Here is a 52,752-nt window from a genome sequence, read left to right on the forward strand (position 1 = left end):
GGAATATTTGGATAGAAATTTGAAAGACTTCTTTAGACAAATTCATCAGCAGAGACAAAGAAAATAAAGCTCCCCGCTTTCAGCCAGGAACCCCTTCCCTTCCTCTCTCCCTTTTTTGGGGCATAAAATCCTCCAACTCAGCCTGTGAGGGCACCACCAGGACAGGGCAGTGAGTGCAAACGGGAGGGAGTTCCTTTGTTTTAATAGCCTGCCTGCAGCAAGGTAGGACTGCAGGCAAAGTGATTCCAGGCCAGCTAGGGGCACTAATCCTGTAGCAGAAGTCCCAGTGGAGGGAAGAGCCGTTGCAGAGCATCTGAAGGAAGAGATGGGCAGGCGCCAAGGCAAAAATTCCTCCAACAATCTGAAAAACAACATGAAAACACCAGATCCCAGCGATCTTACAACAGAAGAATTTGAACACCCTATTCCGGAAGAAGTGGAAAACAGTGTCATTATGAAAGCAATAGAGTCTCTTAAACAGGGTATGAATAACTCACTTAAAGAAATAGAAGAGAAATATAACAAAAAGATTGAAGAAATCAGTAAAGAAATGGAAGAGAAATATAACAGAAAGTTTGAAGAAAGGAGTAAATTCGTAAACGATACCGTGGGAAACCAAGTAAAAAACAAACAAACAGGTAATGGAAACAGTTCAAGAATTGAAAACTGAAATGGAGGCAATGAAGAAAACACAAACCGAGAACCGGCGGGATATGGAAAATCTAGGCAAACTAACAGAGACTTCAGGAACAAGCATAACCAACAGAATACAAGAGATAGAAGAACGAATCTCAAATTCTGAAGACACCATAGAGAAAATAAACACTCTGACCAAAGAAAACAGCAAATCCAACAAATTCTCATCACAAAACATTCAGGAAATCTGGGACATAATAAAAAAACCAAATCTAAGAATAATAGGGGTAGAAGAAGGAGAAGAATTGCAGATGAAAGGTCCAGAAAATATATTCAACAAAATTATAGAAGAAAATTTTCCCAACCTAAAGAATGATGTTCCTATGAAGGTTCAAGAAGTATCCAGAACACCGAATAGACTGGATCAGAAGAAAATATCCCCTTGCCATATAATAATCAAAACACAAAGCATTCAGATTAAAGAAAGGATATTAAGAGCTGCAAAGGAAAAAGGTCAAGTAACTTATAAAGGTAAACCTCTCAGACTTACACCAGACTTCCCTATGGAAACCATGAAAGCCAGAAGGTCCTGGATAGAGGTACTGGAGAAACTAAGAGACCATGGATGCAAGCCCAGACTACTATACCCAGCCAAGCTATTGTTCACTATCAATGGAGAAAACAAAATATTCCAGGATAAAAACAAATTTAAACAATACGTAGCTACAAATCCAGCCTTACAGAGAATATTAAATGGAAAATCACAACCCAAGGAATCCAACATTCCCAACACTGCCTACAATAACTCAGACATCTAGCGACCCTTCACAAGCACAACTCAAAGAAGGAAAACACATACACTCTACTACCCCCCAAAAAAATGACCAGAGTCAACAACCACTGGTCATTAATATCACTTAATATCAATGGACTCAATTCACCTATAAAAAGACACAGACTTAGAGATTGGCTACGAAAACAGGATCCAACATTCTGCTGTTTACAAGAAACACACCTCAACCACAAAGACAGACACCTACTCAGAGTAAAGGGTTGGGAAAAGGTTTTCCAAGCAAATGGACCTAAGAAACAAGCGGGTGTGACCATTCTAATATCTAACAAAATCGACTTCAAACTAAAATCAATCAGAAGAGATGGAGATGGTCATTTCATACTCATAACAGGAACAATTCATCAGGAAGAAGTCTCAATCCTGAATATCTATGCCCCTAATATAAAGGCACCCACATATGTAAAAGAAACTCTTCTAGAACTCAAGGCAGTCATCAAACCACACATACTAATAGTAGGAGATTTCAACACACCTCTCTCACCAATGAACAGGTCAATCAGACAGAAACCTAACAGAGAAATAAGAGAATTATTGGAGGTATTGAATCAAATGGACTTAACAGACATCTATAGAACACTCCACCCAAATAGGAAAGAATATACCTTCTTCTCTGTAGCTCATGGAACCTTCTCAAAAATTGACCACATACTCGGTAACAAAGCAAACTTCCACAGATACAAAAAAATATTAGTAACCACCTGTGTCTTGTCAGATCACCATGGATTAAAGTTAGAATTCAACAACAATGCTACACCCAGGAAACCAACAAACTCATGTAAGTTGAACAGTCAACTATTAAATCACCCCTGGGTCAAGGAAGAAATAAAGAAAGAAATTAAAGTCTTCCTTGAATTTAATGAAAATAAAGACACAACATACTTAAACCTATGGGACACTATGAAAGCACTGCTAAGAGGAAAGTTCATAGCACTAAGTGCCCAATTAAAGAAAACGGAGAAAGCACACTTTGGAGACTTAACAGCACACTTGAAAGCTCTAGAAAAAAAAGAAGCTGATTCACCCAGGAGGAGTAGAAGACTGGAAATAATCAAACTGAGGGCTGAAATCAACAAAATAGAAATAGAGAAAACAATCCAAAGAATCAATGAAACAAAAAGCTGGTTCTTGGAGAAAATCAACAAGATCGACAAACCCCTATCCAAACTAATCAAATGGCAGAGAGAGAACATGCAAAATAATAAGATCAGAAATGAAAAGGGGGACATAACCACAGACACAGAGGAAATTCAGAGAATCATTAGATCTTACTATGAAAGTTTATATGCCACAAAGTTGGAAACTGTAAAAGAAACAGACATATTTTTAGATAAGTACCATATACCGAAGTTGAACCAAGAACAGGTGAACGATCTAAATAGACCTGTTAGTCGCGAAGAATTAGAAGCTGTTATCAAAAATCTCCCTACCAAAAAAAAAGCCCAGGATCAGATGGTTTCAATGCAGAATTCTACCAGAACTTCCAGGAAGAGCTAATACCTATACTCCTTAATCTATTCCACAATATAAAAACAGAAGAGTCATTGCCAAACTCCTTTTATGAAGCTACAGTTACTCTGATACCAAAACCACACAAAGACACAACCAAGAAAGAGAATTACAGGCCAATCTCACTCATGAACATCGACACAAAAATTCTCAACAAAATCCTGTCAAACTATGTTCATAGCTGCACTATTTGTCATAGCCAGAACCTGGAAACAACGTAGGTGCCCCTCAATAGAAGAATGGTTAAAAAATGTGTGGAACATATACACATTAGTGTTTTACTCTGCGCTAAAAAACAATGACATCTTGAATTTTGCATGCAAATGAATGGAAATAGAAAATGCTTTACTGAGTGAAGTAACCCAGAACCAAAAAGAGGAATATGGTATGTACTCACTCATAAGTGGATTCTAGCCACAGTTAAAGGTATTTGAGTCTATAATTCGTGATCCTAGAGAAGCTAAATAAGAAGATGAACCTAAAGAAAATCATATAGTTTTCCTCCTGGATATTAGAAGTAGACAAGATTGCCAGGCAAACTTGGGTGCACGGGGGGTGGGGTGGTAGAAGTAAGGGGAGATGGTTAGGGAGAGGGTAGAGGTGGAGGATTGGGGATGGCTTGGGGGAATAGGAGGGGGGAGGGAGGAAGGATAGTTATGGGAGCAGGGAAGTTTATATCTCAACTAAGGGAGCCATTTTAGGGTTTGCAAGAGACTTGATTCTGGAGGGGTTCCCAGGCCCAAGGAGAGGTCCCCAGATTGTTCCCTGGGCAGCAGAGGAGAGGGTGCCTGAACTGGCCTTGGCCCATAACCCTACTGATGAATATTTTGCATGTCACCACAGAACCTTCATATGGCGAAGGATGGAGATAGAGACAGAGACACACATTAGAACACTGGATTTAACTCCCTAGGTCCAAATGAGAAGCATAGGGAGGGAGAACGTGAGCAAGGATGGCAGAACCAGAGGGAACCTTCATCCGATGATGGATGGAGATAGAGAAGGAGACCCACATTGGAACACTGGACTGAGCCCCCAAGGTCCAAATGAAGAGCAGAAGGAGGGAGAACATGAACAAGGAAGGCAGGACCATGAGGCGTGCAATCACCCACTGATACAAGGGTATTGATTGAATGAGAGCTCACCAAGGCCAGCTGGACTGGGACTGAAGGAGCATGTGATCAAACCGGATTCTCTGAATGTGGCTGACATGGGGTCTGACTGAGAAGCCATTGACAATGGCACTGGGTCTTGTTTCGTCTGCATGGACTGGCTTTTTGGGATCCTGGTCTGTTTGGATGCTCACCTTCCTGGACCTGGATGAAGGGGGGAGGAACTTGGATTTCCCACAGGGCAGAAAGCCCTGACTGCTCTTGGGAATGGTGAGGGAGGAGGAGAGGGAGTGGGGGGAGCGGGAGGGTATTTGGAGGAGGGGAGGAAGTGGAAGTTCTTTAAATAAATAAATAAGAAAAAAAAAAGAAAAAGAAGCTCAAGACTTCATAGGAAACTGTAGAACCATGCATGCATGGCCTGTGGTTAGCAATTGCATGGAATCCCTGGTGAAATTACCTGGGGCAAGTGAGAAGGAAACACGGAACATGCAACAAACCTGCTTAGGAGTTTACTGGGGGAGGTGTTTTCAGGCCTGGTGAAAGTCAGTTTGAGAGAGAGAGAGAGAGAGACAGAGACAGAGACAGAGACAGAGAGAGGGTGCTTACAGCTTTTAAAAGCTGCCTAGCATATGCAGACAGGGAGTTGAAATGACTACCTCATATGCAGATGATGGGGATCATGCATGCATGCAAGGGCTTAGTTGAGTCATATGTGGATGATCCAACCACACAGTATATAGGTCATGCGGGGGGGCCTTTTAACATTCCCTGGGGCATTAGGCACTTCTGCCTGAAGGCTTGTCTGCACACACATGGCCCTAGAACCCGGAAGTGTCATCCATGTTGTGTGGCTGAATCATTGCCCTTGGTCTGCTAGGTGATGAGGTAGAATTAATACTAATCTATTTGTTTCTCTTAAATTTACTAAGTATCTCCCTTGTTTCTCTTTTCCTCTGTATTTTGACTTTATTTGGTATGAGTTTCGGTGTTTCTTACAGCATTTTATAATCCTTGCAAATATATATAAAATATCCTTTATGTATAGTGTGTGACACTTCATTGGTCTTTATATGACAGATTTTATCTTTTGTAATACTCTCCTTCCTAAGCAATTCCCATTCCCCAAGGTCATGTTTGTTTTAACAGCCAAATTAAACTTTTATATGAAGGAATGGAAGGACACAATTAACAGATGGAAAACAGGGAGGAAGAAGAAACAGTTTTATTTTGTGCTCTCTTCTCTAGAACATGCATTCCCCAAGGTCATGTTTGTGTTCAGCAGCCATATTAAATTTTTATATAGAAGAATGGAAGGACACAAATAACAGAAAGAAAACAGGGAAGAAAAAGAAGCAAGGAGAGAATTTTTCTTATTGTAGAATGATTCTTGGACATCTCGTTGCCTTGCTTTATTTTGTCTTTTGAAACAATACACACACACACACACACACACACACACACACACACACACATATATGATACCCCTGCCTCCCTCACATGTCTTGAGATCACAGATGTATGCGACCCTGCTCAGAGTTACTTGAGCAGTCAGATTTGGATGAAAAATTTAGAAAAATTGTTATTTCCTTAAGAAAAGTAATCTCATAGACATATGAAACACAAATTCCTAGCATGCATATGTGTGTGCTGTGTGTGTGTTTATGTATATATGGAATATGTATGATGAGTATTTTCTAAGTTCCTTACTACTATGTATATGTGCATATATATATATTCAGAGAGAATTTTATATGAATAATTATTAAATGTTTTATTAGGTGAATATTGGTTAAAAACCTGACTTATTAATTTCCTCTGGAAAATTGAGCGTAAAAATTAAACACAAAATATATAGTTTATGTAAAATAAGGTGACATTTTAGTCTAGAAATTGTAAATACTTAAACAATTATAGAGAATCTTCACTGAACTGCTTTACTGTTTATGCCAAACACCTACTGTATTCAATATTGGCTACCTGCAAGGGAAGCTTCAGAAATGGCAACTCTCTCTATGTATGTGTTATTCCGACTAGGCGAAATGACAGTGAAGGTGGGTGTTTATGGCTGCGGATGCAGGCTTGACCACTAGGTGTCGCCATGGGTGACCTTGAGTAAAAATGCTTGTACCCAAGCTTTTAGTTCTTTGTTGGCTGAATGAAGGCAACATTAGCCTGTTTTCACTGTCTAAAGTAGGAAACAGAATAAATAATTTAACTATATTACGTAGAATATCTGAAGAGATCAATGTTTGACACATAGAAAGCGCTCTGTAAATAACTGTCATCTCTATGTCTAGAGAATTTAAAAAGGGAAGGACTGTACCTCAGTCAGTCACAAGCTTAAGGTCTAGCATTAGTTCCTGTATTTTCTTGGTGTGATCTCTGTCACATACATATTTTTTTATTCATACAAGTGAATTATATCTACTATACAGAGTTGGCAGGTGACTTGTGATGTGTGTGTGTGTGCGCGCGCACTCGTGTGCGCGCATGATTAAACATACAGAATCTAAGAAAAATACCTTCTTACAAGCTTAATTGAAGAATGTGAAGTTGTAGGCCTTTCAAATTGAGTTTGTGCGCTTTTTGTTTGTTTGTTTGTTTGTTTGCCAGACATAGGAGCTAATGCCACTTGCAAGATTTTAGGGCTTTGGAAACAACATCACATGGACCACACAGCACTGGGCAAAGTGCACTTTATGGGTTTAAGGAGCACTTGCACAGGACTTGAGAATCTAAATGAAATCCTAGTCAATCTACTTGGCTCTGTATTGCACCACATATTTTTAAAGAAGAATTTGGTTGCCATGGTTTCATAAAATTCCAAGCTACAATTGAACGTTAGTCAACATATTTTGAATCAGTCAGAATAGTCACCCTGTTTACTCACTATGCTTAGAACCTAAGAGGTACTAAAGACAATGTTATTTTCTTTGGCTTTTATATTTGCTGTTATGTAAGATGTATAATTAACACTTCCTTTTATTAATGTCAAATCTTGCTTTTAATATATTCCTTCTTGTGAATCACCCTCTCACCTCTCAGGGTTGTAAGAAAACACAGAGATAGGCCTGGGATGTTGTTCAGTTTTAGGGCACATGCTTAGTATGTACATGGGACTAAGTCCAAATTACATGGTCAAGTTAATACTCTTTTTAAAAAGATTTAATTTATTTTTTAAGATAATATAATTTTGTCATAACTCCTTTACCTTTCCTCTCTCTATGCCCTTTTCTCCCTTTCAAATTCATGATTTTTTAAAAAAATTAATTGCTGTTATATACATACTCTTTAAAAAATATTTTTTCTTTATTATTTGAATGTCAAACTGTCCACAAAGGAATTTGCTCATATTCACTCCCCATTTCCTGCTTTCATAACCTGAAATCACCCGCATTATGGCCTTCTTCCAATTCCATAGTTTTTTGTGTGTGAGTGTGTCATAATCCACTAAGTATAACTAGAATTATCAAATGTATATATGGGCAGAAATCTATCACTGGGAAGTACATCAGTGGCCACACATACAAAAATGATTCTCCTTTTCCCAGCAGCTATATACAGCCAGTCAATAGGTCCTCAGTAAGAGGTGTGGCCTAAAAAGTACCATAAATCGGGACACCTATGCTGGAATTTTTGCTAGGTTGGTCTTGTTCAAGTTTTTTTTTTTTTTACAGGTAACCATAGCTGCCATGAGTTCATTAATGTGATAGTCATATCAGCTCCATAAGTGTGCATTTCATAACCTTCGATTGCATCATCTGGCTTTTACATTCTTTCTTCCTCTTATTCCTAGTTGCTTCTTGAGTCTTGCAAGCCAATACTCTTTATGACTGTAGAAACTGAGCCCTAGATGTTTCAGAGACTTACAAGAACTCTTATGGCATTATGGGAAGAGTTTTAGCTGTAATTATCGCTCCTTTTATAAATATATCATATACTTAAAGAATACTACCATATATTTGAATCATGCATTGTTTTATTTGTTTCATTTGTGTTGTTTACATAGAAGATAAAGTTAATTAATTAAGCAGGTGTCATGTATTGTATATTGTTACACATTAACTCCAATTGTAAAGGATATCATTTTATCTTAGTTTAATGTAATTTCTATGTCCCTTTTTAATTTTAATAGCCATAATTCCATGTCTCAAATTTTATATTGAGAGTCAAGTATATATAATTTGCCTTTTTATTGTTTAATAATTTTAAACATGCTGATAATGTGTTTTGACTATGTGTCTTCCCTATTACCCTTCTAGATTATCTCCCCCCCCTCCCCACACGACTATTCCCATCCTTTTTCATACTTTCCTTTTGTAACCCACTAAGTCCACTTAATACTCTGTGTATTTGCATGCCTAGAGGGCCATCTATTGGAACACAGGTGGCTTTTCAGGAACCACATCCCTGAAGAAAACTGACTGTACCTCTCCCAGTGACCATCAACTGCCAATAGTCCCCCAGCTAGTGGCAGAACTTCATGACCACCTCTCCCCTTTATACTGTGACTTTTGTCCAGCTAGGTCTTGTATGGTCTGGTGCAATCAGTCACAGGCACTACTAGTTTACTTGTGAAATCTCATTGTTGTGTCTAGAAAGCATTGTTTTCTTGTAGAAATTGTTGATCAGTGGGGTTCTTTACACCCAAAATGTTGCAGGCTACTGTTCTTGGTTATCATTCAGAACTTGACAGTAAGCTATCACTGCTGAAAACAGTACATATTAGAACCATAGGACACAAAGCAATTAAACTGGTACTCACCTTGAAGTGTCATCTGTGCTGGATAGGTATCACACTACTTGTGATAAGCGTGAATAAAAAATAGGGGTAGGGAGTAATTACAAATCTTAATGAGATATACACCCCACGAGCTAACATAATGACCATCCTAGCAAGATATGCCCTCAGGTACAACTGTGGTATGATATTATGGAAGTAACTAACCACTTTCCTATTAGATTTAAAGCCTTCCACAACAAGAAACTAACTGGGGCCTGATACCACAGAGAGGGTCAACAACCTGAGGCTATGCAGTCGTAGGTTCTAGGAGAGAATCCCCTGTTATTATTTTGCTAAATGAACATGGTATTAAATAAACTCTAAAATATTTAGTGTCATACCCATAGACTGTTATATCACTCACCCCTAATTAGAGAAGCTTGTTTTTGCAGCAGATGGCAATTAACAAAGAGAACAATAACTAGTCAGCCTGTAGCAGACAAAACGTTGTGGAAATCTCAATTTTAAAGGGGGCATCCATATTTTACATGACCCTCCCACGCTTCAGAAATCATTACCAAAGAGGGGGCAAGAAGGTTGTAAGGGCTAGGCAAGGCAGATAACTACACAAAAATTATGGTTTTTCGAAACAGATGTTTGTGGACTTTATTTATTGTTCATAATAGGAGTTGTTAGTATTTAAATGTAGATTTTTCTGACTCCAAACTCACCTTGAATGGCTCCCACACATATCAGGATACAGATGTGGCAGCACCCTGGCCTAAGCTGTCTCAAACCCAAGGAGCTCCAGAGCGCCCTCTATATCCAAATGAGGGTATTGCCTAGTTTACCATGCAAAGTGTCTTCTTGGTGTTCCTCACTTCATTTCCATCCTTCAACAAGCTGGGATCCTAATAGAACCTTCTGGGGGAAAGTATTTTTTTTTTTAGTAATTTTATTAAATTATAAAAGTTTCCATTTCCGCCCCTCCTCCCAACACCCTCTCACTCCCCCCACTTCCTCTCCTCCTCCCTCTCCATCCCTAAGAGCAGTCAGGGTTTCCTGCCCTGTGGGAAGTTCAAGTTCCTCCCGCCTCCCTCCAGGTCCAGGAAGGTGAGTGTCCAGACGGACTGGATCCGCAAAATCCAGTATATGCAGAGGAAACAAGTCCCAGTGCCATTGTCAATGGCTTTTCAGAAAGACTCCGGGCCAGCCACATTCAGAGAATCTGGCCACATTCAGAGAATCTGGTTGGATTGCGTCCTCGTTCAGTCCCAGTCCAACTGGCCTTGGTAAACTCTCATTAGATCCGTCCCCTTGTATCAGTGGGTGATCGCATCCCTCGCAGTCCTTATTTCCTTTTTCATTTTCTTCCTCCTTCTGCTCCTCATTTCTACCTTGGGGGGCTCAGTCCGGTGCTCCAATGTGGGTCTCCGTCTGTATCGCCATCCATCGTGGGATGAAGGTTCTCTCTGATCTTGCCTTCTTTGCTCACGTTCTCTTTCCTTCTGCTTCTCGTTTGGACCTAGGGAGTTAAGTCCAGTGTTCCGATGTGGGTCTCTGTCTCTATCTCCATCCATCGCCAGATGAAGGTTCTATGGTGATAAGCAAAATATTCATCAGTATGGTTATGGGCCTCGGCCGTTTCAGGCACCCTCTCTTCTGTCCAGGGGGAAAGTATTTTTAAAGTTTATTTTTGTAGTTATATAAAAACTATAAAAGCTTTATGAATCAATGATATCCCATGCAATGATCTAATATGTTTACTCACTGTTAAAGGTTTAAATCAGGTTAAGATATGTATGCTCAAAAGTATTTATCACGGTGAGAAGTGCTTCTAGACTCTGCTGATCAGGGAACTCAACTCATGTTCTTTCATCAATATTCAACCTTGGGTTACTATAGCTAAATGATAAGTGAACTCATACCTAGCAATTTGGGTAAAATATGTGTTCCTTGCCATAAACATTCAAAATATGCTGGTTTATTTGCATCATTCTTTATTTTGTTTTTACTAATTTGAAAGATGTATATTATAACTTCATAAATTATCTTTCTTTGGTTGTCAATTTAGAAGTACAGTATATAGTACAAAATATACAGCACAAACATAGCAGCATTCTTGCATAATGCTTGTATACACATTGTATAATGTTTAAATCATTATATATCTATGTAAACTTTAAATTGTTTTTAAACATATCTGTCTTCATATTTATCATGAGGAGGTACTTATTAATCGTTCCAGGTACAGAAGAAGATAATCACAGTAACAAAGCATACCAACTGCAAGATTAACTAGACTATGTGGAAAGTTGCTCCCTCCCTTTTTCAGTTTCCCTCCTGGTCTGCATGTCTGCAGCTTTGCTGCCATTGGCCGGCTCTGCGAATGAGTCAGCTTCTGAGCCGGGTGCAGAGAGCATGACCTCCAGCACAGGTCGTTCTGCTGCCCATTATAAAATCGCTGAACCTGTCTTTCTGGTACTACTCATCATTGTGAGATCTCTCCTGTCCTGGTCTTCTGCTGCTTTCCCTATGATCTCTGTACCTCCTGCATTCATTCCAGGAATTACTGGCCCCTTGGTAGCTGCCTGCTGTTTTCCAGTGACCTTATGTGCTCTCAAAATGTGCCATCCCTGAGAAAACAGTCTCAAGTATCATGAGAGGTTAGATAACAACTTCCCCTGATCTCTTACATGTAATCCTCTTCTTTTACTTTTCTTTCTAGTTTCTGAGGCAGAGACCCTCTCAGTTCTCTTTGAAATTTTCAGTAGCTCTTTCAAACTCCTCCACGTAGAGCTAATTAATTAGATACTTGTTTTTTTTTGTCTCGTATGTTACATCTCAGGAATACATTTTATTACATTCATTTTTTTAAATGAGTGTCTGTGTTTATCTGCCTTACTCCCATGCCATGCCACAATTAAACAGATAAATAGAGAAACACTTTAAACTTTGGGATTGTAGACCTGCATTAAAATTGTGAATAGACTGAGTCAGTGAAGAAAAAAATTGATAATGTGTTGCAATGAAGAGCCAGAAGGTAGAATCCTCAGTCTTCAAGACCATACACATATATATATTTAAAGTCTAAATACACAGCTTCCCATGATGCAGGCAGATATCTTAGATCTCAGAACACAATACATCCAATAATAAATTGTTTCAGAATGGATACACAATTTTACGAAGAAGTTTAACTACCTACCTGCAAGTTTTCTAATTCTTGTGCTGTGCTTCTATATTAGGTTTGTTTTCATGAGCACAATTGTTTGCTCTGTGCTTTCATTGTCCAAAACCAGTCAGTCCTATACATCACCATGAGAGCATCCTGAAAGTCCATCTGTTTTTTCTCAACTGATAAAAATTTATATCGATATATATACCTATTCCTGGGGGGTGGAGGAGGATAGATAAAATACCAAGCTTGAATTTTTGTAGAGAAGAAACTCTAATAGGAAGATATCATAGAGGAAGTCACAGAGTCTTGAGAAAGTAGGGGAGCCAGGAAGGAAGAAATGAAGAGTTATCACTAAGAGACTGCTTTGTATGTTTCCATTACAAGATGACTGGTGATCAACTAGAGTCAGACTTTTAAGTCTACTGTCACAATTTGCAGAACATTATCATGTGTGCTGGGGTCCCTGGTTGGGTAATCTGGGATCCATTGGACAGGGCAGTCCTACAATCCTGTCCAGGGACCCTCTAAGAAAAGGCCTATTCAGTCACTCCACTAGATTTCCGAAGTACACCGAGCTGCGTGTGCTGCTCCTGCTCCGCTAAATTCCCCCAGGGCATTCGTGGAGTCTGAAAGCACAGAATGATTTCCTTGACCAGCAGTGATGGACCCAATTCTCAAATCCACTACCAAAAATGAAAACGGTACTCATTTTGAAGAGGATCAAACAAATAGTTCAAAATTTCTGACTCTTCCAGAAACATCTCAGACCATTGCCTTTTATCTTAATATGGAAATAACTAAGATTTGTGCATCAATTTCCGTTTTAGCTGATCTATTTTTATTTATCCTTATTGATTCTTCTCTCATGTGATACAGCCCAAACACAGTTTCCTCTCCCACCATTTCTAACACCTCCCTTCCTTCTCTCGCCCCTAGATCTATTATATCTCTATTTCTCTTCAGAAAGCAGCAGGGTTCCAAAAGACAACAACTAGACACAACAAAACAATATATAATAAGAAAACAAATGATTTTATGAACTGTAAGAAGGTTGTGTATTTTTATTTTTTAATGTAATACTCTATAGATACCTGTCAAATATATTTGACTGATGGTATAATTTACCGTGAAGGCTTTTGCAGCATTTTATGTTGGAGGAGTTGTTAAAGATGAGAGTAATAAATAGCAATCTTCTACCATATTGTATCAGTATACATGTGACCTTTCATACATTTCAATGTCTACTTTATGAAATTGGGAACCCCAAGATACAATGAATTGTTTTTCATGATTGTCATATAGTCTTGAGAAATCTTTTCCCATATTTATCTGAAGTGGTCAGTTAATAAGTTTTGACTACATTTTTATTTGAAATTCACTTTACTATATAGGATAATGTAGCGCCTGCACTACAAGACGGTACATGAGCTTGGAAAGGGGCCTGGAGATTTAAACACACACACTTTAAACACACACACACACACACACACACACACACACACACACAGACACACAGATACATAGGTCATCCTTGAAACAAGAATGCCCACTTTATTGTGTTCCAGACAGCTTACATAGGGATCCTTAACTGATAGCCACGCTCCAGCCAAACCCACCTGAAACCATTCCCCTGCCATCAGGAACTCCTGAGGGTCTCGTGGTCAGAGCAGCTGCAAACACAGGAAAGCATGTTGTTTTGCTCAGAGCAACTGCAAGCATAATAAGTTGTTTATATGAAATTCAGGGTCTGGGGGTCCACAATCCCCAACAGGATAATCATAATATCAACTTAGTTGACTTCTGACCTTTGACTCTTGGTAATTTTATGTCTTTTCAGGTAATGTGAACTTCTTTAGGGCAATAGATAATTGACTCTGGCTTTTGAAAATACAATTAGTCTGTTTTAGTCTGTTGGTAAAGTTTAAATGGTTGCATTTAAGGGATTTTTTAAAGAATATTTTTTTTTATTTCGTGGGTTCTTTACATATCATTCTGCTAAATTAAATTGTTGGTAGTTCTTTGATATGTCCTTTGCTATTATTAGGGCTTACTGCTGTATTGTGTTAGTACTCATGGACTCTTTCCTCCATCTCTTCTATTCCTCTATTTTCTGTAGTGGCATTTCATTTATATTTTAATAAATAAAACATGCCTAAGGATCAGAAAAGTAAAACAACCACACTGGCTAGCTGTATACCCAAGAAAGCAAGAACATACACCGTTAATCCCAGTAAACACACTAGTTTATCATAGAAACCAGATAGTAGTGGCACATGCCTTTAATTCCAGTCCTAGACAGGATTATAAAATGGGAAGGAGACAGCTCTCAGACAGTCTCATTTTGAGGTTTCCTAGAGGCAGGATCGTCATTTCAGACTGAGGTAAGTGTAAGAGTCCCTAGCTGGCTGTTTTGCATTTTGGGCCTTTAGATTGAACCCAAATTTCTCTCTGAGTTTTTATTAATTGTGCTTTAGTTTCCTTAGGAAATGTAGTCTTTCCTGTTTTGTTGTTATTAATTTTTTTGTTTGTTTGCCTGTTTATTTTAAAAGACGAGATAATCTTCTTTATGAGACTTCATTATTTCTTTAGGAATTATTTGGTGGTTCTGGCATGGTGGTCATAATTTGACTTACCTTGTGTCTTGTCTTGAAATACTCTTATTTGTGCTTCTTATATTTGACATTTTGACTTTGATGAAACATTGAGAGATTCTCTGGTCACATCTTGTTTGGGCTTCTAAATGTCTCTTCTGCTTCGTTCTCTATTTTTAGGAAGTTTTCGGTTAAAATTCTATTGAAAAAGTTGTTTGTACTTTTAGACTTTAAATCCACTCCTTCTAGTTTATACTTTTACAGTTTATTATTGTGAAGTTTTGGTTGTGTTATCATTTTGATTTTATTTTATACATCTGAATGTATTATTATCCCAATATTTTCCTCCATCACTGGGATGTGTTCTTATCGGTGTCTCTGAAGAAGTATAAAATCTAAAAGTTTTAAAAGAAAACATCAACTTACAAAAGCAGAAACATGAGACTAACAAATCAGGAACCCCAACAACATGAAGGAAATATTTCAAGCTATGAAACAAAGAAACAAAATAGCCAAAATTGTTGTATCTGATAAAATTTTCTATTAAAATTAACAGGCAAATAAAATTTCAATTGTGTTTATTATTAATTTTATAATATTGATCGCTCCATTTGTAGATTTTGTTTTATTTTTTCCAGGTGGAATATTTTTCTAATTTTTTTTTTATTTTTGAGTTTTGAGTCTGTCTTATTGATCACGTCATACCCTTTGATGATTTTGTTATATAAGTCTTGAATTGATTCCCTTTCTTCTTTCATTTGCTTATTTGAATTTTTCAAGATTTCACTGCAATATTTTTTCCAACAATTCAACTCTCGAGTTACTTTTAGTTTCCAACATTGAAGAATTAGAAGTTTGTGGAGATGTTTCAGTGGACTGTCCTTTTGTGTTTATGTTACTGTTGTGCTTTGTGCATCTGGTCAACAGGCCTGTCTTCCAGGTTTCTCCCCTCATCTTCCACTTCTATTTCATTTGTTTCATTTTATATGAGCATTCCCAGTGAGTTGCCTGCACTTGGGTTTATGCTCTGTACCACTATTTACAGGGAAAATCGATTTATCAAATAGTATGATTTAAGGGTGCTGTCAGTCGCTACTTGGAGTTGAAGACATGCTCACTTCACTTGTGCACATCAGATGCATCAGCTGGGGTAGGAGGATGTAATTTGTATTTTCCTTCAGGGAAAGGTGTCCATATCTTAATAGTGAACTGAGAAAGAATGGGAAAGGGAGAGAAAAGAAATAAAATTAGAATAAGGAGTAAAATGTATACATTAGAAATGATAATCAATAGCAAAACTATTGCAAATGTAGAAAAATATTGTAGATGTAAAAAACAATAGTCATAAATGTCTTTTCATGCAATGTTCAAAATAAAACACAATCTAACAATCAAATTGCAAAATATTAATTATGAGAAATAATTAAATAATAGCATCAAATGGAAGGCATGCAGCCTTCAGTGTTTCCTCTCCATGGCAAGGGTATTTCTTCTTCATCTTTGCTATTTTTTGTAGCAGTCTCCACGAGTGAGGAGAAGAGGAGTTAATATCCTGCTTAAAGGTTTTTAAGCAGTTGAAGTTAATGTGTCCTTGCAGAAGAAAAAATTTTCTGTCCCTGAAGTTCAACTTCTGCCAGAATTCCCTGAACTGGGACCTCCCACCTGCAAATTAAAGCATTGCCTCTCTGGATTCGAGAACTGGTCTTTCTGCAAACAGAGCTTTGTGTGACTGAAGCTCTGAGGAGGTCCAGAGAGTCCACCTGCCTGAGTTTGCCTTTGAGCAGTGTCAGAGTGCTATGCCAGTTTCCATAGCGACATTTCCTGTCATCCCTAGGTAACTTGCCCAGGTAATGACAGAGGACAGAGAATTTTATTTTTTCACTGGAAGACATCTCCTGAATTCAGATTCAGGTTCCAAAATTGTTTTCTGCTACTCTCCTCATTGCCTACTCTAATTATTATTTTGGTCTATAAATTGTAAAGACTCTCTAAGTGTTTTTAGACTTTTATCAAGTAAAATACAATATCATTCATAGAAACAGAAGTTCCCAAAAAGAAAAAAAAAAGATGCACTACGTCGATTCTATAAGATTGGATGCCAGATTAAAACTTCATAAGAGGAGAGTTGGAATTTTTCAGAGCTTGATCCAAAATTTTTTAGACAATTTTCAGTCTGTGTAATGATGATTTATTGTCCACCTCTGTTTCTGACCTGCCATCTTTTCAACTACCAGGCTAAAATGTTGAAACGTATTAGCTTAGAAGAAAACTAGCAACCCAAGTTCTAAGAATGCCATCGGGTAACTTGGAAGCCTAGAGAAGACAGGATCTGACTGTGCTGTAACTTACCTATCTGATGTTCCTATCAGTGTCTTTGGTAACACTTTGGGGCATAGTCTTCCTTTGTTCTGTGGCTATAATGTTTATGTAACTACATCCATGTTGGAACATGTTATTTGAGACAACCTGAAACCATGTTCTTAGTCATGTGATAATTATTTGTTTCAGAATATACTGTCATCTATTCCTTTGAGGGGAGGACTGTTTGTGCACTTCAACTAAATAGTTTGAATTTTTTTCATGGAGTAAAGTATAGTAAAAGATTATATCTGTGTTACATATGCTTTTGTGAGTCCAAGAGACTTTCATTTTATTGATTAACTTGTTCTTTGATAATTTCTTTTTTTAAAATGTTTCGTATTGAAAGTTCATACAATATATTTTAAATATGGTGCCCTTTTCCACATCTCCCAGATCCTCTTCACTTCCCCACTCACCCAACTCTATTACTTCTTTCTTTCTTTATGGTACAAAAAAAAACCCAGAATAAAACAAAGAAATAAATTTTTAAAAACTTACAAGCAGATAAAAACAACAAAAGATATACAAATATACTCACACAAATAAAAGTAAACCAATAAAAACACAAAATAACAAATCTTGTTATAAAAGTAAAAGATCAGTAAGATTTAAAAAAATATGCCTAAACACAGCAGTATAAGACAAAAAAAATACCTACAAAAACACCATTGACCTTTTTGTGTGCATGTTAGCCATCTACTGCTGGATATGGAGCCTGCCCCTAATTGTGGACTGAATTTTTAATGAGACTTCACTGGACAAAATGTCAGCTAGAAAGAACTTTTTGATTAAGGAGGGGAGATAAACATTTTAAACTTTAAAATCCTGTCTGGCAAAGAAGCAAAAAATTATAAAATGGAAAAAAGAAATTATATTCAACAAATGGTGTTGGCATAACTGGATATTAGCATATAGAAGAATGAAAATAGGTCCATATCTATTGCCATACACAAAACTCAAGTCCAAATGAATCAAAAACCTCAACATAAAACCAGCCACACTGAACCTCATAGAAGAGAAAGTGGAAAGTACACTTGAACGCATTGGAAGATGAGACCACTTCCTAAATAGAACCCCAGAAGCACAGACACTAAGTGGAAGCAGAGACCGTGCTTTTATTCCCAGCATCCCACATCAACTGAGAACAACAATTTATAAATGGGACCTCGTGAAAATAAGAATCTTCTGTAAAGCAAAGGACATGATTAACAAGATGAAATGGCAGCCTAGAGAATGGGAAAAGGTCTTCACCAAACCCACATTGAACAGAGAACTGATCTCCAAAATATACAAAGAGGTAAAGGAAAGACTCCACCATTGCTGGTGGGAATGCAAGCTGGTACAGCCCCTTTGGATGTCAGTATGGCGATTTCTCAGAAAATTAGAAAACAATCTTTCTCATGACCCAGCAATGCCACTTTTGGGTTCTATATTCAAAGGATGCTCAATCATACCACAAGCACATATGCTCAACTATGTTCTTAGCAGCTTTGTTTGTCATAGGCAGAACCTGAAAACAACCTAAATGCCCCTTGACTGAGGAATGGATAAAGAAGATGTGATACATTGTCTGGGTCCTGTGCCAGTCTGGACCTTAAATTACTCCTCTGAACCAGAGGAGAGGCATGGGATTCAAGACAGAGCTGACGTGACTTTTTCAGGAAGGAAATTTTCAGTGATCCCTCATGAAATCCTGAGTTCACATCCTGAAAATTCTGGTTTATTCTCCAAACAGCCCTATATACCAAAACATAAACTGAGGAGAAAATTCATTAGCATTCTGTTTCCTAGGTAACCAGGTGAATGGTGTGGTCATATCCATATCTACCTAGGCCTGCTCTGTCATGTCTTCCTACTCTGTATTCCAGCTCTGTCACATATGCCAAATTAGCATCTCTTTTCAGGCATCCTCCGAATTGTAAAGGAGCAGAACAACATCCTGACCCTTTCTTAGGGATGGCAACAGGTTAGGGGACCACCTCCTGTGCAGCAGGTGCAAACTATGGCCTGGGATTCTGGTTGCCATAGAATGTAGAAATATTGACTTACAGTACATTTACACAGTGAAGTACTGCAGTGCCAAAAAAAAATAATAATGACATCTTGAAATTTGCAGGCAAATGGATGGATCTAGAAAACGTCATATTGAGTGAGGCAACCCAGACCTAGAAAGACAAATATAAGATGTACTCATTCATAAGTGCCTTTTAGACATAAAGCAAAGAAAAACCAGCCTACAGTTCACAACCCCAGAGATCCTTGACAACAAAGAGGACCCGAAGAGAGACATACATGAACCTAACCTACATGGGAAGTAGGAAAAAAATAAGATCTTCTGAGTAAATTGGGAATGTGGGGAACATGGGAGAGGGTAGAAGAGGAGGGGCGAGGAAGGGAGTGGAGTGAAGTAAAATATATAGATCAATACAAATAATTAAAAAAAAACTGTCTAGATTGAACCTGGGCAGGCTCTATTTGTACTCCCATATTCTCTGTGAGTTCACATGTTCATCAATCCTACTGTGTTTGGAAAACTATTTTCTTGGTGTCATCCTGTATTATTTATGTGATTCTCTTCTTGTTTGTTGTGTTTTTGAGACAGGGCTTCTCTATATAACCCTGGCTGTCTTTGAACTATCTCTGTAGATCTGCCTGGACTTGAACTCAGAGATCTTCCTGTGTTTGCCTCCAGAATGCTGGGATTGACAGCCAGAATACACCACCATGCTGGACACTGTGTTTTTGTTTATTTTTAAAACCATTGCAGATTCTAATTTACTCTCTCTTTAATTTCGTTCTGAACACTGTTCTCACTATTGCTTGAAACCAATAAGTAGAAGATTTATTCAGTTTGCTATCATCAAATATATTTTATTACTTAGGAAGAAAGAGTTTGTGTTTCTCTCCTGGAACTGGTTTATTTGACTGTGGCAAATAAATCCAAGGATGTGTTTTTCAAACCAGGCTTCATTGAGAATGTTTATGACTGTTTGATTATAAACTGTAAAATAATTGCCGTGCTTCACTAGGAAATGAGGGAGGGAGATCCTTTTAAGGGTGTTTGCCGCACTTATTTGCCAACTTACCTCTTTTCAGTAATATTAATATTTAAGATATACTTCTCAGTACACCAGGCTTAGAAAGACCAGCTTATTCTTTAGGTGTTTATAATTGATTCCATCACAACCTAATATGGTCATAGTCCCTTCCCTAGGTTCAAAGGAAAGCATGTCAGTATTTGCAGTCTCTGACAACATTATGAGTAAACATCCTGATAAATTATGAGTGAATTACTCAGGATGCCAGATGTTCATGGCAGTAATTCTTATATGAAAATACATCTGGTAGATCTCAGAAAGGAAAACTACCTTTTATCTATATCCATCTGGTGTTTTTGCCTCAGGTGTTTCCTCAGCAACCACTTGGATGGAATTAGCACTATAATAACAGCCTTGCTTTTCACACAGAGGTTTGAAATAGTCACTTCAAAAAGAAAATGTTTCCATCTTGCTCTCCTTCCAGAAATACCTGACACACAGCACTAAGGTTACTCAGAAAAAGTAGAGCAACATGGAAAGACAATGTACACAACAATCCCTACTGTGTTTTGCATAAAAATATTACTGTTCTAAGTTATGGAATGCAACAAATAGAGTAAGCTCGATTGTTTGAACATTGTTACCTCAATCAACCTGAAATTTTTTTAAATATAATTTTGATCATGTGTATGTGAAGGGGCATAGACACATGTGAGTGCAGACGCCCCCAGAAGCCAGAAGTCCTGGAGCTGAATTTATAGGCAACCATGAGTAACCTCACATGGGTTCAGCCTGATGCAATTTAGCAGAAGATCACACCATTTTCTGAACTCAGGTGTCTCAGAAAGAAGTTTAGTGGCTGGTCCTCTGAAACCTTGCTTATCTCTCACAGCCAATGACAGTCCGGACCACACTTACTGACTTATCATAAAAGCCATTTTGTCTGTTCTTACTTCAAGAAAAATCCTACAAGCCCTTTATTCTGAGTTCTCTGCTACACAATTGTGATGACTAGCATTGTTTAACTTGGCAGAAGAGTTTCTGAGCTTGTCTGTGAGGGACTGGGTGTTGGATTTCACATAGATTTCACGAGGCATTCCACACACAGTATTTGGGATTTGGTTCTCTCCTTTGACCCTGGGTTCTCAACATCAAACGCAGGTTAGAAGGTTTGTGTGACAATTATTTTTACCAGTTATCCTCCCTGGGAGATTATCTTAACCGCATTCATCAAGAAAGGAAAATCCATCCACTTTGGGTGGCGCCATTCCATTGCTGTGATCTTGGAATACACCAAAAGAAGAACATTAACTGAGTAGCACCATGAATTCATCATGCTCCGTTCTTGGCTGTGGGTGCAGTTTGAACGGCTGCTTTAAGATCCTACTGCCTTTGCTTGCTCGCTATTGTGACCTGCACCTCGAATTTGAGCCAGAATAAATCCCTTCTCCTTAACTTGCTTTTGTTAGAGTATTTTATTCCAGCAACAGAAAAAGGTACAGATAATTTGGTCAATGTTGTGTAGTCTCTTTTTTAAACAGCTCAATGAACTAAGTGTGGGTGGCAGACAGATTCATGAAGGTGTGTGTGTGTGTGTGTGTGTGTGTTTGTGTGTGTACAGATAAATCTCTCTCTCTCTCTCTTTCTTTTCAAAACAAGATTTGGAATTCATTCTGTAGATCAGGTTGGGCTCAAACTCACAGAAATTCACTTTCCTCTGCCTCGTGTGTGAGTGCTGGGATTAAAGGATTATTAAAGATTAAATGTGTGTGCCAACACACCCAGCTACCATTCTTCCTAGTATGTATGGGCTTTTTTTCTTTCTTTGTAAACTTAAGTACTTGCAGTTAAAGAGAATATTTGTATCTTCCTATTAGATAATGGGAAAATATACGGAAAGTGAAGAGACAAAGATGATGTGATTATTCTTATGCAGATGTAATATTTTTGGTTATCCGTATTACTACGTAGGGAAGACCAAGGTCAGGTGAGGTCCAGCCGTCTTACTCTTGAATGGGCTGTGATTCTACAGAATCTATAAAACTGAGCTACAAAAGACAGTACAGTATCCATTTTGTTCAGTAAGAAAGCACTGGTCTTTGAATATATATATATAATGCATCTAAAAATGTACACATACGCAAACACACACACACACACACACACACACACACACACACACACACACACTTTGCAATAAAAGAACCTAAACCCAAACCATAGTGCAGAAGATTCTAATGTAGAGAGTTCTGAACAAAGTGCCAGGAGACTAGCAACATGATTGATCCACAGCAACATGCTTTTGCTGTAGATAACTTCCTTTACCCACTGTGATTTTTGTGTTTGGACTATATGAAAGTGACATTTCTTTAAAGCAGAGACCATTGGTAGTTACACAATTTACAAAGTAGGTAAAACTTTGACCTTAAAAGTTTTTTTATTCTGTCTTTTCCCACTTTTAATCTGGTTTTCTTTTTCTCCTCTTCACCATTGTTTGCCTTTAACATATTCTTGTTGTCCTTGTTTGCCCCAGATGGTTATTTTAAGACTGTACCCAAAAGGCAAACATCATTTCCACACATGTTATTTTATTTCCTGTGTTGAAACTGAAACAATTAAAACAGAAAATTTCAATAACTGAAAGTTATAAGGCCAAAATATTTGACATTATCAGGACCATTCTGAAAGAAAAAAAGTCATTCATTCAAAGAAAATAGGTTGATGTCCTTGTGTATCACCTATATAGAAATATGTTGGTGTCTTTGTGTATCACCTATATAGAAATTGACTGTTTTTCAAATGGTTTTGACATGGCAGCCTTTAATATAAACATGTGTACTTCAGGAGCCCAATGTTTTAGATGTGTTTTTCAGCCTACCATGGAGCAAGCATTTGTAGCTCTATTTCAATTGGGTGTATAATAAAAATATTAACCTACTTAAATTCAACCAATGTATGATATGTATTTTACTTGTTTATCTCTTTGAATACGTAATAGAGAGGAGCATTTTATAACTTCCATGTTATAAGCTACAAGAAGTTGGAAAACTTGTGTATTGAACATTCTGTGACTTTCAGATTTTGCCTTTAAGAAGCTATCACTGTGGGTGAGCCAACATTAAGACAAAATAAACTGTGCTGTAACTCAAAAACAAAATGCACATGAAAGGACAGACCATGAGTAATTGCCACAGCCCAGATATGCAATCTATGATGTGGAAATTTAAAGGAGAGATTATTCCAAGATCAAGTGTGTTTAGAACACTTTGTAGTAAATGGTGGATCACATTGAGTTTTGAAATAAGCAATTGCTGTAACAGAATACTTTTTGAAGTAAGGAACTGTATACAGCAAAGATAGAGTGATCTGGAAAGGAAGAACTCCCAGAAACATAGATTTAGATGATCAAATTATCAAGGCAAGGGGCTACCGAGAGCATGAATGACGGAAGCCAGTGAAGGGATTACAAAGAGCTAATAACTCTTAGTATACAGTATAATAAGAAGTATATTTGTGTTCACACTATCTTTCCCTTCTGTGACCATCTTGGTATGGGTTTATTCTAGAAGAATTCATTGGTACTTACATAGGGGATGGGGACTCACATTATACAGCAGAAATAACATAGAAGAATGTTCTGGAAGAATAGAAACATTAAGAAAATACCTTATTATTTTGTGAATCAATATTTTTGCATTCTAAGTTTCCTTTCTCAGTCTTTGGAGAGATAACAAGTTAGGAATATATCAAATCAAGTAAGAAAACAGAAAATAAAATTGCATGTGATAAATGGGAAGAAAAATTATATTTTTAAGTATCTGAGGTAAGTAAGAGATGGTGCCAAAGTGCTTGTGAGTTGACAGAGTTTTTTTTAATTTAATTTTTACTACAAGTTATGGAGAGGTTTAAAAACGTTTAATGCTTGTCCCTAAATCATAGAGTTATTAAAGAATCAAGATTTACTTTTAAATAGGTGTCATTGATCTCTAAGTCCATGCTTTCTTGTTAAATAAAATTTGTAAAAAAAAAAAGAATAAACAAATAGATTTCATTGTGAGAAAACATTCAAATGAAATTCAATAAATAAAATATTCAGTTAACAGTCAATCTTTCAATTTGTCTTTCTTTATAGGATATCTTCCTGATATTTGTTGTCTTAAAATAACTTTTGATTATCTTTCTCATGGTTTTGGATTGACTGTGAACAGCTGTATGGTTCTTTTTCTATATTGTATCAGACATTATCTAGTCATGCAGTCATCTGAAAGGTCTTTGGAGTACAGGATTCAGGAGAGTTCACACACATGACCATAGTTGAGTCCAGGTACTCCTGTCATCCAAAATGACAGAAGAACATTGTAATTGTCTTCTCTTCTATATGATCATGCCATGTGACTTGGGATTCAAACAATCAAGTAGCTGGATTCCAAGACAAAAATGTCTAATGGAAAAGGAATCAGGAAGATTTCCCAACAATTAAGACAAGGTAGGTTGACCTGTCTAAGAAATTTTCAGCTCTAGGATTAAGGTACAGAACTAATTTAATTAATTGGTGGATTTAATTGTGTCTTTATTATTCACAAAATGTACCCCAAAATGGTTAGGAGGGAACACAATTTATATTCCTAATATTACTGAAAGGTCAATTTTTTGCTACTTCATCAAAGTTCCTGATATTGGATAATCTCTAAAAAACAGCAGTCTAAGTGGCCTTTGGCTAGGAGGCATGAGATTGAGAGAACTTGGTGCCAGCCTCTGCTGATCTTTTCTAGATTTCCTTATTGAATTATGATTTGTTAAAAGGCATTATATTCACAAGTCAGAGTGAGCATGATAAAAAGTCTCTCATACAAAGCTATCAGTGCCAACACAAGTTCCCATTCTTATGATCAAATCTAACTTTGATCACTTCCCAATGACTCCATCATCATATGTATATAGATTTAAGGACTTAAGTTGTTAACACATCAACTTTTAGGGTACCAAAAGACTGGCAGGGCCCCACTAGAACAAGAAGACTTTTAGTCAGTACCCTGTATACATTCTGCCATCCACACTACAATGTTTACTGTGTGGAAAAAAGCTACTTTCCACAGCATTATTCTTAGCCCTTGTGCTCAGGAAATGTTGATGCGGTCATAAGTCGAATGTACTCAGAAGACTGTAAAATAAATTGTGCTCATAAGAAGTCTCTCCCCAATTCCCCTATGACATCATAATCAAAATAAGATGGGATGAAATCAGCTGACCAGGATCATTTTTATTTCACGACCATTACTGTGCAGCAGTTTCAAGCAATAATGTTTTACTTTATCCCCCTCTGCAGAAACCTGCATCCTACGCAGGGTGAAAAGTTCTATCGCACAATCTCACATTGACCTGTCTCAGGGACGGGTGCAGTTGCTGAAGAAGCAAGTTCACACTATTAATTAGTTATTCATTATTGCATGATTGCAAAGGAGCCTTATGACCCGTCCAGACTTAGAATGGGCACAATCATCAGTATTTTCATCTTTTCAAAATAAGAAACACTTTTAGTCTAAAGTGCATGATTTATGGACTGTATTTCAGGATTCTGCTTTTCTGTTATAATTTTCTTGAAATCCAAGTATATAAACAACTATTTTTAGCCTAGCATGTTTATTTTTCTCTATATTGACAATAAGATACCATTTATTACTTAATTTTCATTTTTAATATTTGCTTTGATCATAAATTTATTCAAATCAAAAGAGCAGAAGAATCTGAAACTTACTGCAGAAAAGTGGGATTTTTTTCTAAAACTGGAATTTCAGTTTTTTGCAGAGTAAAGTAAAAGCTAGTATTACATCATTACTGAGAAAATAATTGTAATCAGGTAGATTCTTAGCACAGGAACAGAATTACAATGAAAGAATATCAGACACTGTAACAAAAGCAGGTTGCTTCATAAACCTGTGGACTTGTGTTGCAACGAGCAAAAACAGAACTTCTGGTGGTTGTATTTCAGTACCAAATACTATTATAAAACATACTGAAGCCATTGGCTCCAGAGTGTCTTCAAATTCTAAAAACAATTCAACTCCCTCAAAACTTTCCAAAAATAGAAAAGATTCTCATTAGTAATGCACAAATTGATATTGATTAGCTAAATTGAGGACATGAGTCTAGTTTTATGTATCCAACAAAATCTTTCATTGATCTTTGCCTTCGAGACTCCAGTGAAGTTATTCCTAGGTCCTTAATGCAATAGTTCTATTGTCTTATTTCCTATTTGAAAGGTTTTGGTCCACTTATTCTGAATATGTTTGTTCTTTTTTTCTTGGCTTTGGGGACATCTCTGAGACTTGATTGTCGTAGTCTAATTGGACCTTTAATGAAACTTTGAAGTCTCACACTTGATTTCTGGTTTTATCTCTTCTCAGCCCCAGTCTTTTTCTTGTTGTTGACTATAGTAGAGACTCAGTAATGTATGGTAAATGGCACCTTCATGCTATTTACTTGGTACTTATTCTTCTGTTATGCCTTTAATAATTTTTTCTTCCCGGATAAATTTCAGTGTTTCTTTTAAGACCCAGATGCAGTATTGCTTTATTTAATAAGTATATTTCTTTAAACACTGGTAATTCTCTGTTCCTTACTATACTGTTACCTTATCCTTTCCTCCATTGCATTCCTCTTCGTTGTGTCAAGGTACCATATGTTAACACCACCAACATTATCCTTTAATAATCAACTATATTCTATTACATGATGTATGTTTGGGTGCAGCAAGCCTGTGTTCATTCGGATACCAGTACTATGAATTTAAACTTCATTCCTCACAATCATATTTCCTCATCTGAAGATAATAATATGTATGCTGTAGGGTTGTTTTTAGGATGAACATTATACAATACAACTAAAATAGCTAGCATAAGGCCTGGCAGTGAATAGTCAAAGAATGCTACCTACTCTTATTAACGGGATTAAACTAAATAGGAGAGGAAGTAGAGGTCAATGAAGCAGTGGTTTGGGGGAAAACTGAAGTCAGGGAAATAAAAAATTAATTAGATATAATGAAAATTTTTGATAACCAAAGGTTTTAATGGAAATTTTGGTTGAAGGAAGGGAATGTAATAATTGTGAGAAAGGAAGTTTGTAACAAGAGAGTGGAATTCTGTTTATAGACTGTCATCTGCTCTATGAGGTGCTGGGAAGAACTGACATCTGATGAAAACATCCACATTGTGGCCATAAGTTGGTAGAGGAAATGGATCTCAAGTAAACATACCCAAACTTGATGTTACTAAAAAATTTTAAACAGGATAAAATTGAATATTTTCATTCAGACTTTAAATGGTTGCCATAGACATTTCAGACATCAGATAAGCCTAATTTTAAAAGAAAGGATCTTAAGTAATCACCATATTCTTTCAATATGCTCAGAAATGACTAGTGGCCTATCAAATATGCTGCGTTAATGTAGGATAAAGGGTGCTGTACACAAGACTTGAGGAGTAATTAAATGGAAGGTTACATGGCTTCTTGTTCATCATTTTACTGTTACTAATCAAACAGTATGGGAGAGTGAGTAACTTCTACACTAGAGGAGGGTTTGAAATCCATGGCTCTGAAATCTCACCTACAACCAGGTTTGTAATTGACACTTTACAATTAAAACACATCAACGATTACTCATTAATGTTTTTTCTGTGGCTGCTTCTGTGCTCCAGTGGCACAGATAATTACTTGCAACAGAAACAGCCTGGTCCACAGAGCCTAAGGTATAGACTGTGTGACCCTCTTCAGAAAACACTTGCTGATCCATGCCCCAGGGTCTACTATTCTTCCAGCATATAATGTTTTTTTCTAAAATATTCTCCCACTTAGTCAATGCTAAGAATTAAAGATGAAATAGGCCCCAAAACGAAAGTTTACTGGCAGACACTGAAGGAAAAAACTTGTCTTGGGAAGATAAGTTATAAACATTCCAAAAGGCACCTAAGGGGTTTTATAGCCTCAAACTGTATGACCAAACCTACCATGTCAGGTTCTGTCGCAGCCAGAGTTGTGAAAATGCAGTATTAAGTTAGACAACAATGATGAATAAATAATTAGAAGGAGAAGCCTGGAAGCCTCAAGGAGTAGACAGAGGTCATTCAACTGGAAATATCTTGAAAATTGCTAGACTGTGTCACAAGGATTAGCATGGCACACATGAGTATGTATGGAACACATTAATTGTGGACAAGCTTCTACTTTATTTCCCTGTAAAACAGCCTAAATGGAGAAATGAAACACACACTAATCTCTCTTTATATCGATGCACAGACTTATACACCGCCCCCACACCACATAAATTTTCAATATTCACTTTTGAGACTAGAAGATTTTATTTGGGCATTTTAAATATTGAACCTTATATTGTACACTGCTACATAGAATTACTTAGAATTGCTATTTCAAATAATAAGTAACTACTGTTTAAGGTATAAAATAGGGAATGTTGAGATGGCTCAGAGGTTAAGAGCACTGGCTGCTCTGACAGAAGACCTCAGTTCAAATCTGAGCATTCACATGGTGGCTCACAGCTGTGAGTAACTCTAATTTTACGTGGTGAGCCAACCCTATTCCCTCTTCTGGCCTCTTCATGCACTGGGTAAGTACATGATGCGCAATCATAATTTCAAGCAAAGTATGCACACACATACATTTTCAGAAGTTCTCTAAAGACATATGGTATTCCTTTCTTCACAATAAATGGTTCCCATAGCCTGCTTACAATTTTCTATTGCGGAAGACATTCAAATGATGTAGATTCTTGTGAAGTATAATGGCAAAACTAAACACTGCACTTATAATCTGTGCTACACACATGCATTTGTTTCTCTTTACCACATTTCAGATGTCTGCCACTCTATTTAATAATAATTAGCTACGTGCCAAAGTAAAATCTAAAGTTTGTCAATTGAATTATGATCTGAAGTTGGTAGTAACCATCCAAATTTTTATATGAGCCATCCAGAGTGTTTCAAGGGGAAAAATTCAAACCTAGAAATAAAGACACAACAAGTACCTTTTAATGATGCATGAAAACTCCTTGTTATTTCTTTCTTGGGGGTCTAGATAATTCTAGAAGAGAAAATGACTTTACAAAAGAGTTAGGGTACAATCCTGTTGAAGCAAGCCAGGGAAAATCACACAGAGAATGGAATATCACATTTTAAAGACAAGTTGAAGATTGTCATCTAAGAGGAGAAATGGCTTTGGTTTGCCTAACTGATAGCATCATAATATTCAAAGGTCCACTCGAAGATGGAAGGTCACTTTTCAAGTGTCGCTAGGCTTTGACTGTCATTCAGTCTAGGTGCACACTGAGTCTGACACTGACCAAACATTTCTTTACACATCTTTTCTCTACTTCTTCATTTATTTTTTGAGCCACTACTGTGTGCAAAAGAAAACAGTACGTTTGCATAAGCACAGACACTGGGCTCAGAATATTTTCTCAGGGTGAGTGATAGAGAGCAGAGGGACCAAGTACTAAAGAAGAAAATTGCGTCAGGAGCATCTCAGGGACACTGACAATAGAGAGGCATCGGTGCTGCCCTGTGGGAAAGTCTTCTCTAAGAACATGGGCATTTGATTACCAGTTTCATAGCAATAAAAAATTTTAAAAATAATAAAGTAGAATTTAATGAAAGTATAGCTCAGTGTTGGAGTGCTAGTCTTTTCTTTGTGATGCCATGGATCTGATCTCCAAGACTCGAATAAAAAAGGCCATATTGACAGTAGATTAAAAATATAGTTTTGTATGAAAGAATAAAGTTAATATATTACAATAAATAATTGGTAATTATAAAATGACCAAGAAGTAAACTCAAAGAAATGAAAGCAGTAAGAATCTTAGGTTGGATGATAATTCAGTGTGGAAGAGGAATTAGCTTAACTAATGTTTATTTTTTGAAGGTTGAGATTACTGCTTCTATCCCATTCAGAAAGTAACCCACTGCTGACCTCCAAGTCTCTTCCAGCACTGGCAGCTGGTTAGTTAATAACCACTGGGAATGTTAAAAAGAAACAAAACCAAGTTTCAAGTGAGTTTATGTACCACTGAGGGGAAGGTTTTTCTCAGACATCAGCCTGATTACATCAGAAAGCTATCAACACAATTATACTTTTAAAAGAAATTTGGTTCACATACAATATTTTAAAAATTTTGTCAAACTTGTATAAAGAGCAATCATACTGCTCTAGCCATTCAATAATCAGAAAAAAAGGAATTATTATTTCACCTGTGTGAACAACTTTTAAATTTAAAAACATAGAATGTTTGAATGCTATATTCAGTAATATGTTTGTAATTTCCGGTATATAGTTATTTTTTGCAGTTTGCTGGAACTGAACACCAAGCAAAATATTCCTACTTAGAAGAAACAAGTTCTCAGTGCATAAATTTGGCAGGTGCAGAGAGAAATGCCAGTTCAGGGCATAGGGATGGGGAACACACGGAGACAAATTCAAGGGGTAGAAGCATTCAAAGATCCAGGTCACACGCTTGAGAGGGATACCCATCACTGATCACCTGCCAGAGTCTGTTTGCTTGCTAAATTTCATGGTTGAACTTTAATTCCTAACATCAAACTTGGAACAAAACAGGTCAGTCTCAGAGGAGCTTGGAGGAGGCACTTGAAATCAGGAAAGACTCCAAAGATCCAGTTGCCATGTGTAATATAGGGAGGACAGGAAATTTAATAAAATGTAACTTAAAGTTAATAATGTTTATGGGAATGTGAAGGACAGTTTTTGTCATAAAAGTCTTTCACCTGCTTAGTTAGAGTTAGTCCAAGATATTTCATATTATTTGGGGGCTATTCTGAAAGCTCTTATTTCCATAATTTCTATATCAGTTCATTTTCATTTGCATATAGGAGGGCTATTGAATTTTTGTGGAGTTAGTATTGTGTTCAGCTAGGTTGCTGAAAGTACTTATCAACTGAAGGACTCTCTTGTGGGCTTTTAAGGGTCACTTATATATACAATCATGTCACCTCAAATAAAGACACTTTTTGACTTCTTTTCCATTTGTATTTCCTTGATCTCCTTCATATTGTTCTAGCTAGCACTCAGGTACTATAGTGAATAGACATGGAGGGAGTAGACATCCATGTCTTGTTCATGATTTTAGTGGAATAGCTTTGAGTTTCTCTCTATTTAAATTGATGTTGGCTATAAGCCTGCTGTATATTTCTTTTTTTATGTTTTGTTAGATATATCACTTTTATCCCTAATCTCTTCAGGTCTTTTTATCAGGAAAGAATGTTGGGTTTTGTCAGAGGATTTTTCAGCTTCTAATGAGATGATCATGTGTTATTTTTCTTTCTTGCAATTTGGTTATGTGGTGGATTACATTTACTGACTTTCATACGCAGAAATCCCTGCATTTCTGGAATGAAACCTACCTGATCATGGCGGGTGGTGTTTTTATGTGATCTTGGTTTCACTTTGCAAATATTTCATTTAGTACTTTTACATCTATGTTCATATGGGAAATTCATCTGTAATTCTCTTTATGTCATTTTGCATAATGGTAACTGTAGCCTCATAAAATAAGTTGGGCACCGTTCCTTCTCTTAAAATGTTCCTTCCATTTTGTGAAATAATTTATGGATAATTGACTTTAACTCTTTAAGAATCTGGTAGAAGTCTATGCTAAAACGATCTGCCCTTGGGAACTTTTTTTTTTGGTTGGGAGTATTTAATAATTGCTTCTTTTTCATGAGGTGTTACAGGCATATTTAAAATGTTTGTATGATCTTGATTTAAATTTATCAAGTAGAATCTACCATGAAAAATATCCATTACTTTTGGATTTTTCAATTTGATAGAGTGCAGATTTTTAAAGTTTGTCTTTATGATGTCCTTTATTCCCTGTATTTCCTTGGGGTCTTTTGTTATGTCCTTCTTTTATTTCTGCTTCTTTTTTTTTGTATTCTTTATCAGTCCTTCAGTTAATTGGATTGCGGTTTGTCTGTCTGCTTACTTACTCAAATAACTGTTTGATTGATTTCTTGTATTGTTGCATTTGTTTCTATTTTATTGATTTTAGCCCCCAGTTTGATTATTTCCTGCCATCTACTCCTCTTGAGTGTGTTTACGTCTTCTTCTTCTTCTTCTTTTTTTTTTGTTAGAGCTTTCAGGTGTTAAGTTGTTAGTAAGAGCTTTTCATAAAAAAATTATGAAGGGACTTAGTTCTATCAACTTTTCACTTAGAAGTGCTTTCATTGTGATCCATAAGATATGTTGTGTATTCATTGTCATTGAATTTTTAAAAGTCTTTTATTTCTGCCTTTATTTGTCTTGACCCATATTTTATTTATTTGAGAATTGTTCAGAGAACTTCAGAATATGGAATTTAAATGTTTTAAAAATTTAGGACTTTTAATGACAGTTAGACATGTCTGCTCCTGGCAGCACCAGTTACTCCATGAGGAAGATGGGCATTGAAGAGGCTTCTTATGGAGTTGGTTAGCCATTTGGGCAAGAAACTACTCTTGCCTAGACTGCTGAACTAGACATGTAGGACCCACAGAGAAATGACTGCTAACTTGCCTAAAGGTGAAATAATCCTTCGGGGTTCCTGTTTCATAAAAGAGTCTGCAAGACATTCTGCAGAATACGATATAGGAAGAATTGTCTTTAAAATTTCCTGCTACATGGATTCTCTGGGCCTGTAGGCTGAATATAGATGCCCTAAAGGTACAGAAGAACTTTGGGTAACTGTCCAGGCAATAAGATGTCTCTGTCATTTCTAGAGTTTTGGAAGTTGCTTACAGTATTTCCTGTTTGCTTAATTAATATTATATCCTTCTGGAGTCTTTCATTGAGCTGAAGAATAGATAGATAGTTATAATTATAGTTTTCCTTAGTTACAGATAAAGTAGATATAAGTATTGTAACTGTAATTCTTGATTGATATATGTTTTGTTATATATAATTTTACTATGCTAAAGTTAAAACCTTCCTTTTTATTTAAGCAGAAAGGGGGAGGTGATGTAGAATTCTCTCTTCTGTGTGCTATGACTAGCATAAATGAATAAAGAAACTGCCTTGGCCTGTTGTAGGGCAGAACTTAGGTACACTGCGAAGACAGAACTGAATGCTGGAAAAAGGAAATACTCAGAGAGAGGCGCCATGGAGCAAAAGGGTGCTGTTAGAAGGTGTATTCTTTTGTGTTGGGGTGAAATGTTATCTATATATCTGTTAGAACCATTTGACTTTTACATTTGTGTGTTTCAGTGTTTCTCTGTTTAGTGTTTGTCTGGATGATCTGTCTGTCGGTGAGAGAGGGATATTGAAATATCCGACTATTGATATATGAATGTCAATATGTGGTTTTAGTGATGTCTCTTTGACAAATGTGTATACCATTTCTTTCATGGAATGTTAAGAATTGGTATGCCATTTTAAAGGACTTTTCCTTTGATGAATATGAAGTGCTCCTCCCCATCTCTTTGATTAATTTTCATTAGAAGTCCATTTTGTTAGATAGTAGAATGTCTACACCAGGTTGCTTCTTAGATCAATTTGCTAGGAAAATCTTTTTCTAACTCTTTTTTTTCTGAGATAATGTCTGTCTTTGAGATTGAGATGTGTTCCTTAAATGCTGCAGAAGAATGGCACCTATTTTCATGTCTATTCTGTTAGTCTATGTCCCATTATTGGGAAACTGAGAATATTGATGTTGATAGATAGCAATTACCAATGATTTCTAATTTCATTTGTTTCATTGTTGTGTGTGTGTGTGTGCTTCTCTTCCTTTTTGTTTTGCTAGTGTTAGACTATTTCCTGTGTTTTGATTGATACAGTTAACCTCCCTGTATTGAAGTTTTTTCTAGAATATTCTATAGAGCATGATTAATAGATAGTTCTTATTTAAATTTGATTTTATCATAGAATATCTTGTTTTCTTCATTTATGTTGATTGTAAGTTTTGCTGAGGATAGTAGTCTAGGCTGTCATCTGTAGTCTCTTGGAGTCTGCAAGGCATCTGTCAATGCCTTTCTGGTTTTTAGGGACTTTGTTGATACATCAGGTTTAAATCTAATAAGTCTACTTTTATATCTGACTTAATCTTTTGTCTTTGTAGCTTTTAATACTCTTTCTCTGTTCTGTATGTTTAATGTATTGATTATTATGTGGTAAGGTGACTTTCTTTTACAGTTCAATCTATTTGGTGTTTTGTACGCTTCTTGTATCTTTATAAGCATCTCCTGCTTTAGATATAGGAAATTTTCTTCTATGATTGTATTGAAATTATTATTGGGGTTTTTGAACTTGAATTCTTCCCCTTGTTCTATTCCCATTATTCATAGGTTTGATCTTTTCTTAGTGTTCCAGATTTGATGGATGTCTTCTGTCAGAATTTATTTTTTGTATATATATTTAACATTTTCTTTGACCTCTGCATCTATTTTTTCAGTCTTCAATGCCTGGCAATCTCTCTTCTATCTCTTGTATATTGTTGGGGATACTTGGATCTATAGATTCTGCTCACTTGCCTAATGTTCTGTTTCCAAACTTACCTCATTTTGTATTTTCTTTATTAATTTTATTTTTATTTTTGTGTCTTGATCAGTTTTATTCATTTTCCTTAACCATTTGTTTTTCCTGACTTTTTAAAGGTATATACTCATTTCCTACATTTTTTTATTTTTTTCTCAAATTCATAAAGGGATTTATTCAGTTATTCTTTAAAAACCTCTATTATATCCCTAAATTTTGTTTTAAAGTCTTTTCCTTGTGTTTAATTTGTGTTGGAACATTCAAGGCTTGGTGTAGTGGAATAGCTAGGATCTGGTAGTTACATATTGTCCTGACTATAGTTGATTATGTTCTTATGCTGGTGTCCAGGAATCTGTACTTGTGGTGTTTGTAGGTCTAGGTGTTGATTTCTGAGTTTGTCTCTCTTGGATGGGTTTTTTGTTCTTTGTTTTCATTTTTGCCCCTGATTTTCTGATTTGTATAGCCTGTAGTTAAGCAGGAGGTTTCTGGCCATGTTGGGGACAGGATCTCAAGAGGCCTCTTTGGTCTCTGATTCAGCAGAGAGTCTCTGTCTATTTCAGCATTGTAAAAGTATTAATAGTAGTAAATTGCAGATATACTTATTAATAATCATTCACATAATAAGTTAGAAAATGAGAAAAAATGAGGTAAACATAAATAAGGGTTATTAAGCATCCAATTTTAAAAATCTGCATAGCAAAACTTTCCCACCTCTAATTATCCCAAGAAAATAAAATTATAAAATTAAGATATTAAAATCTTACCAAAGTTGTAAAAATTGATATTCATTAAAATTAGATTTTAAGCAATTTGTGTCATAAATCTACAACTTAGTGATTAGAAAATTACATGTACTTTTCTTATGTTATTGTAGAGTTCTTGGAAAAGAAATATTTTCTGCATCTCCTTTAATCAATTTATTAATAATTAAAATCATGTATAATTGAGTTAATTCATGAAAAATTTCATTTCATTAATTCCAAAGAGATTATGGGCTAATTAGAGAGGATCAGGCAAATATGATGACACCTTGAGAAGCAATTTTATGTTACAGAATGAAAAATATTCATCTCTGTAGTTGTAATAAGCTGTATCTGAATTCCAGTAGGATGACTAACTAGCTATAAAAATTTTGCTATTGATTTAATCCTTCTAACTCTCAATTTCCTCTAAGTAAAATTGAGATAATAATTCTTATCTTTCTAGATTGTGTTATGAACTTCAAATCTGAAAGTGATACTTTCAAATTTCTCAATTCATAATAAAAAATATTTAATGTTACATTTCCTTGGGTTCTTTAATCTAAATCTTTTATCTAAGCACTTTCCAAATAGGCGATTTTTCAGTAAACTATGTGAATGTCATAAGAAAATTGGTTCATATCTTACATTTTCAAAATCAAATTTCTCTGGGCTTTCAGTGACTTAATCTTCTACATCTAAATACATCTAATACATCATTTCTGAAAATATAATAAAAGTAGATTGCCAAACTAAAGAAGTACATTGATATTATTGAAATTTGAAATATTTGGAAGATTATGTTAGCATAAAATTAGTAACAAGACTTCTGTTATATTTTACTGTTGATAAAGCTCTTTTATGCAAAGATTTTGGAGCAGATAAGGATATATTAATCACATATTACACATTTTTTAAAAATTGAGATACAGCATGTTGTGAAAAATCAGACAGCTGAAAAGCATTTCAGAGAACTTAGTCATTAATTTCACTTTCCAAAATCTGGAAAAAAATTGGTCAGAAAGAAGGGTGTCATTTATATACATGGTCAATTCTTTGGCTTAAAACTATGGAAGCTAGAGGGTCCATCATTGTTAATTTCTTTTGGATTACTTTTCTAGAGTCTCCAACTCCAACAAAGTTCAGTTAGTGCATTGCAATAAAGATTCAATATTTTGTATCACTTGAGGTTTTAAAGGCACAATGTGTATTGAAGAACGTAGAAGGAGAAAAGTAGCCAAGGGATATAGAGAAAGGAAGAGAAAGAAAAAGAGGAAATCTAAAAAGACAGGAGGAAAGAAAGAAAGAAAGAAAGAAAGAAAGAAAGAAAGAAAGAAAGAAAGAAAGAAAGAAAGAAAGAGAGAGAGAGGGGGGGGGGGGGGGGAGGGAGGGAGGGAGGGAGGGAGGGAGGAAGGAAGGAAGGAAGGAAGGAAGGAAGGAAGGAAGGAAGGAAGGAAGGAAGACAGAAAAGCAGGCAGACAGATAGAAAGAATGAAAGAAAGAAAGAAAAGGGAAACAAAGAAAGGTGAGAAGAGGGGAGAAGGAAAAAGGAGAGGAGGGAAGAGAAAAGGAGAGAGCAGATTGGAAAAGAGTGGAAAAGAGGAAAGTTGTTACAGCTCTGCTCAGGACTCTCATTGTATAGGAACTCTCTGAGGAGGGTTTCCTCAACAAAGTTGTTACAGCTCTGCTCAGGTTCCCCAGAGTGTACAACTCTGCTCTGCTAGGGTACGCTTTCCCCAGAGATGTTGTTTCTGTTCTGCTCTGTTCTGTTCTGCTCTGGTCTGCTCTGCTGTGCTCCATTGGTGAAAGAAGGTCTCAACCAAACCTCATTCAAGAGTTTTATTGAAAAAGAAGAATCCAGGAGGGTGCCTGTCTTTGCCATTGTGGAACAGGGAAGCATCAAAATGAACAGGCACAGAATTTTCATAGGACTTCTTAGTTTTCCTAGGGGGAAGAATTTTTAGATGGGAGTTTGTCAGATTTCAATCCCTGACCTGGGACAAGCTCAATAATTGGCTAGATTTTGTGCTCAGGGATTTGTTGGTTTTATGCTCAGGGATTGTCTAGTTTGCTGTTCAGGGTTTAGTTAGTTTCTGTGCTGAGTTAGTGAGAGGCAGGGTATGTTTCTTTGGCTCTAGTTTCAGGGCCAAAGTAAAGTTTTTTTCACTAGACCTTTTTAAATGTTTAGCACTGGTTTCAGGGTCAGAGTGTTTTTCTCTCACTGACTCTGGATTCAGGGACAAAGTGTGTTTCTTTGGCTCTGTTTGGGGTGTGTTTCTTTGACTGGCCCTTTTCTCCTCCAAGTGGATCTGAGAAAAAGGGGATGTGGGGCAGAACTGATAGGAGTTGAGGGAGGGGACAATGCAATTGCGATTTATTATATGAGAGAAGAATATATTTTTATTTTAAATCCCCCCTCTTAATTTGCTTCTCTAGTAAAAATTTCTTACAGCAGAAATTATCTGGTGGCATTCTTGGCATGACACTAAGGATACTATTGTATTGGTAACTGAGTTGGCAAGGTAGTCATAGAATGTAAAGTCTTTGTCATATTTGGATTGTTTTTGTTTTGTTTTATTGCTAGGCTACTATACTTCTTTATGAACTGGTAATTGGTCTTCATCACAGTGAATGTATGTCCTTTGTATTTATCAACTACTGAAGATGTATGTTGATTTTTAAGAAGTGGATTATTATCATGGGCTATCATGTGTCAGAGTCACTCACCACTTATGGCTGTTAAACATTTTTGTGGTTATTCTAAATTAGAACCTAATATGCAAACAATGATATAAGCTGGATGTCAAATATTTATTACAAACAAAAGGATACAAAATTACAACAATTTGTTTATAATGATTATGTATTTTAAACTGTAACATTTTAGGGGATGTAGAATTAAACCAAGTATTTTTTTTTTCCAAAAATATGACAAAACAGTCTACAAAGTGGGATAATATCCAATTACATGGATCAAGAATGTGTAAGGAAATTTCCAGGTAAGCAACAAGAAAACAGGCAGAATTTGGAATTCATGTTTCACAAAAGAGGAAGCTCAATGTTAAAAGATACTTAATGTGGTTTGAATGTAATTGGCTCGCATAATCTGATAGAGAATGATACTTTTAGGAGGTGTGGCTTACTGGAGTGGTTATGGTCTTGTTAAAGGAAGTGAGTCACTATGGTGGTATGATTTAAGGTTTCCTATGCTCAGGATACCACCCACTGCCTCAGATGAGTTCCTGTTGCATGCAATATGTAGGACTCTCAGCTACTTCTTCACCACACATCTGCCTGTACATTATCATGTTCCCTGCCAAGACAATAATGGACAGCACCTCTGAAACTGTAAGCAAGTCACCCCAATTAAATGTTTTCCTTTATAAGAGTTGTCATGGCCATGGTGTCTCTTCACAGCAATAAAAATCCTAGGACACTTAGCCTCTTTAATCACCTGCAAATATAAAACTTAACTACTATGCGGAAAGTGTTACAATCTGAAATGGAATGCTCTTTTAAGGTGTACAGAGTTCAAACAAATTTTCAATGTTTCTCATGAACAGAGCTTGACAAAAGCACCTAGGCCAATGGTTCTCAATGTTCCTAATACTGTGACACTTCAGTATAGTCCCTTGTCTTGTGATGACCCCAACCATAAAGTTATTTAGTTTCTACTTTCTTACTGTAATTTTCCTACTGTTATGTATCATAAAGTAAATGTCCTATATATGGGATATCTGTTTTACAACCCCAAGGGAGTGAAGATCCAAAGGTGAAGAAGAACTTTATTTAGGCACAAAGAATACACATTCTGCAATTAAACTGAACAAAGTATAAAATAAAGCAATAAATGGTTTGAGGTATTAGGATAAGAAGTAACTCTTCTTCCCACAATGTATATTGGAAGGATTGCTGAGCTAAGAACCTTAGCTAATACTGTTTTGTACCTGTGTTTTTAATGTTTCTCCCTTCCCACAAAGAAAGATCCTAATTCAGATGAATTATTTGAGAAATTATAACTTCCTGGCAGAAACACAGACTTCCATGCCCATTCTTCTAGAAAAGAAAAGAGTGTGGGGCTAGGGGAATCTTTTCAACTTGTTTTATGAGGCCAGCATAAACTCTAATCCAAATCTCAAAGAGAACAATAGTTTGTTGATAATTCATTCTATTAACATGCTCCAAGTTATTGAACCGACTGGCTCAATATATACTTGAATATATTTGAATGACTATATAGTTGAATGACTATATACATTGTATATGGGTTATTTTCATGTTTGTACACAAATGTCCAGAGAACGTCTTTATAAGGAAAAAGATAAAATAGAGTAGAAAGCTAGAATTCATATAACTGGCCCACTTGATTGATGTTTCCGTTTTTAGTACAGCACTTCTTGCTGGGGAAGGCTTTTAGTTCATTCCCAGCTGCTCAGTCCTGAAATAATCACATAGAAATTATATTATTTGCAATACTGTTTGGCCAATATCTTAAGAATATTTCTAGCTAGCTCTTATTTCCTAAACTAACCAGTTTCTATTAGTTGCCAGTTGGCTGTAACTTACCAGCAAGTTTCTGGTGCATCTGTCCCCAGCGGTGGCTACATGGCTTCTCTCTGATTCCACCTACTTTCTCCCAACAACCAGTTTAGTCCCATCCCCGTCCCTGGATAGCACTATTTTGTATCATCACAAGCCAAAGCAGCTTCTTTATTCATTAACCAATAAAAGTAACACATATACCAAAGGACTTCCCACATCAACTCCTTTGGATAGACATACTGAATACAATTGTGGCACCTGGTATTGATTGAGCAACTAGAGAAGTTGTGTTTATATTTCTTTATTTTCTTAAAGGTTTATTTATTGATTATGTAGACAGTGTTCTGTCTGCTTGTATCTCGGCAAGATGGAAGAGGAGACCAGATTTCATTACAGATAGTTGTGAGCTAGAGTGTGGTTGCTGGGAATTGAGCTCAGGACCATCAAGGAGCATCCAGTGCTTTTAACATCTGAGCCATCTCTTCTGGCCCCTGTGTTCATGTTTCTAAAATTGCTACACAATGAACATAAGCCCACTCTGTAAATTAAGATGGTAATTCAGGAAAAAAAACTTTTTTTAAAGCAAAAGTTCTTCTTCAAAAATTGTCAGCAAAGCTGGACATGTTGGCATGTCTTTAATCAATGTACCTGGAAGATAGATCCTAAAGAGTTTCGACTCTACTTTCAAGTCATCTGCACATATACAATTTTATATATCTTGAAAGTCAAGGCCTTTAAAATGACACAAAATGTGATGCTTTCTTTCTGTGACTAATTTGCTTAATAAGATTGTGTGCACTGGGTAAGTTTTGTCAATTAGTAATGTTTACTCAAGTCTCAGGCAAAGCAGTCCCTGTAACTAAGGAGCAACTTGAGAAAAAATAAAAAAGAATGTTTCTATTTAGAGAAAGAAGGGTTACTGCTTGTGGCTACACTCAGGCTAGAAGATTGCTTACTTTCAGGAACTGAATAGATGGCTCAATCATGAAGAACACTGGCTCCTTTCCCAGTGGTCTGGGACTAGCTCTCACAGTCTGTGACTCCAGTTCCAAGGAACTGAATACCCTCTCCTGGGCTCTGCAGGCACTAGATACCAAAGAGGCCCTCAGACATGCATTCAGGCAAAAGGTCCATGCATAACACATAAAATAAAATATAACTTACTAATACTGGACACAAGAAGCATGGCGACTTTGGATTCTGGAACTGAAGAAAAGAATAAATAGTGCTTACATTAAGACCCTAAGCCCTTTCTGAAACAGAATCACGTAAATGTCAGTTTCTGTACTTGCAAGTCTTTTCTTTGTGTTTCCCCCTATATTTCCCAGACGATACGAAGTAGAATTTCCTAAAGCTTAAAGAAAGCAAGGTTGTCCCTTTCTCTCTCAAGTCTTTTTGTTTCCATTCCTATATTAGACAATTGAAATCACACCTGGTTCTCATTACCCATTCCCCCATGAAAGACTTCAACCCCAGAAATGTAGCTTCCTTTCAGCAGCATCTTTAATGGACACTGATAAAGAGTTCTGGGAATATAAAATGCCACTATAATTCTTCATGTGCCAATCAGCCATGACAGTCTCAGAAATGAGAGAGAGAGAGAGAGAGAGAGAGAGAGAGAGAGAGAGAGAGAGAGAGAGAGAAGGAGAAGATTGGGGTCCTTTTAAATTATGTCTATACCTGCCAGTTACTTATTTGGAGTTTACATAAGGAAGGCAAAGGATCAGAGAACATGATGAGTGTTTATTGGATGTGATTTACTTCTCAAAATTTGTCACTGATGTGGCAGGAATTGAAAACAAGAAGTCTTCCAGGACAGATTTTTTTTGTAGAGATGTAATTTATTGACGAGTCTCCTTTCCCAGAGAAGCAGTTGTCAAGTAAGTGCTTCCAGCACAGCCTTGGCTGTAATTATTATTCAAGTTCATGCTGCAAATTCATATTCACCGAAGAATTCTACCAATCACCACCAAAAACATTCATGGGAAAGACTTTGCTACACTAACATATCCAGGGAGTTGGTCTCAGAATTCAGAAGGAAATGCAGGCAGCGAGCATTTTAGATATTTATTTTCAGAAAATAAATTTCCTACTTTAAGTCAAATTTGGTTTAAGGTTCTTTTTCAATTTAATTTTTGTTGGTGGGATGAAAAACTGTTATGTTAAATGTTCAGGCATAAGCAAGTCATTATTTCATAGTGAACTATAGAGAACTTCTGGTTGTCATGGTAATGCAAGCGCACGTATGAAGTCAGTATTGTGGACATCAAATTTCCATTAAAATATCATGCGCATTTGCATGAATGCTTGCCCGGTCATTTTAGCTGGGTTTGCACTCCTCTGCTACATTCCACAACAATGCCAAGGGATTTCAGATTTTGAGCTGAGTTTATCAGAGTTCACTGCATCTATTATTGATCTGTCTCAGGCGGGAGTTGAACTGCATTCAAAGGGAAACATACAAATAGAGAGCTAGGCAGTTAACCTTGCCAATTACATTCGATCTGAACTGAGGTAACTCTCCCACAATCCTATCACGAGTGATTTGACTTATTTTCTTTATCTTGACTATTTCCTCTCCTAAAACATTGCTTAAAATATCTCCCTCTGGATTTTTTAATGTTCATTTGCTCTTGATTATATGAGGTGTTAGGGGACTAGGGACATGGCTTTGCTGGTACAGCGCTTGCTGTGTAGCATGAAAAGCTGAAGTCATATTCCCATCACCTGTATGTAAGTCTGGTGTGGTGATGCATACCTGCAATCCAAGTTCTCAGGTAGGAGAAACGGGCCCGGGGGCTTGGGGGCCATCCTGGCCAGTCAATCAGCAACCTTCAGTTTCAGTGAGAAACTTTGTCTCAAATATTACACTGGAAGATTTAAATGTTAACTTTTGGCCTCCATTCACACCTACACACACAAGAACATGTACCCATACGTGCACATCCACAAGACACAGGGTTTTACTCTTTACATATTTTTTTAACTTATAAAATAATCTTTTCTTGATTAATTTATAAAAGTTTTCACTTCCACCCCTCCTCCCAATACCCTCCCATTCCTCCCACTCCCTCTCCTCCTCCCTCTCTAGCCCTAAGAGCAGTCAGTGTTTCCTGCCCCGTGGGAAGTTCAAGTTCCTCCCCATCCCTCCAGGTCTAGGAAGGTGAGCATCCAAACTGACTAGGATCCCAAAAAATCCAGAACATGCAGAGGAAACAAGTGCCAGTGCCCTTATCAATGGCTTCTGAGACAGTACCCGTGCCAGCCACATTTAGAGAATCCGGTCACATTCAGAGAATCCGGTTTGATCACGTGCTCATTCAGACCCAGTCCAACTGGCCTTGGTGAGCTCTTATTAGATCAGTCCCCTTGTATCAGTGGTTGAACGCACTCCTCACGGTCCTGCCATTCTTGTTCATGTTCTCCCTCCTTCTGTTCCTCTTTTGGACCTTGGGGGCTCAGTCCAGTGCTCCAATGTGGGTCTCTGTCTCATTCTCCATTCATCATCGGGTGTAGGTTACCTATGATCCTGCCTTCCTTGTTCACGTTCTCCCTCCTTCTGCCTCTCCTTTGGACCTAGGAAGTTAAGTCCAGTGTTTCAATGTGGGTCTCTGTCTCTATTTCCATCCATCGCCAGATGAAGGTTCTATGGTGATATGTAAAATATTCATCAGTATGGTTATGGGCCAAGGCCAGTTCAGGCACCCTCTCCTCTGTTGTCCAGGGAACAATCTGGGGATCTCTCCTTGGACTTGGGAAACCCTCTAGAACCAAGTCTCCTGTAAACCCTAAAATGGCTCCCTTAGTTGAGATACTTCTCTGCTCCCATATCCATCCTTCCTCCCGCCCCCATCCCAATCCCCCAAACTTTCCCCAATCCTCCCCTACTCCCTTCTCTCTAATCCTCTCCCCTTCCATCCACTCCCGCCCCCATGCACCCAATGTTGCCTGGCACTCTTGTCTACTTCCAAAATCCAGGAGGAAAACTACATGATTTTCTTCAGGTTCATCTTCTTATTTAGCTTCTCTAGGATCACGAATAATAGGCACAAAGACCTTTAATTATAGCTAGAATCCACTTATGAGTGAGTACATACCATATTCCTCTTTTTGTGTCTGGGTTACCTCACTCAGTAAAGCATTTTTTATTTCCATCCATTTGCATGCAAAATTCAAGATGTCATTGTTTTTTACCGCTGAGTAAAACACTAATGTATATATGTTCTACACCTTCTTTAACCATTCTTCTATGGAGGGGCACCAAGGTTGTTTCCAGGTTCTGGCTATTACAAACAGTGCTGCTATGAACATAGTTGAACAAATGCTTTTGTAGTCTGATTGGGCATCTCTTGGGTATATTCCCAAGAGTGGAATTGCTGGATCATGAGGTAGGTTGATTCCGAATTTCCTGAGAAACCGCCACACTGATTTCCACAGTGGCTGCACAAGTTTGCCTTCCCATCAACAATGAATGAGTTTTCCCCTCACTTCACATCCTCTCCAGCATAGGTTATCCTTGGTGTTTTTCAGTTTAGCTATTCTGACAGGTGTAAGATGGTATCTCAAAGTTATTTTGACTTGCATTTCCCTGATTGCTAAGGAGGTTGTGTCTTTTGGCCATTTGAAGTTCTTCTGTTGTGAATTCTCTGTTCAGATCAGTACCCCCCATTTTTAAATTGGGTTAATTAGAGTTTTAGTGTCTAGTTTTGGAGTTCTTTGTATAGTTTGGAGATCAGACCTTTGTCTGATGAGGGGTTGGGGAAAATCTTCTCCCAGTCAGAAGGTAGCCTTTTTGTCTTACTGACAGTGTCCTTTGCTTTACAGAAGCTTCTCAGTTTCAGGAGGTTCCATGTATTCATTGATTCTCTTATTGTCTGTGCTACTGGGGTTCGACCTAGGAAGTGGTCTCCTGTGTCTATGTCTTGTAGACTACTTCCCACTTTCTCTTCTATCAGGATCAAAGTACTCAGGTTAATGTTGAGGTCTTTAATCCATTTGGACTTGATTTTTGTGCATGGTGATAGATACGGATCTACTTTCATTCTTCTACAGGTTGACATCCAGTTATGCCAGCACCATTTGTTAAAGATATTTTCCTTCATCCATTGCATACCTTTAGCTCCCTTGTCAAAAATCAAGGGTTCATAGGTTTGTGGGTTAATATATGGGTCTTCTATTCGATTGACTTCTCTGTTGTTATGCCAATACCAAGCTGTTTTCAATACTGTAGCTCTGTAATAGAGTTTGAAGTCAGGGATACTTATACCTCCAGAAGTTCCTTTATTATATAAGATTGTTTTGGCTATCCTCGGTTTTTTGTTTTTACATATAAAGTTGATTATTGTTCTCTCAAGGTCTGTGAAGAATTTTGATGGGATTTTGATGGGATTTTGATGGGAATTGCATTGAATCTATAGATTGCTTTTGGCAGAATTGCCATTTTAACTATGTCGATCCTCCCAATCCAAGAGCAGGGGAGATCTTTCCATTTTTTGGTATCCTCTTCAATTTCTTTCTTCAAAGACTTAAAGTTCTTGTCAAATTGGACTTTCACTTCCTTGGTTAGAGTTACCCCAAGATATTTTATGCTATTTGTGGCTTTCGTGAAAGGTGAAGATTCTCTGATTTACCTCCCTGCTTCTTTATCCTTTGTGTATAGGAGGGCAACTGATTTTTTGGAGTTGATCTTGTATCCTGCCACATTACTAAAGGTGTTTATCAGCTGTCAGAGTACTTTGGTAGAGTTTTTGGGGTCGCTTATGTACACTATCATTGCTATTGCTAGAACTTCAAGAACTATATTAAAGAGGTATGGAGAGAGTGGACAGCCTTGTCATGTTCCTGATTTCAATGGAATGGCTTTGAGTTTCTCTCCATTCAGTTTGATGCTAGCTGTCGGCTTGCTGTAAATAGCTTTTATTATATTTAGGTATGATCCTTGTATCCCCAATCTCTTCAACACCTTTATCATAAAGGGATGTTGAATTTTGTCAAATGCTTTGTCAGCTTCTAATGAAATGATCATATGGTTTTTTTTCTTTCAATTTATTTATATGATGGATTTTATTGATAGATTTGCATATGTTGAACCAGCCCTGCATCTCTGGGATGAAGCCTACTTGATCACAATGGATAATTTTTCTAATGTGTTCTTGGATTCGGTTTGCTAGGATTTTGTTGAGAATTTTTGCGTCAATGTTCATGAGTGAGATTGGTCTGTAATTCTCTTTATTGGTTGTGTCTTTATGTGGTTTTGGTATCAGCGTATCTGTAGCTTCAAAAAAGGAATTTGTCAATGGCTCTTCTGTTTCTATATTTTGAAATACATTAAGGAGTATAGGTATTAGCACTTCTTGGAAGCTCTGGTAGAATTCTGCATTGAAATCATCTGGTCTTGGGCTTTTTTTGGTCGGGAGGTTTTTGATAACAACTTCTTATTCTTCGTGACTAACACGTCTATTTAGATTGTTCACCTGGTCTTGATTTAACTTTGGTAGATGGTACTTATCTAAAAACCAGTCCATTTCTTGTACATTTTTCAACTTTGTGGCATATTAGCTTTCGTAGTAAGATCTAATGATTCTCTGAATTTCCTCTGTGTCTGTTGTTATGTCCCCCTTTTCATTTCTGATCTTATTAATTTGAGTCTTCTCTCTCTGCTGTTTGATTAGTTTGGCTAAGGGTTTGTCAATCTTGTTGATTTTCTCCAAGAACCAACTTTTTGTTTCGTTGATTCTTTGGATTGTTCTGTGTTTCTATTTTGTTGATTTCAGCCCTCAATTTGATTATTTCCAGTCTTCTACTCCTCCTGGGTGAGTCTGCTTCTTTTTTTTTTAGAGCTTTCAGGTGTGATGTTTAGTCTCCAATGTGTGCTTTCTCCGTTTTTTTTTAATTGGACACTTAGTGCTATGAACTTTCCTCTTAGCACTGCTTTCATTGTCTCCCATAGATTTGAGTATGTTGTGTCTTTATTTTAGTTAAATTCAAGGAAGACTTTAATTTCTTTCTTTATTTCTTTCTTGACCCAGGAGTGATTCAGTAGTTGACTGTTCAGTTTCCATGAGTTTGTAGGCTTTCTGGTGTTAGAATTGTTATTGAATTCTAACTTTATTCCATGGTGATCCGACAAGACACAGGCGGTTACTAATGTTTTTTTGTATCTGTGGAAGTTTGTTTTGTTACCGAGTATGAGGTCAATTTTCGAGAAGGTACCATGAGCTGAAGAGATGAAGGTATATTCTTTCCTACTTGGGTGGAATGTTCTATAGATATCAGTTAAGTCCATTTGATTCATTACCTCTATTCATTGTCTTATTTCTCTGTTGGGTTTTTGTCTGATTGACCTGTCCATTGGTGAGAGAGGTGTGTTGATGTCTCCAACTATTAGTGTGTGTGGTTTGATGACTGCCTTGAGTTTTACAAGTTTTTCTTTTTCATAAGTGGATGCTTTTATATTAGGGGCATAGATATTCAGGATTGAGACTTCCTCCTGATGAATTGTTCCTGTTATAAGTATAAAATGTCTGTCTCCATCTCTTCTGATTGATTGTAGTTTGAAGTCAATTTTGTTGGAAATTAGAATGGCCACACCCACTTGTTTCTTATGTCCGTTTGCTTGAAAAACCTTTTCCCAACCCTTTACTTTGAGTAGATGTCTGTCTTTGTGGTTGAGGTGAGTTTCTTGTAAACAGCAGAATGTTGGATCCTGTTTTCGTATCCAATCTTTCAGCCTTTTTATAGGTGAGTTGAGTCCATTAATATTATGTGATATTAATGACCAGTCGTTGTTGACTCCGGTTATTATTTTTTTATTTTTATTTTTTGTTTAGTAGAGTTTGTTTGTTTCCCTTGTTTGAGTTGTGGTTGTGAATGGTGGCTAGATGTCTGAGTTATTGTATGCAGTGTTAGCAATGTTGGATTCCTTGGGTTGCAATTGTCCTTCTATTACTTTCTGTAAGGCTGGATTTGTGGCTACAAATTGTTTAAATTTGTTTTTATCCTGGAATATTTTGTTTTCTCCATTGATAGTGAATGATAGTGAATGGCTGTGTATAGCAGTCTGGGTTTGCATCCATGGTCTCTTAGTTTCTACAGTACCTCTATCCAGGACCTTTTGGCTTTCATGGTTTCCATAGAGACGTCCGGTGTAAATCTGATAGGTTTACCTTCATAAGTTACTTGATCTTTTTCCTTTGCAGCTCTTAATATTCTTTCTTTAATCTGTATGTTTTGTGTTTTGATTATTATATGGCGAGGGGATTTTTTTTTTTTGATCAAGTCTATTTGGTGTTCTGTATGCTTCTTGAACCTTCATAAGAATATTGTTCTTTTGGTTGGGAAAGTTTTCTTCTATAATTTTGTTGAATATATTTTCTGGGCCTTTGATCTGCAATTCTTATCCTTCTTCAATCCCTATTATTCTTATGTTTGGTTTTTTTTATTGTGTCCCAGGTTTCCTGAATGTTTTGTGATGAGAATTTGTTGGATTTGCTGTTTTCTTTGATCAGGGCATTTATTTTCTCTATGGTATCTTCAGCATCTGAGATATATTCTTCCATGTCTTGTATTCTATTGGTTATGCTTGATTCTGTAGTCTCTGTTCAGTTACTTAGATTTTCCATATCCAGCCGGTTCTCGGTTTGTGTTTTCTTCATTGCCACCATTTCAGTTTTCAATTCTTGAACTGTTTCCATTACCTGTTTGATTGTTTTTTCTTGGTTTCCCAGGGTATCATTCAAGGATTTACTCATCTCTTCAAAGTTTTTGTTATACTTCTCATCCATTTCTTTACTCATTTCTTCAAACTTTTTGTTGTACTTCTCATCCAATTCTTTATGGAGTTATTCATATCCTGTTTAAGGGACTCTATTGCTTTCATAATGGCATTTTTTTCCACTTCTTCTGGATTAAGGTATTCAAGTCCTTCTTTGTAGGGTCGTTGGGATCTGGTGTTTTTATGTTGTTTTTCAGATTGTTGGAGGAATTCTTGCCTTGGCGTTTGCCCATCTCTTTTTTCAAATGCTCTCTATTGGATCTTCTGATACCAGGTCAGGTTCTCGTTGGGCAGGGACTTCACTGACAGAAAGGCTACCTTTCCTCAGGCAGGCTATTGAAACACAGGCACTCCCTCCTGCAGGGTTGTGCTCACAGCCCAGGCCCAGAGTGTAAGGCAGCTGAGCTGGGGAAATCCCTTCCTCCAATGAATGTCTGCTAGAAGTTCAGTGCCTCTTGCTGGCCAGGAATGTCGTTGAGCTGACAGAGGGCCCACCTGTCCTCATGCAGGCTATCAAAACAGGGAGCTGTTTGCACCCACAGCTCAGGCCCATCAGCACAAGGCAGCCGAGCTGGGGAGATCTTATGGTCCCAGGGAGAAGGGAGGAAGAGATGAGTTGTACCTGGATGAAAGCTAGGATGGGAGGCAGGAGACCTCTGCAGGGTGGAGCTACCACTGCAACGTGACCAGGGAGTCAAGGGGGTCGGGAAAAGTCTGAATTCCTCTTTGTCGGGGTTCTGCCACAGGCCAGGCTTTACATATTTTTTATTTGCTCTCATGTCTTATTCTCCATGATACCTTTTGTTCCATTTGACTGAAAACTATGATTATTTTCCTCAACCTGATTTTTTTGTTTGTTTGTTTGAGTCACTTGACAAAAATACAAAATAACTAAGCTCAGTATCTCACACCTTCAAACCCATAAAAGTGGCATAAAGTTAGACAGTTGTCTAATTGAAGACTTGGATATGTAGGACTCTCAATATTTTCATCGTGAGCATATCATGTGATAGAAGGAATGCTGTGTCTTAGGTAAGCAAAATGTAACTTTTACAAAATGGCAGCCTACCGTATGGGAAAAGATTTTTACCAACCCCACATCCAACAGAAGAGAAATTCCATAATACATAAAGAACTTAAGAAACTAGATATCAACAGACCAAATAATCCAATCTAAAAATGGATTTCAGATCTAAAAGAGAATTTTCAGCAGAGGAATCTCAAATGGTAGAGAAACAAAGAAATATTTAACATCCTTTGCCATTAGGAAAATGCAAATCAAAACAACTCTGAGATTTCATTTTATGACTGACAGAATGGCAAAGATCAAAAATACAAGTGATAGTTCATGCTGTTAAAGATGTAAAATAAGGAGAACACTCTTCCATTGCTGGTGGGAGTGCAAATTTGTACAGCTACTTGGAAATCAATATGAATGTTCCTCAGAAAATTGGGATTTGATTTCGAGACCCAGTTATACCACTAGCAGGCATAGACCCAAAGGATACTCCATCCTACCACAATGACACTTGCTCATTTATGTCCATACATTTATGTCCATAGCTTTATTCATGATAGCCAGAAACTTGAAACAACATAGATGTGCCTCAATTGAAGAATTGGATAAAGAAAATGTACATTTATACCATGGAGCATTATTCAGTTGGTAAAAAATAACATTATGAAATTTTCAGACAAATGGATATAACTAGAAAAAAATCATTCTGAGTGAGGTAACAACTCAGACTTGAAAAGACAAGAATGGTATGTAGTCACTTATAAGTGGCTATTAGATGTAAAGCAAAGGATAATCATGCTACAATTCACAGAACCAGAGAGGTTAAGTAAACAACAAGGAAGGTAAAAAGGAGGATGTTTGGATCTCCCTGGGAAGGGGAAATGGAATAGATTTCATAAGTAACCTGGAGGCAGGTGTGGATAGAAACAGGATGGATTTGGTAGGGTGTGGTAGGGAGGCAACTGGAATCATAGGTCATTTCTGTAGACTGGAGTCTTGCATAACTATCAGAGAGGCTTCATGAAGCAACTGATAGGAGATGATGCAGAGACCAACAGCCAAACATTAGGCAGAGCTCAGGGAATCCTGCAGAAAAAGGTAAAGAAGGAATGTGGCCACAAGAGAGGTCAAAAAACTACAAGAAAAGGGCTACAGAATCAACTAACCAGGGCTCAAAGAAACCCACCGGACAATTGGGGAGCCTGTATGGGTCTGAACTATGTCCTCTGCATGCATATTACAATTGTGTAGCTTGTTCCTGTGGGACTCCAAACAGTAGGGACAGGAACTGTCTCTGACTCTTTTACCTGCTTTTGGAGCAATTTCCCTACTACTGTGCTGCCTCATACAGCCTTAATATGAGGAAATGTACCTAGTTTTATTGTAATATGACATACCATGCTCGGTTAACATTTCTGGAAGGTCTGAGCTTTTCTGAAAGGAGAGGGAATGTAGTGGGGAGGAAGTTGGAAGAGAGGAAAGGAAGAGAAGAGAAAAGGAAAACTGCAGGCATGCTGCGATGTTTGAGAGAATAATAAATTTTTAAAAATTAAAAAAGTAAGTATTGGCTGACTATCCTTTTCTTGATCAAACGGCATGCAATATCTTTACAAAGTTTTGTAGCAATTAAGTTATTTGTTGACTCATCTATACTAGTACATTATATGTGGACTTATTTTGTTTTGATGTTACTATGTTATCATCCTTTCATTGACTAAAATTTAAATAAATAAATCAACCATTAGGAACTCTCTTGGCATTTAATAGTTTCTAATACTATAGAATGTAGCATAATACATAAGAGTATGTTACATTGGAGAAGAGGTTTTGCTTTTGTTTCCACAGAAAATGAGAGGCTATGGATTCATTGTGAGTTAAGAAAAATCAGGTTTGATCAAGGACAACCGCCTGGGAAATCTCCGGTAGGAACAGATGACCCAGATGTCTGAGTTCTACATCTAGGATAGATTCAAGACTGCTGCCTGAGATGATGAAGCCTCACAGGATACTCCAGTCATTATTTTATCATACTTCTAAAGTTTCTTTAGGTCCCCATAAGATTATCAGTGCCCCAACCAGCAGGAAGTAGCCTGGAAAACTATACCCACGTTCCCAAAAATGGACTATGGATATTTTCCTTTGTTTAGAATGTTGATTACAAGCTGTTATAGATAATGGTCCATAGAAAAGCTAAACAAAGGATATTAGATTCAGAGTTCTTGCTTTTATTTAAAAAGAAGGGGAGAAGTGCTGTGGGACAATGGTCTGTATTCTGTCAATTATATTTTAAATAAATGCTGATTGACCAGTAGCCAGGCAGAAAGTATAGGCAAGAGAACAAGACAGGAAGTAGAGGCAGGTCAATGAGAACAGGAGAATTCTGGGAAAAAGGAAGTCCTAGTCTGCAGCCATGACCCAGCCACAGAGGAAGCTAGATGTGACTGCCTCGTTGAAAAAGGTACTGAGCCACGTAGCTAACATAGACAAGAATAATGGGCTAATACATGTTATAAGAGTTAATAAGAAGCTAATGAACCAATCGGTTTATAACTAATGTAGACCTCTATGTGATTTCTTGAGACTTAACAACTGCGGGAACTGGGCAGGACAGAAAATCTCAGGCAACATGTGTCAGTAAATTTGCTTTCTCTCATTAATAGAAAACTCAAATAGCTATATAATTGATATACATTGATTCCTCGTGGTCCTTTAATATGGGGGCTGTTTTGTACATTCTCTGGAGAGAAAACAGACAGCACTGAAAGATTTCTGGATTAAGAAACTAGAGACTCAAATTCTGATCATAGATCTGGAATCATTCCAGACTATATCTTCTAGTATTTTCCTCATTTTACATCATCTGGAAGTACAGAAAGGGCTCAAAACTAAGCCTAACATATGTCATAAAGTTGATTCAGAGACAACCTGCAACACAGAATCAAAAGCACATGCAAACGTGAAGAGACAAGAGAACTGAGTCACTGCAAGTCTGACCACTAATTGAGCATGATAAATTTTAGTGAGAGCTTGAAAAATGACCCTGTAGAATGGAGTTGCTTCATTAGTGATGTATGTTATGTTTAAAATATATAACATAATTTGTTACATTGTATTTAATTATCATACCAATTTCAAACCATGTGGATAATAAT

General features: G+C 37.0%; 1 long non-coding RNA gene across 1 annotated transcript; it reads right to left on the reverse strand.

The window, feature by feature from the left end:
• Positions 1–15,163: 15,163 nt before the first annotated feature.
• On the reverse strand, positions 15,164–39,936 carry LOC146889868 (uncharacterized). Its single transcript, XR_014999565.2, has 2 exons — positions 39,834–39,936; positions 15,164–15,811 (listed from the first exon to the last, which is right to left on the reverse strand). It is a non-coding gene; the product is annotated as an uncharacterized LOC146889868 (long non-coding RNA).
• Between the last annotated feature and the right edge of the window lie 12,816 nt (positions 39,937–52,752).

The sequence above is a fragment of the Myodes glareolus genome, chromosome 24 (assembly GCF_982192425.1).
Source record: "Myodes glareolus chromosome 24, mMyoGla1.1, whole genome shotgun sequence".
In the NCBI taxonomy this organism is placed as follows: domain Eukaryota; kingdom Metazoa; phylum Chordata; class Mammalia; order Rodentia; family Cricetidae; genus Myodes; species Myodes glareolus.